At 45.1% G+C, this 71,128-nt stretch overlaps 1 protein-coding gene across 3 annotated transcripts; it reads left to right on the plus strand.

Annotated features, from left to right (window-relative positions):
- The first annotated feature begins 7,659 nt into the window (after positions 1-7,659).
- Positions 7,660-59,442, plus strand: CSNK2A1 (casein kinase 2 alpha 1). 3 transcript variants are annotated; one of them, XM_061630888.1, is made up of 14 exons: positions 7,660-7,844; positions 20,842-21,020; positions 34,401-34,611; positions 36,258-36,369; positions 39,688-39,789; positions 40,909-40,959; positions 41,616-41,675; positions 44,815-44,898; positions 46,583-46,693; positions 50,807-50,908; positions 52,790-52,890; positions 53,581-53,729; positions 55,107-55,193; positions 56,458-59,442. In XM_061630888.1, exons 3-14 carry the CDS (start codon positions 34,511-34,513, stop codon positions 56,571-56,573), a joined length of 1,176 nt encoding a protein of 391 aa, XP_061486872.1. In that variant the 5' UTR covers positions 7,660-7,844; positions 20,842-21,020; positions 34,401-34,510; the 3' UTR covers positions 56,574-59,442. The 3 variants fall into 3 exon arrangements, with proteins under 3 accessions (XP_061486872.1, XP_061486873.1, XP_061486870.1); XM_061630889.1 differs by having other exon boundaries at positions 20,875-21,020; XM_061630886.1 differs by lacking the exon at positions 20,842-21,020.
- Positions 59,443-71,128: the final 11,686 nt, after the last annotated feature.

Below are 71,128 nucleotides of genomic sequence, written 5' to 3' on the forward strand. Positions count from 1 at the left end.
GAGGATACAGCCAGGACTCTGACAATGGGGGGAAGGGGGCCGGGTTTCCCCCCCAGCGACCACTCGGCAACAGAAAGGCCCGAAAGATTTCCTCGATGACTTGGAGCCGCACAATGCAAGGAAAATAGAGAGAGAAACAGACACTGGGAGCCAGAGATTATCTGCTCCTTTACCCAATGCCAGTGACCCTGGGAGAGTGCAGGAAAGCAGGCGCTGCCGTCAGTGGGTGGGTGAGGCGCCTGCTGAAACTGGAAAACAAGGTGAAACGCGGCCGGGGACTCAGCTTTTCCACTGGGCTTATCCAAGACCGGACAGAACTCTGGACTCCTAGCTGGCCTGGCCCTAACCCTTCTGAGTTGTTCCATTATTCCAAAGATACCTTTGTCAACTCAGAACTAAGCCAGGAAGTGTATGGGTCAGCTAATAACGTTACAGGCCAGCACAGCCCATGCCACATTCACCTATCGTCTTTTCCCACCAGTGCATCCTATTGTGGCTGCTAGGCTGCTTCCGAACTAGGGAAACTTGCAAAAACTGCTAGCCAGATTCTGTTTTCTGTTTTACACTCCCAGTCCCAAGTGGCGTGCTTCTGCAGGAAACCCCTCTGCCCCTTTGGACTTCAACTGGCTTTGGGGGGGGGTGCTATTCCTTTGTATTGTCAATGGCTCTTTTCAATTCAAGGCTGGGGTGTTCGGTTTGCACTTGAACTGCATCATGGTGTGTTGTGGGGGGTGGGAGTAGGGCTGGAAAGGTCTGTCAATTTCGATTATCTCTGCTTCTCATTTTTCTAGTCTGAAATTCTGTTCTCCACATTTCTACATTTGGATGGCTTTAAAAGAAGATTAGACAAATTCATGGAGGACAGGGCTATCAATGGCTACTAGCCTTGATGGCTGTGCTCTGCCACCCTAATCAGAGGCAGCATGCTTCTGAAAACCAGTTGCCGGAAGCCTCAGGAGGGGAGAGTGTTCTTTTACTCGGGTCCTGCTTGCAGGCTTCCCCCAGGCACGTGGTTAGCCACTGTGAGAACAGGGTGCTGGACTAGATGGGCCACTGGCCTGATCCAGCAGGCTCTTCTTATGCAGCAATCTGTGAATTAAAAAAAATCATTAAAATTCTCCAGTATTTTAATGTGAATTTCTCCTAATAAACACATTTTTGCGGGCAGTTTTCACTAGTGTAAACATTTTTGTAAGCAATTCCTCATTACATAATGCATTTTGGTATGTAATTTTCACTTATATATTTATTTTTATGCATGCTTTCCCCTTACACATACATTTTTGTAAACGTTGTTTGGTTGGAGAACTGCATCTCAAAATTCAGATAAGCACAATTTTTGAAGGATGGCTGTGTTTCAGTTGTCATTTTGTTTTGGAAAGTGTGAATTTGCTTCTTCTTGCCCATTCCTGGGAGGTGTCATTTAAGACCTAATTGGGGTGGCAGAGCATTAAAGAAACATCTATGCCAAATATGGCAAGGGCAGCATCAGGGGCTGGCACTGTTGGGTATCTGCCAAGGCGCACCCCCCCCAACACGGGACCCTCAACCACCAGAGCCTCTCCTGAGCATGCTATCCCCCTCTGGGCCACCAATGACTGCCCTCATTTGCCTTCACTTAATGAGTGAGCAGTGACAGGCTCCAGGAGGAGCCTCAGCCTCTGCCCCCCTTGCCCTCTCCCTCTGGGTGCTGGTGCAGATTGGAGCTGGAGGGACAGAGCAAGAAAATGGGGACCAACAGCTGTGAGGAAGGTGGCCTCTTTTGTAAGGACTTCTCAAAACCTGGAGATGACCCTAAGACAAAGATGGAACGTGACCTGGGAAAGCTTGGACATGGCCTACTCACACTAGGATGGCTGTGTCCTACTTCGCAGAGGAAACTCCTCTGTTTGAAGAAGTCCTCTCTTTGAAGGGCTGTCCAAGTCTGGTTTAAAAATAAGGAATCATAAGAAAGGAGTTGAGGAAGGGCCTTGAAATTGCCCATCAACACTGAGCCACCTGGACAGCGGACTGAGCAGGCACACATTCTTGGCAGTCTTTTCTGCTTTGTATTTCTATTTAAATTATAGCCATGGCTTCTCAGTCCACATCCATACATATACATTAGCATGTGCAAACGTTATGCAAATCTGTGCCCTCTTCTTTTCCTCTTTTGAGGGCGATACGTAATTCACACAGCCACATGGAAACATGCTAGTTGTGTGGAAAGTTTGCAGAAACTTTATTGGTTTTGCCGTAGCGGGCTGACATGGTCAGAATTTCATTCTAGGAAGGTGTTTGTGCACCATTCAGGCACAGGCCAACTCTGCTACATTTGCACACAAGCCGTTTCAGGAAGAGTTTGAAGCTGAACCATCAGTCTGTATGCAGTGAGACGATCATTCCTTGAATGCGCAGAGCAAAGCCCGTATCTTGGAAGTGAAAGCACTTTCAAAGCATGAGTTTTAAATATGTACCATAAATCTTTGCGAAGCCAATATTTGCGCAACATCACGGCAGCTCAAAGCTGTGTGCAGGTGGGATTAAAGCACATTTTGGCAAATTTAGGTTGCACAATTATAGTTGATTGGGAGGTCTCACACAACAAACCCGCTTCCCCCAAAGACTGGACTTTTTGTAATAAGGAAAATGATGCGGAAATGCACTGGAAAATGCAGGATAACACTTTGGAACAAAGGAAGCTGCCTTGCACAGAGTCAGACCATTGGTCCATCTAGTTCAGTATTGTCTACACTGATTGAATCATAGAATAGTAGAGTTGGAAGGGGCCCATAAGGCCATCAAGTCCAACCCCCTGCTCAATGCAGGACTCTAAATCAAAGCATTCCTGACAGCGCATCTCCAGCAGCAACTCTCTAGGATTTCAGACAGGATTCTCTCCTAGAGGGCTAGAAGATGCTGTGGATTGAACCTGGGACCTTCTGTATGTTAGGCAGCTGCTCTGTCACTAGGCTATAGCCCTTCCCCCAAACACTTGCTTTGACACAAAATCATCTAACCTCTGCACAAAGAAATCAGAATGAATGGCTCATTGAATGGCCAACGTTGTCTAATCTTCCTGCAAACAAATCAGGACGAATACTCAATAAACAGGTCATCTGAAAGTGTCCTCTGTTTCTGTATGCTTTAACAGCAATGTTTAAAAAACCAAACAGTGCTTGTCCTGTTGCAAGGATCCAAGTTGCTTTTTTCAGCAGTATAAATGTTGCATCCAGGTTGCTTTAAAAGCAGTGCATAACTGAATGGGTTAGCATAAGCCTCAACAGTGAAAAAGACTGTTATTCAATAGAAAAAATTGAAATGTAACACATTTGGGGAATAGCTCTATTTTGAGGGTAGGATGGGATTGCTGGTTGAGAATGTGCCATTTGGATTAGCATGTAGAGCTAAGATGCCCTCTGGTGGTGAATGTGCATCTGGTGGTTAGTAAATGTCCACTCAGTTGACTTACGCATGCTAGGATGTTTCTGCTGCTATAAATTGCTGCCGTTGTGAAAGGTCACTGTGCTCATTTTGCAATGTACATATATATAAACTTTATTTATTAATTTATCAATCCCCTTTTACATGTACGTCAAGGTGATTTACATCAATATCATAAAAACAGTTAACATGCTGGCTTTAACATACTTGTCAAGGATGGTACTTTTTTGCATTTTGTTATTTCCATTTGACCTTATGCCATAACACAGTTGTTAGTCTTTAAAGTGCCACAAACCGCCTTTATGTTTTTGCTGCAACACACTAACATGGCTCCACCTCTGGGGGGATACTCTGAGATATTGGCAGTGGAGGCTGCTCCACAAGGCCAAATGGGGCACTGCCCCACCAAGCTCAATCTGCCCTCTGCCAGCCCCCACTTGCCTGCCATCTTACTTATAACGAGTCAAGGATGGCTCTGCCTGTGATTGGCTCTCTGGCTCCACCTACCGTTGGTCTCCCTGCCTTCTGCCCTACCAGTCCCAACGGGCACCACCCACCACTGGATATTAGTGCAGTGGTGGTTAAGAGCATGAGCTGTGAGCTGGAAGCGCCTCATTCAAATCTCAGCTCAGCAATGGATTCACTTGAGGCACGCCAAACTCTGAGCCCCATCCTCAGCTTTTTTTTTTTAATATGGGGATAACATCACCAGAGCTTGGAAGTTCACTTAAAAAGGAATAAATTACAATTACTGTTACATGGCTCCAAAAATGAATAAATTACCATTACAATTACAATTGTTCAGAAAGGAATTAATTACTGCTACTCAAAAGTCACTACAATTACATTTACGTTCACTTTTTAAAAAACCAGAGTGCCTACAAGGTGCTGGCCTTGGTTGCTGCACACCTAAAACAACCTTGCAAATAAAGACACACGCAGAGGTATTAGAATAATCCTAAGATAGCAATGGTGGTCTCTCTGCTGGTAAGGGAGGTGGGAAGGGAGGCAGAGGCCACTACTCAGATCTTTGCATGTCAAACCAAGTGCAACCCCCCCCCACACACACATACACACTCTCAGCTAGCAACCATAACCTCTCTCACTTAACCACCTCCCGGACCTTGCCCTGCCACCAACTAAGGGACACCCACCCAAGCAAACATTTTCCCGAGATGCAAAAAAGTTAAAATACTGCAAATGCAGCACAATAGCCAGGGAAGGTGGTGGAGGCCGCTTTGCAAACAGTATTCACACACCCACACACACGTTGTCATCTATCACCTCCACAGTTCTTTATCTCCATTCTGTTGCTGCTGCCTCCTCCTCCTTTATCCATTTTCTTGCCCTTCGGCTCCTTTTTCCCTCCACTCCATTCTTCTCCACCACCATCCATTTTTAAAACAGTTTTTTTCTCCACTCCACCCCCGTCTCACTCTCCACCTCCTCCCTCGTCGCCTCCTACCCACCCACAGAGCATGTGGGATAAGCGATGCTGCACAGAAGCCCAGTTTGAGGCACATGATTTTTATCCACAAATCAGAGGAGCAAAAGACTTCCCCTGTTTCCCCCCGCCAAGTAATGCCCAAAATCAATGCTGGAAACATTATAATTACTCCTCAAAAGTAATAAAATAACCTAGTAATAAAATAAAATTACTTCTTGTTTTATTACAAGATGTACAAAATGTAAAGGAATTACCCACTCATTCCTCAAAAAAGTAATAAATTACAAGTAATTCGTTTTCTGTAACTAATTACTTCCAAGCTCTGAACATCACAATACTAGCCTACCTTACCGGGTTGCTGCAAGGACTGCTGGGATATGTATACATGATGCACTTTGAGCACCTAGGGAAAAACATTTTGAGTTTTGCTGATTGATCAGCGTGGATTTGTGACCAGACAAACTAAGGACTAGATAATCTGTTTCATCATTTTAGCTTCTAGAAGGTAGTTCTGGTTTAACACCCAAATATTTGTCTTTTTCGCAGTCCATGGCATGCGCAAAGCTCTCCTCCAACACCACATTTCGGATGAGTTGATTCTTCTCTTATCTGCTTTTTTCACTGTCCAACTTCCACATATATACATGTTGTTATGTGCCTTCAAGTCGACTATGACTTATGGCAACCCTATGAATCAGTGACCTCAAATAGCATCTGTCATGAACCACCCTGTTCAGATCTTGTAAGTTCAGGTCTGTGGCTTCCTTGATGGAATCAATCCCTCTCTTGTTTGGCCTTCCTCTTTTTCTACTCCCTTCTGTTTTTCCCGGCGTTATTGTCTTCTCTAGTGAATCACGTCTTTTCATTATGTGTCCAAAGTATGATAACCTCAGTTTCATCATTTTAGCTTCTAGTGATAGTTTTATTTAATTTGTTCTAACACCCAATTATTGGTCCTTTTTCACAGTCCATTGTATGTGCAAAGCTCTCCTCCAACATCACATTTCAAAGGAGTTGATTTTTCTGTGATCCGCTTTTTTCACTGTCCAACTTTCACATCCATACATAGAGATCAGGAATACCATGGTCTGAATGATCCTGACTTCAGTGATACATCTCTGCATTTGAGAACCTTTTCTAGTTCTCTCATAGCTGCCTTCCCCAGTCCTAGCCTTCTTCTGATTTCTTGACTATTGTCTCCATTTTGGTTAATGACTGTGCTGAGGTATTGATAATCCTTGACAAGTTCAATGTCCTCATTGTCAACTTTAAAGTTACATAAATCTTCTGTTGTCATTACTTTAGTCTTTTTGACGTTCAGCTGTAGTCCTGCTTTTGGGCTTTCCACTTTAACTTTCATCAGCATTCGTTTCAAATCATTACTGGTTTCTGCTAAGAGTATGTTATTGTCTGCATATCTTAAATTATTGATATTTCTCCCACCAATTTTCACACCTTCATCTTGGTCCAGTCCCGCTTTCCGTATGATATGTTCTGCATATAGATTGTGTATTTTATTGTATTCTTTGTGTTCACTGCCCAGAGAGCTATTGCTAGTCGGGCGGTATATAAGTCTAATAAATAATAAATAATAATAATAATAATAAACAAATAGGGTGATAAAATACACCCCTGTCTCACACCCTTTCCGATGGAGAACCTATCGGTTTCTCCATATTCTGTTCTTACAGTAGCCTCTTGTCCAGAGTATAGATTGTGCATCAGGACAATCAGATGCTGTGGCACCCTCATTTCTTTTAAAGCATTCCATAGTTTTTCATGATCTACACAGTCAAAGGCTTTGCTGTAATCTATAAAGCACAGGGTGATTTTCTTCTGAAATTCCTTGGTCTGTTCCATTATCCAATGTATGTTTGCAATATGATCTCTGGTGCCGCTTCCCTTTCTAAATCCAGCTTGGACGTCTGGCATTTCTTGCTCCATATATGGTAAGAGCCTTTGTTGTAGAATCTTGAGCATTACTTTACTTGCATGGGATATTAAGGCAATAGTTCGATAATTACTGCATTCCCTGGGATCCCCTCTCTTTGGAATTGGGATGTAAATTGAATGCTTCCAGTCTGTGTGCCATCGTTTAGTCTTTCCATATTTCTTGACAGATTTTTGTCAAAATTTGGACAGATTCAGTCTCAGTAGCTGTAGCAGCTCTATTGGTATGCCATCTATTTCTTATGATTTGTTTCTACCAAGTATTTTAAGAGCAGCTTTCACCTCGCATTCTAAAATTTCGGGTTCTTCATCATACATAGAGATCGGGAATACCATGGTCTGAATGATCCTGACTTTGGTGTTCAGTGATACATCTTTGCATTTAGCTGCCCTCCCCAGTCCTAGCCTTCTTCTGATCTCTTGACTATGGTCTCCATTTTGGTTAATTACTGTGCCGAGGTATTGATAATCCTTGAAAGTTTAATGTAATACTGAGCTAGCTGGACCAATGGTTTGACTGACTATTAAGCAGTTGCCTATATATGTAGATACATGGGCTCCTTTGGGAGTCATAAATATTTATTATATTTAATAAATAATAACATCTACATAATATTTCCCCTTCTCTCCCAAGTGTGCAACAACAGCTCCTAACTCGCTGTTGATGCTAGTCTTCGCGCTCCCCTGCTGCCGCTCCGGCCCCCGTTTAGTCTTTCAGGAACCTAGGCTGGCCCGGCGGCCTCTCAGCGAACCACACCTCCCAGAAGGCAACGCGAGGAAAGCAAGCGGCGCATGCGCTCCCGCCACGGACCGTTCTCCGCCTTGCTACGGCAGGAAGCGTATAGAGATCTCTCCGAGAGGGAGGGATAGAGAGGGCGTACGTGCGGCGAGTGAGCGACTTCCGCTTCCTGCCAGCCTCGCTCTGGGCCCTGCGGCTGGCGGCCGAGCCTTGTGCTTCCGCCATATTGTCTGTGTGAGGCCGGTGAGGGAGGCGCGGTGGTGGCTCTTGCCGCCGCCTCCTCAGGTGAGTGCGGATGGCCGGAGGAGGGCTGCTGAGCGGGAGGGGCTCCTTCCCTTTGCCAAGTTAACCGGGGGAGGAGGAAGAGAGGGGGGTCAAACTATGGGGGAGGGGGCGGTGCGGTTGATGTGGGGGTGAAAAGGGGGGCCTATACACATAAAATAGGGGGGTCTCATTTTGGTGGTGGGGTTTTGCTCTCTATCTCCCCCTTCCTAATTAGGCAGCTGCATAGTAGGGCAGTCCCTTGTAGGGGTGGGGTGGGGTGGGGTGGGGTGGCGTGGGGGAAACTCCCCATTCTGGGTGGGGCTGGCAATGTACGCGCCCCCCCTTTCCCTCCAGGAAAAACTCCTCCACCAGTTCCTCTGGTAGGACATTTTCCCGTTATTGTTGGGGGGGGGAGAGAGAGGAAAGAGAGTAGCTGCCCCCCCCGCCAAAATTATATGACCCTGGGAGGAAATCTTAGTATGAAGTAAGATACCCCTTCTCCTTTGGAAGGCGCCTCTTCTTCCCTGCCGCGACCCCAGACTCTACTTTCTCTACTCCCCTCCCTGAGATGTGTATTCTGGTATCTTCTTTTGTATGGGAAGGGACGGATTTGCAAGGGGGCGGAGGAAGGAGCGGTTCTCCAGATGATTCTTCTAAGTGATATGTGGGCTCCATGCAGAACGGCGAGGGTGTCTCCTCAAGGAGGTCAGAGGATAGATCCTGACAGATTTTTTTGGGAGGGGATCTTTGCCCCCTCTTCCAGGCTGTACATTCTTTCTGTGCTAGAAGCTGTTAGGGCATATCTTATTTGTGAGGTCCGCCAGTGCTTGAGCCTGAGAATCTTCCAAAAGGAGGAGTCAGATTTGTAGTTCTGGATGAATGTTTGGCAATGTGGGTGGGTTCAATAATGTGTGTTAATCTGTGGATTTTTAAAAAAAAAAATATATGGCTATATCGTTTCCTAATACTGTTTTCTGCTTGAGTGATTGTGGATAAGACAGTTTAGAAGTCTACAGCTGGTTCCTGGCTCCTATCATTAATGAGGGGCATAAGAAGTTCTTTATTGGATCAGACTGAGGTCTGTCTAATCAAGTATCTTGGTTCCAACAATGGACGTTTAGAAGCCTCTGGGAACTTCTGACTGGAGTTATCCTCTCTTGTCTTTTCCTCGCTGAACTTGACTAGTCCTGACTGAGAGAAGTGCCTTTCTCCCAACTAGTTCCTGTGGCAAACTTATTTATTTACTAGAGGCTGTGGTAGGGTGGAACGTTCTCGTTGCCTTGATCCAGCTGAATGTAGGAGTATTTCCTGTGCATTTGAAAGAGTACTTCCCCCTCTTGTTAATGTGGTGTTGATACTCTTGTATTCGTGGGTGTTTCACACAATCCTACAACCAGCTGCATACAAAGGCTAGACTGGATAGGAGAGAGCAACCATGTGTACTTAAAAACCATTAAGTGTGATATTTTAAAAATTGGTTCTTGCTCCTACATAATTTTTGTTGTTGTCTAGGCTTCTGAAGCATTTTCTGTTCTTGTTTTTTGTTTTATTTTAAAGATTTATGTCACTTATTTTCATGAATCATACCTAATAAATTTATTCCTTCCCCTATACCTGTTGTGGGGGTATGAGGCTTACACTAATCATTGATAAGTGGGAAGTGTTAACTTCACATTAGGAAATGGAGAAGCTTTATATATGCGATGGAGTAAGAGTAAGGGAATGTGAGGAGCTAGAGAAACATTTTCAGAGCTGCGTTCAGTGTCTAGGCTCCAGTCCTTTCTGGCAGGGGGAGAATGTATAAAAGCTATTACATGTTGGCATCAAATTTTAGTCTTCCTGAGGTTTTCCCCATCATTGGGTATGAGTATATATAGCAAGTGCCTATTGTAGATCTGTTCATCTTCAGCTGTATTGGTTTCTTCATTATCTCTGTAGGAATGCAGTTTTACTAGGTATGAGATTCACTTTTCCCATTAGAAATACAGGAATGCCTCGCATTAACGTACTCAATGGGACCAGAGCGAGTATGTAAACCGAAAATGTCCTTAAAGTGAAGCACTACCTTTTAAAACTTTTTTTACCTCTCATTCATGCGGAGCCGCAAAGCCCCGCCCTAAAGCCGCTGCTGCTGCGCTGCCACACCTCTCAGCTGATCACGATCGCGCCTCCCAGCTGATTTGCGGTGGCGCGATCGAATCTGTTTCCACCCCCATGCACCGTTAAGTGTCTGTAAGTGTGAAGGAAGTGTACGTAAACAGGGGCATGGTGGAGTATGAAGTATGTCTGTAAAAGCGAGTGTAGGTTAAGTGAAGGTCTGTATAGCGGGGTATTCCTGTATTACCTCATTTTGGCTATATATAGGAACATTTTCATTTGTACTTGTTGGCTAGCAGGTGGGAAGAGAGGATAATAGAATCATAGAATAGTAGAGTTGGAAGGGGCCTATAAGGCTATCAAGTCCAACCCCCGCTCAATGCAGGAATCCAAATCAAAGCATTCCTGACAGATAGCTGTCCAGCTGCCTCTTAAATGCCTCCAGTATCCGAGAGCCCACTGCCTCTAGGTAATTGGTTCCATTGTCATATGGCTCTAACAGTTAGGAAGTTTTTCCTGATGTCCTGTCGAAATCTGGCTTCCTGCAACTTGAGCCCATTATTCCATGTCCTGCAATCTGGGACGATCGAGAAGAGATCCCGGCCCTCCTCCATGTGACAACCTTTCATGTACTTGAAGAGTGCTATCATATCTCCCCTCCGTCTTCTCTTCTCCAGGCTAAACATGCCCAGTTCTTTCAGTCTCTCCTCATAGGGCTTTGTTTCCAGTCTCCTGATCCTCCTCGTTGTCCCTTTCTGAACCTGTTCCAGTTTGTCTGCATCCTTCTTGAAGTGCAGAGACGAGAACTGGACACAGTATTCAAGATGAGACCTAACCAGTGCTGAATAGAGGGGAACTAATACTTCACATGATTTGGAAACTACTGTTAATGCAGCCCAATATAGCATTTGCCTTTTTTGCAGCCACATCGCACTGTTTGATCATATTCAGCTTGTGATCATCAACAATTCCAAGATCCTTCTCACATGTGGTATTGCTGAGCCAAGTATCCCCATCTTATAACTGTGCATTTGGTTTCTTTTTCCTAAGTGTAGAACTTTGCATTTATCCCTGTTGAATTTCATTCTGTTGTTTTCAGCCCAATGCTCCAGCCTATCAAGGTCCCTTTGAATTTTCCTTTGCTGTGTAGTTGAGAATGTTACTTGCTGCTTACTGGATCTTTTTAATCTCAGTCTTTAAGTTAGATTTCCCCATTTCCCAGCACTGGTATAGAGAGAGGCCCCTTCCCATATCTGATTTTCAGTCCTTACAGAAGTATAATCCCACTACCAAGTGGAACCAACCCCCCCCCCAGTAGTTTATTTCTCAATAGAAAAGTATATAGGATTGGACTGCTAATTGTTAGTCAACTAATAATTTAGGTGGTTGATTGCGGGGGACACACACACACTTTTAACTGTTGAGGACAGACTTTAATAGGCTGAGGGGCATTCTTGCTAATGTAAGTCTTTAACCTGTTTTGGCATTGTCTTGCTGTAATAGCAGCTATAAAGGAAAAAAGTCTCTATTTATTTATTTTATTACATTTATATACCGCCCCATAGCCAAAGCTCTCTGGGTGGTTTACAACAATTAAAACATTGAACATTAAAACAAATATACAGTTTTAAAAAGCATACAAAGTTTAAAACCATGAAGGACAGATAAACAGGTTAAAAGACCTGGGGTTAGAGCTCAGTACATGCTGTTAGAATGCCTGGGAGAAAAGGAAAGTCTTGATCTGGTGCCGAAAAGATAACAATGTTGGCATCAGGTGAACTTCATCAGGGAGATCATTCCATAATTTGGGGGCCACCACTGAGAAGGCCCTCTCTCTTGTTGCCAGACTCCCAGCTTCCCTTGGAGCAGGCACCCCAAGTAGGGCCTTGGATGTTGAGCGTAGTGTACAGGTGGGTTCATGTTGGGAGAGGCGTTCCATCAGGTATTGTGGTCCCAAGCCGTGTAAGGCTTTATAGGTTAAAACCAACACCTTGAATCTGGCTCAGAAACATACAGGCAGCCAATGCAAGCGGGCCAGAATTGGTTTTATATGTTCGGACCATCTGGTCCCTGTTACCAATCTGGCCGCTGCGTTTTGCACAAGCTGCAGTTTCCGAACTGTCTTCAAAGGCAGCCCCACGTAGAGCGCATTGCAGTAATCTGATTTGGAGGTTACCAGAGCATGGATAACTGAAGCCAGGTTATCCCTGTCCAGATAGGGGTGTAGCTGGGCCACCAACCAAAGTTGATAGACGGCACTCTGTGCCACCGAGGCTACCTGAGCCTCAAGTGACAGAGATGGTTCTAGGAGAACCCCCAAACTATGAACCTGCTCCATTGGGAGAGTGCAACCCCATCCAGAATATGTTGGACATCCACCATCCGGTCAGAAGAACCACCCACTAACAGCATCTCAGTCTTCATTAACACAGTGAGAGTTCATATGAAATGAGAAAGTCTCAAGCTTCTTTCAGTACTTCATAAGGCTGCCTATATTGATGGCTTGTTTATTTATTTATTTTATTATTTGATTTACATTGTGTCCTTCCTCCCGGCAGGGCGGGATATAAATAAAATAATAAATACAGTAATATGTAGTGGCATGTTTAAAATTAAAATCAATACAGCAATAGGCAGCTTCTTATAAAAAGCTCATCCTCAGTACTTGTGGTGGATCTTTATCTTATAGCTGGTAGTTATCAACTGAAGGGCTGATGAAGCTCAAGTGAAGCTCTTCTCTTCTCCCCTGCAGGTTCTGGGGGAGAACAGCTCACATTACTGAGGTGAGAATGTGCAAGAGGAGATTATGTTGCTGGTGACAATGACATCTCCTTGGTGTAGGAAAGGTGCAATGGCAAAGGGAGAAAACCTGTTACAAACATGTTCCACCTCCATGTGGAACATGAATGGCTTGGAGCTAACCTTTCCTCCCTCTGTTATAACTGGCCTTTTCTTGGCCATCTTGCAGTGAAGTCATATCTAGGGGGTTGTATTCAGCATAAAGTTAAGCACATTATTCCTCCAGTGCAAGGATTTGTTCTTGTGCACTGGAACACTCCCCCTGTGCACCCCTTAAATCTGTTCTAGAGGTTCTCTTCCTCCCCAGAGCAGATTTGGGGACAGTGCAAGCAGGTGGAGAATGGGGGGGGGGATCCAGTTGCGCTAGTACTAATCCATGTGCAAGTGCAACTTTTAAGTTGAATACCACCCTAGGTTTTTAGGCCACTCTATCTCAGAGAGGGGGCAGGGTTATGCCAGGCACATCACTTTCCTTTTGCTAATTTATCCCCCCCCCAGTTGCTTTTTTTTTAAACAAAAGAGCTGTGACATTGAGATACAGGCCACCTGGGCAGTCCAATTCCACTTTGAATCTTGGGCCCCTGTTATCCTCTTGCTGAACATGTTTCAATGACAAAAGTAGATTGGGTGCCTTTGTTCTGCCCCTTAACTTGTGAGTTGAAATCCCAAATGGTGATTTAAGATGGCAATGTTCTCAATGTCTTCAAACAGTGAAAGGAGTAGAAATAAGTGTGGGTCTCTTCTCTCAACTCAAGTCAACATCTAGGAGATGGTGTTAACTGTGTTTTTAAATGGGGTTATTAATTTCAGATATGAATACAGCAAATGAAGTGTAACCATAAATGTCACAGATTGTGACTTGGCACCCATATATCCAGTGAGCCATGTATATCATAATATTGGTAAGACACTATCCCTTTTTCAAGTTTTGCTGGTTTAGGATTGTAGCCCCTTTGAAAACTTCTCCATGCAAGTCTTCAGCACTCTGTATGGTTAGAAGCAGAATAAATTATGGAAAACAAGAAAATTCAAATGCACTTCTTTTGCAGAATTTGGACAACAGAACACTGGCTTACTATCTGCAAATCATAAAGCAAATTGCTCTGCAAGGGGTAAAGTCAGGTTCTTCATCTTCCTCTTTTTTTTACCTTGTTGATAAGAATGCATCTTTTGACCTGTGCAGCCAAGCAAAGAAAAGCTGTTTGCCCTGGGAATAGTAGGTGTTCAGCCTCTTAAGTTATTTGTACAGTAGAGGTTTATGCCCCAAGGAGCACTTTCTTTTGAAGTTAGCTTTCAGATTCTTGACTGGAATCATAAGTCAATGCCAGAATGGAGTTTCACAAAACAATCTCAGCTCTTAAAATCCTCCTATGTAGACCAAATCAAGCTTGAGCTCTCCATAAAGCTTGTGGTGCTTTACACCCTATATGCAGCGAATTGCCTGCTAATAAGCATGGGAAGCTTTTGTACTGAACACACTTTAAAGAAGGGATTGGGTGAACGTTTCTGTGGTTGTTGGGGTGTCCATAGAATGTAGCCTGGAAATGCTGCAAGTTCACTGCACCCACTTTCCCCACAAGCTCTGCCTTCTGAGCCCAGTTCAGCATGCCAGCACCAGCCAAATTAAGGAGATATTTTGCTGCTCTGGACTCAGAGATGCGTGCATGATAATGACAATGCATGCTTTGGCTAGAGCTTGTCCTGAAGATGTACGTGTGGCTTTATTAAATTATTACAAATGGGAATTGCTCCTTTTGGTGAGGTGTGGTGCAGATATGGCCTAGTTGACACTTTGCTATGAATTGAACTATGCCTATCTAGCCATTGGGTGAGTTACTTGCATGAGGGTTTGTTCCTCCCCCCCCCCTCATTATAATAGAAATGTGTCCACGGAGCAGTGCTTATACGCCCGTCTTTAACCCAGCTACACCCGTTTCTTCAACTTAAAGTCTCAGGCAGCCCCACAGAAACACACATTGAAGCTTCAAAGTTTTTCCCACAGAGCAGCCCAATTGTTTTTCTTTCTTTTTTTAATTATGGTGCTCTTCAGTCAAAATAAGGATCCTCCGTGGCGCAGAGTGGTAAGCGGCGGTAACGCAGCCAAAGCTCTGCTCACGGCCGGAGTTCGATTCCAACGGAAGGAGGAAGTCGAATCTCCGGTAAAAGGGGTCGAGGTCCACTCAGCCTTCCATCCATCCGTGGTTGGTAAAATGAGTACCCGGCATATGCTGGGGGGTAAAGAAAGGCTGGGGAAGGAACTGGCAATCCCACCCCATATATACGGTCTGCCTAGTAAACGTCGCAAGACGTCACCCTAAGAGTCAGAAACAACTCACACTACAAGTGCGGGGACACTTGGGTCTGTGGGACCTCTGCTATCAAATCCAAATCTTGCACCTTGGGACTCCAAGTTCTGTGCTCAAATCATGCAGATTAACTTTGCTTGTGTTCACTTAGCTCTTCCTTCTTCCATGATTTAGCATTGCAGATTTGGGTGGTGGTGTGGCAACAGAGGACTCGGTTGGTTGAGTTTAAGGAAGGAAGGCCAGTCACAGAGACAGCACGGGTTATGGAGAGAAGTTCATGGATGCTGTGCAGCTTACTGAAGTCCTGGTCAATCAAACCCTCACTTGAATCATTGTCAGTACTTTTCAGAGCTCTTTTCTGTAGCTGTATCACTTCATATACTGAGATTCTCAGGAATCTAAATTCTGCCGCAAAATCCAGGACTAGAGTTCTTGTGGAATGCGTACATCAGGCTTAGAGATTGGCTTCTGTTTGTCTCATTTCTGTTTTGCTCTGTTCATATGATGTTTGTTCTTGCATTTAATTACAAAAATGGCATGCTGGGCTCTCAGCAAGTGTGTCTAAATTATTTGCCACTGTGGATCATAAAGTGTGAAAAATAGGGTGTGAGTGAGAAAATGCCCTATTCAGATGAATCGAGACAGTTTGCATTCCTCCTAGAGATACTGTTCACACTCTCTGGGGAGGTGCAGAGATAACACATCATCATCTTTGCATCTGCTTATCATGGTACAAATTCAGGAAGCCATTATTGAAGCTATTATGGTTAGTAGTGCACTTTCTAAATAAAAATCATGGCTTAAGTTTTTTTTTTTAGTTGGGTTTCTTGCCTCGGTAGCAATACTTCAAGACATTCAAATGCTAAATCAGGTTTTTTAATATTTGAGTGCTGCTGTTGAAACTTTGTATGGAGGGAAGGAATATTCTCTACTTGTGTCATCTTAAGGGAGAATTTTTAAGATAATCCAAATTGTGGTGCTTCAACTGGTGGATCAGGAGTGACATGTGGGCCACACCAGGGATGCCACCGCTGTTTAAAATACAACTTTGGTAAGTGAATGGGGAGAAACACTGAAAGATGGACCAGAATGTGCAAAAGCAGAGTGAACACACTGAAGTTTATTTATAAAAGTGTTTTGCATACTGCAATTTCTTGGAAAACATCAAAGGAGTTTACAACCATGATAACAGGTTTTTTTTAAAAAAAACCCACAAAAATTAAAATGGCTCATCAACTATTACATCTGTTGTGAAGAAGAGCCTTCTCGGGTTAGTCTGATGACTCCCATCTAACAACATGCCCCCTCTTGTAGCACTATTAAGGCACAGGGGCCCTGTCATCTTTTTCATTTCGGTCACCTGACCTCTTAAAAGCAAAGTTATGTATGGTAAAAAGTGGGTTCCATCTTGTAGATGGGTGCTAAGGGTGGTTTCTGAAAGAGTTGAGGACTGCAGATAGAGATGGTATAGTACTCCTTGGCACTTTAGAAAGATAATGAGTCTCAGGCATGGTAGCTGCTGGAAAAGTTCTGGTCTGAGGGGTATTTACCTGGATATGTGGTTGACCTGTCTGAAAATAAAAGCTTCGTTGTATGGAATTATAAGAAGCATGCAGAAAAAATGACTCTACGTTACAATTGAAAGCAGAATCACTCTTGACACTTGGAGTCTTGTCAAGAAATAACAGAACACATTTCTCCCATGTTAGAAGCAGATAAGATTGAAAGTAGGGAAATTGGCAGCTGTCCCAGAAGAAAAAAGGAAGTATGGGACCTTGCAGTAATGGAGAAAATAAGTATTAGATAAGAGACAAAAGACTACATTTGGACAAATGCATTGCAATAGTTGCCCTTGTTTTGTCTTCGGGAAGCATTCTAGGCATGAATATAAGTTTGTAAATATAGCCTCAGAGGGTGAAATGTTTGTTGGTATTTGAATGTTCAGTATTTGGTGGGATATTTTGAGTATTTCAGATTTGTTGGGAGTTTGTGACCTATTTGTATGCATTCGTGTTGGCATATTATATTTGACTTTTCTATAACAATTTTTTACAAATGTATTTCTATCCCTTACTGGCCCTTGGGTATTTTATTCTGATACTCGTTCCAAGCCCAGCTACAATCAGATTAAGAAGTATTGCTCGCTCCTCTCCTGCTCATCCCCAGCTGTTAAAAGCCAGCCCAAGCAGTTATACTTTGGTCTTCCCCAACCTGATGCCCTCCAGATGTTTTGGACTATAACCCTCATCAGCCCCAGCCAGGAGGTTTCTTGGAGAATTCTGAACTCAGTAATTTGTGTTGGGTATGCTTTGCGTTGATGTCCTATAGAGTGATTTAATTTAGCATGTTTATTTTACTTGCATTTCTTAAACAAAGCTAAAAACGTTGAAACTACCAAGCTTGCCTGGTATTGTGTTTGCACTTGGCATCCATTCATTGTTGCTAATGAGCTTATGAAATGGAAAATTTTCTGTGGAAGAAATAAAGCACTTGAAAACTTCCTGCCCCACAATGCTGCTGTTCATACACCTAGGCAGCTGGAGGCTTCTTGCCTCACCTCAGTTTTAAGTCAGTGCAGTGGCCTTAAGATTTGGAAGTGTTGAGCTTTAAAGAAAGATTTTTGTACATGTTGAGCTTCACCTTGTCTTGGCATTTGATAATCTGGTCCCAGGTATGGTCTGAAGGCCCATGAGGTCCCCCGCTTTGCTGACCTGGGAATCACATGTGTGTTACTTGGTTTTGATGGAAGAAAGGTGGTATAGCAATACGAGAAGATGATAATAAAAATCTTTCCCTGCTTGCCGTGCGGAAAGGGGAGCCAAGCTCTGGTGGGAATCATAGAATAGTAGAGTTGGAAGGGGCCTGTAAGGCCATCAAGTCCAACCCCCTGCAATGCAGGAATCCAAATCAAAGCATTCCCGACAGATGGCTGTCCAGCTGCCTCTTGAAGGCCTCCAGTGTCGGAGAGCCCACTACCTCTCTAGGTAATTGATTCCATTGTCGTACTGCTCTAACAGTTAGGAATTTCCCCCTAATGTTCAGTCGAAATCTGGCTTCCTGTATCTTGAGCCCATTATTCCATGTCCTGCATTCTGGGACGATCGAGAAGAGATCCCGGCCCTCCTCTATGTGACAACCTTTCAAGTACTTGAAGAGTGCTATCATATCTCCCCTCCGTCTTCTCTTCTCCAGGCTAAACATGCCCAGTTCTTTCAGTCTCTCCTCATAGGGCTTTGTTTCCAGTCCCCTGATCATCCTTGTTGCCCTCCTCTGTACCTGTTCCAGTTTGTCTGCATCCTTCAGGGAAAGATGAACCCCCTGTACCTGGAGCTCCAGGTAGAGGCAAGCAGATGCACCTCTCTCCCCCCCTTCGCCTTTACAGTTGGAGATGGAAATAATGGGCTTCACTCTGCACCAAAAGGGTCTTTTAAGCTTGGGAGTTGAGTATAGACATGCCTCTATCTTCCCTTCAGGTCTGTTTTCTCCCCTCCTCCCTTGCTCCAAGATCTCCCAGGTTTAGAGCTAGAAAGATGAACAGATTTCTCCTCTGATCCAGTGCATCACTGTACCTTAAGGAGAGAAGGTCCTGGTTCCAAAGCTTGCTGACGTGGTCTTCAGGAAAAAAATCCTGAGTAAATCTTGCTGCAACACTACTGTATATGGCTTGTGACCTCATCTCAGGTAGCAGCTAGGAAAGGGCCTCATTTTGGAGGATTATTCATCAAGGCTGCTCATCTGATCTCTGGTTTTTAGGCACCATGTCAAGATCCCTATTTTCTCCCAGGCTTTTAACACTTAATAGAGTCACTTCTACTAATTTAGGTCTTATTTTACCGTTTTAGTGCTATTGTCATAATATAAACGATTTGCAGATTTGTATTTTAAATGGCATACTTGAATGTTCTTTATTTTTAGTCTAGGTTTTGTTTGTAAGCCATCCTGAAAACATCTTAAATTATAAGGTGGGGGGAATTGTTCAAAAATGAACTTTAGAAAAGTATTTAGGTACAAGAGCTTCTGTGAGTCACTTTTACAATTAGCCATTCACCTAATTGCTGAGAGCAAACATCTTCTGTCCAGGCAAATAGTTTGCCAAACCAGTTGTTCCAACTGCCTTGTAAGTTGTGGGAGGGCTAGTTAGAATCAGCTGGAAATCCTAGCCTAGGTAATGAGCCCAATTCACATGAGACACACCTAAGCTTTGAGATCAGCAGGAGGCAGGATTCAGATGCTGGCCAAAGCAATGGGTCAGGCCATTTCCCAGCCAATGGATAAAGAGAAGTCAGTCTGTCTCTCTGTCTCTGTCTCTCTCGTATAATACTAGAACTCTGGGCCATCTGATGAAGCAGAATGTTGGAATATAGTGGACAGACAAAAGAAAGTACTTTTTCACACAGTGCATAGGTAAACTAAGGAATTTGCCCCCATGAGAGGCAGTGACTGCCACCAACTTGGATGGCTTTAGACAAATTCATGGAGGAGAAGGCTACCAACGTTTGCTATCTATCATGGCTGTGTATGTTAGAGGTAGTAAGCAGGGCTGTGGAGTCAGTACGCCAAACCTTCGACTCCTCTATTTTTCTACTGTCCGACTCCGACTCCTTCATAAATGGCAAATGTATATATTTTATTTTGAAGTCTACCGACTCCCAACTCCACCCACAATTGCTTCTGACTCCACGACTCCAACTCCACAGCCCTGGTAGTGAGCCTGTGAGGACCGCCAATTGCTGGAGAGCACAAGTGGGGTGAGTGCTGTTGTGCTCAGGTCCTGCTTGTGGGCTTCCCTCAGACATCTGGCTGGCTTTGAAGACAGGATGATGGACCGGGCGGGCCTTTGGCCTTCTTGCGTTGTAGTGGCTTGGGGCTCCTCTTTCCACTGGTGCCTGCTGCATTTCCTTGTTTTATCACCTAACACATGTGAATGAATGGGTATTTCTGTAAAGGAAAAAACAGCTGAATTTTGAGGAGCAATAAAAAAACCCCAGAAAGGTAGAGGCTGTGCCGGCTGCTATAGGAGCTCAGTGTATCCGTCTTGGCCTGCTGGCTGCCTGTTGGGGGGAAATGCCTTAGATCTCAGGCTCTGTATACAAGGTGCAGATGTTGGTGAATCAGATTTACAGCCTGAATCTATGTGTGTTTACTTGGAAGTTAGTCTCTTCCACGTGACCCCTCCCCTGGCACACAAAGCCTTTATTTTAGGCACAGGACTCTTGCTGTGTTTAGGTTTTCTTTCGGAGGGGAGCACAGAAACAAATATAATACTGATTCTCTCGGGGGGGGGCTAGAGAAGACATTTTGAGCCCGTAGTATATAGCAAGGCTGGCAGTGGAACGCTGGTGGCTGTTTGGCCTGGCAGCTGCATGACTGGCAGCCCATCTGGGCTCACTTTGTCAGTGAGTATCAACTGTGCCTTCTCCCACCCCCTTTTTTTGGGTAGAGGACAGAAGAATGCAATGAATTATTGAAATGAGAATTGGGTGTCCCTTTCCCATCTTTCTTTAGTTTTACCCTTCTAAGACAAAAAAAAAAATAGTTGGGGGTGACTGGACCATAAATAAGGATCACAGAAGTTAATAAAGGTTATTGCACAAGAAGAAGTAGGGGGTGGGGGGCAGAGAGAAGGATTGTGTCATCTGCTTTGGAAAGGAGCCGTTAAAGAGATTGCGATAGAGATCTTGAGCTTGGAAATGTTTGATCTGTAGTAGCCACTTTCCTGCAGTGAGAGGCATTTTCCCCCCAAGTGATAACATCTGTATAGCACTTTAGAATGTTCAAAGTGCTTCACTCGCACTAGTTAACTGTGGTCCTTACAGCTACCCTGCTGTAAGTCAGATTTATTATTTCAGTATTGCACATGGCGGAACTGAGGCTGAGGGGAGTGGCATGCCAAAGGCTACCTAATGAGTTCATGGAAGAGGCAAGATTTGAACCAGGGACTTCCTGATTTGCATTTCCGTCTCTTTGCCAGTATGGTACAGCGCCTCTAGAAAAGGTAAGTAGCTTGCTCTTTAAGCTGCAGGGAGCAAACTGTATTAAGCAATTTGCATAGCTTAAGATGAAGATCTTGCTTTAAACTGAGGAGTTAGGTTTCTCCCTGAGGAAACTTCCAAAGCCTTAGTGCAGAGTGAAGTGTGGGAGGGTGGGCTGCATTTGAAACCTGCCATTAGTTGAGTAGCTCCTTTTCATTTCCATGAATTGTGGTGGACATGCTGCAGTCTTCTCTTTTCTAGCTGCTGCCAGTGTGCTGTGGAGCTTGGCTCGGGAAACCAGACTTGCTTAACTGCGCTGCAGGAAGCTTTCTCAAGTCAGGACAAAGATCTCTAGACCGGCCTTGTGTTTAAGCATTAATCTGGCAGCCATCAGCAACGAGGAATTGGATGCAGGTTGAGTGATGGGCTGGTGGAGGAGGAATTAAGGGCGCTCAGCCCAGCATAGAACCACTGGAGGAGGGAGCTCTCTCCTTTTACTGAGCGTAGAAATGCTGAGGGTTGCTGCAGGAGGATCAGAGCTCTCCATTTTCATCTGCAAGCGAACACATTTTTTGCAGTAAAAGTTAGTAACTTTTGTGGACTTGTTTACAAGGATGTTTTAGATGGAACTGAGGGAGGGCTATCAGGACTTCAAGTCGATCCCGACTTATGGCGACCCTATGAATAGAGTTTTCATGATAAGCTGTATTCAGAGGGGTTTTTACCATTGCCTTCCTTTGAGGCTGAGAGGCAGTGACTGGCCCAAGGTCACCCAGTGAGCTTCATGGCTATATGGGGATTCAAACCCTGGTCTTCCAGGTCGTAGTACAATACCTTAACCACTACACCACAAACATTAAACTAGAGAGAGAAAACCTAACAGCTGTTTCTTGGGTGAGAGGGGCTGAAAGGTGTGAAGGCTCTCCCTCCCCCAGCTTAGCTAGAGAAGCCTCGTTTTCGGTGACTAAAAGCCTGGCTTCCTGAAACCACTTTACAGGTGCTGTGATGACATTGGTAGGGTTACTAATACTGGGAGGGAGAGGGAACAGAACACTTTTCTTTGCTGGAAATGCTTTACTATGTTCTTCTGTTGGCCCTTCTTCAGCTATTTCCATCTTACTGAATCTGTCCCACATTCTTGACTGTTCTCATGTAGATATTCAGTATGAGTCTGTCTACAGATTAGATCTGGGGGCATGGACTGTTAACTGTTGTCTCCATCAGGATATTGCCACCCCCCCTCCCCAGCGAGTGCAAGCTGTGGAGTGTGATCTGCCCAAGCCTGAGTTATCTGCAAAAAAATGGGCAAGGTGTGGTGAGGGTGGAGATCTCCTCCCCCATAGGACTGCCAAGATTTGTCAGGCACTGCCCTGTCATGAATGCTTTAGATATGGAGTGGGAAAGGTGACTGCCTCCCATCTCTTCTGTTGTATGATTTTGCTCCTTTGAAAGCAAAGAAAAGGAGGTGGAGTACCACAATTGGCCATTTTAAATTTGTTCATAGATGATTATTCAGATCTACAAAATAAAGTATTGGTTACACGTGGCATGTTTCACAGTGGAGTGCTTTTGGAAGGACCTATCTGGAGCTAACATAGAATATTGGTATAAGCTGGTCTGGAATGAAGCACTGTCAGATAAACTAACATAAACGCTTAGAGTCTCTAGAGGTCAAAGCAAAAGCAGATACATTTATTTTGACTTGTTACGATTTTGTACAATACATGAACCGGGAAGAACATGATCAAGTTCCTTTTCCAGCATACAAATGGATATGGTTTCTTTAAGTGGGTCTTTCCCCCTCTCTTTTCTGCTTAATCCCAAACTCAAAAAGAAAAGGGAAAGAATAAGCACAAGTAAGATAAACAGTATGTTGAAAATTGTAAATGAAAATATCCTGGCTTTAAAAGTTGAATTACCTAAATGCACTGTAACACAAACCAATATGAGTTTGTTTTAAATTATCAACAGAAGATTTATGTAACTTTAAAGTTGACAATGAGGACATTGAACTTCTCAAAGATTATCAGTACCTTGGTACAATCATTAACCAAAATGGAGACAATAATCAAGAAATCAGAAGGCGGCTAGGACTGGGGAGGGCATCTGTGAGAGAACTAGAAAAAGTCCTCAAATGCAAAGATGTATCACTGAACACTAAAGTCAGGATCATTCAGACCATGGTATTCCCGATCTCTATGTATGGATGTGAAAGTTGGATAGTGAAAAAAGCGGATAAGAGAAAATCAACTCATTTGAAATGTGGTGTTGGAGGAGAGCTTTGCGCATACCATGGACCGTGAAAAAGAGAAATAATTGGGTATCAGAACTATCATCAGAAGTTAAAATGATGAAACTGAGGTTATCATACTTTGGACACATCATGAGAAGACATGATTCACTAGAAAAGATGATAGTGTTGGGAAAACAGAAGGGAGTAGAAAAAGAGGAAGGCCAAACAAGAGATGGATTGATTCCCTAAAGGAAGCCACAGACCTGACCTTACAAGATCTGAACAGGGTGGTTCGTGACAGATGCTATTTGAGGTCACTGATTCATAGGGTCGCCATAAGTCGTAATTGACTTGAAGGCATATAACAACAACAAAGTTGGTTTACATATGATGTTTTGATTATGCTTACGTTTAATAATGGTGTAAAATTAATAAAGATTGTTTAAACAATAGGGGGGGAAAGAGGAGGCAGTGAGGTGTTGACCTGAGTGATGCCCGTTCTGAATTTACCAGACCAGCAGTAGTACTCCCTGAAAGCTACTTGTAGTTTGGAAATGGACAAGCCCCCAAGCACAGCTGTCTGGAAGGAGGAAAGGTCAACATTGTTAGCAAAGAATGTGAAGATGCTGCTGCTTAGACATGCCTTTAAAATTAGGGGTGCCACTTTTGCGAAGGGAATTCCTTGAAATTCAAAGTCCAGCTGGATTATGACTTCAAGTGAAAAGGCAGCTTGAGGGTGTGAGGAGAGCAAAAGGCAGATGAAGTTGTAACTGTCTGTGTTTCAGTGTACACTCATACTGGGAGGTGTGGAAATGCTGACATTCCAGTCTCCCTTTTCCTGCACATCCTCAAAAAGGACTTTTAACTACCCATCGTCTAGGACTAATGGTTGCTCAACTAGGGTCTACAATGTGCGGGCAAAGCCTTCTGTGATCTTAAGCGGCTGGTGACCAAAAAGGATTTCCTGAGGCTGTGTGGAGACATTACTGGTCTGCATGGCTTTTTGCTCCTCCCCATGACAAGCATGATTGGTCACCCTCAGTCAGTAACTACCTCTCAGCCTAGCCTGCCTTACAGGGTTGTTGTAAAGATAAAGTGTTGGGGGGGAGAACCAGCTTTGTCCATATTTAGGTGAACTCATTCATTGGACTAGGCCTTTGGGGCTTAATTGGTTTTAGGCTCCATAGTGATTAGCTGCTGCTTTTTAATGACAATTGAGTGTTTAAGATGTTTTAATGATGATTGTATTGTTTTATGTTGTCAGCTGCTCTATGCTCCTTTATGGAAGGAAAGGTGGCATCTGAATGTGACGAAATAGATAGATGTGTGCTGACTTTAGCAGCTTGGAGGGAAGGTGCAATATAAATGTAATAAGGATAAATTCTGCAAAGTAAGCAAATCTACACAGAATTCCTGAACATGGAAAACTTAGACTGGTCATAGAATTTGGTTTATCTTGGTTCAGAATTCTGGCTTTTGAAAAGAGCATTGTAGAAACAGTGTTAGGCAGAGCTGGTGTAAATGATATCCAAGTGAAGTTGGTGTCAGGAAACTAGAGTTTGCAACAACCTTCCCCCACCCCCAACCATTTTATATTTACAGAAGCCTTGGCATTTATTTTTGACTTTCCAGTCTGCAACTGAAAATCCAAGATGGTTATTATCAAAATTACGTCTGAGCACTCAGATACCTAAGGAGATGCTATTGGGTCCAAAGTGCAGATGGAGATGGACTGGATTTGATAGTGTAATAATCTTTGCTCTTTCAACAAGCCTTTTAAGTTGAGACCTATCCCAGTCTGCGTCTGTGTTAGAATTGCTTGTTAGTATGTTTTTTAATAATGTTTTTAATCCTTTTTTAAAGATGTTTTTAAAGCTTTCTTTTTTAAAAAAATGTTTTTAATGTTGTTTTGTTTTAATGTATTTTAAGGTCTGTTTTTATGATGTTTTAAAGTGTTTATAGTGCTTCTGTTTGCCGCCCTGGGCTCCTGCTGGGAGGAAGGGTGGGATATAAATCAAATAATAAATAGAAATGTTTCAGCTGCCACCTTATCTTGACACAGCCCTGTTTATTGAGCCAGTGAACCCTTTAAGGAAAGGGGTGCAGAACCGTTTCTAGGTTATGAAAAATTTAAATTGGGAAGGTTACCTCCAGTGCCTGAAATTCCAAGCATTGTGCTGTGGCTTTAGGCTTTTGCATAAGGGCGTTTATTGGTTCAGAATGAAGATATATTAGTGTTTCAAGCTTTGCTTTGAATTAATTTTACAATATTTTCCATAGAAAATTTTACTTTGTCTGTGAAAGGTCAAAACAAAGCCATGTTTGACAGACAGAATGAAATGATTTAAATAAAAAAGGACCGTTTTAAGTCAAGCTTCCCATTTGTTCTTTCCAGATACTTCCTAACCAGAAGGCATATTTATTGCTCAATATCATTAAAACATTTGTATAGCACCTAGTATTGATTGTACACCGCCCAGAGAGCTTGCTACGGGCAGTATAGAAATCGAATTAAATAAATAAATAAATAGTAGGGCATTCAACAATGTATTAACATTTATTTTTATTTATTTATGTAAAATATTTCTATCTTGCCCTTCTACCCTATAATAGGGCACTCGGGGCGGCTTACAAAAATAAATCAAACATGTACATAATAAAATTGTAAACAGTAAAATCACAACATTAAAATAAATTAAAATACATATGGTGCATAGCACACTTATTAAATAACTTTTCTTTGCCCATGATTTATGTTGCGCTGTATTAGTGTATCTAATTCTGCGGGTGGGGGAACCTTGGGCAGCTCTTCAAGCCTCTCTGTCCAGCCCTGGGGACTTCCCCCACCGCATCTCCTCCCCAGTCACACAGCCTCCTCTGCATCCTCAAGTGTTTTTGTCTGCTTGTAATGTGTCCTTGAACTCTTGGTGCCCTGGATGGAGGATGGAATGTGTGTGTGTAGAAGCTAGTCTAGTGTACAAAGGTAAAAATTTACATTCTTTGCTCCATCCACTTTTGCCTTTGGTCCCACACACCACTGGAGTGTGGCCCTCCGGTTTCCCCCCCCCCCCAATCTGATAAGACGTTAATTACACAAAGTGAGAGTTAAAATAAAGTATGGTTTAATGTGAATGGGGAGCATGCTGGTGCAGACTGTTGAAAGAGAGGGTCTTTTCCTCTCCTCCGGTTCACACTGCTGGGGAATAAGCTATGGTATGGCTTGTTGTATTGTGCAAACCTTAGCTCATGGTTTGTTGCCCCAAACAAACCACAAATAGCAAGCCATGAACAAATCTTGGCTTCTGTTCCTGGTTTGGTTGGGGATAATTAAATGACAAGCCTTCGTTCGAACGACATGACAAGTCAGACCATAGCTTGCTCCCTGACAGCAGAAGCAGGAGGAGTGAATTGCTCCCAATTGCAGCAGCATGCGGCTCATTCACATTAAGCCATGGTCTGTTTTAATGATGCTTTAATGTGATGAGCAAACCAGGCCACTCACACACATGCATGTTGCACCTTTATTTCAAAACATGGATTTCTGTTTATTTACAAAGACTGTGCAAAGCAATTTCCTGGCAGGCTGAAATGCCCAAGATCTTCCACAAGTAGTAAGCAGAGAAGCCTTTTCTCCATTAAATGGGAAACAAATGTGCATGTTTAATCATAAATATTTATAATCTTAAGAGCTGAACAAATTTCCAAGATTTTGGTAGAGTCAACAGCCTAATACAGTGATTCCAAAACTTTTTTTCCTTAACTGTTTCCCTGCTTGCTGTAGCAATTGCATTGCACTGTGCTAGGTGCTGTATGGCTTTTAATTGTATTTTTATTGCTTCTTTTATTTTTTATATTGTATTTTTTTGTGTTATGATCTGTATTCAATTGAATTCCAGTTGTGATACAATGAAATACAAAATAAGAAACAAAAGACGCAATAAAAATACAATTAAAAATCATTACAAATGTTGTGGACATGCCACAGACCACCTGAATGAAGCACGAGGACCACCAGTGGTCCATGGACCACAGTTTGGGGCCCTGTGGCCTAATACAAAGGGAGTACAAGATTGTCCAGATGAGCTCAACGGATTGTCCTGGTGAAACAGAGGATGACCTCTCCCAAGGCCTCTGATCCTTCTTTGTGGTGGCACCTCAGCTGTGGCACTCCTCTGAGGCATGATTGTTCCTGGCTGTATTGAGCTGTTGGCACCAACTGAAGACCAGGCTGTTTGCGCAGGCATTTGCTGTGGTTTAGTGTCAGGATGGAGGTGTATTTTTATGCTTGGTTGTAGCTTATCAACCTTGGTTTTTTTTAAGCTGGTTGTACTTGCACACAGAGTTGCATTTCAAATTATAACCTGCCCTGGAATTGCGCTTGCAATTAAAGAGCAGGTAAGAGAAGTTTTAAATAAAATGCCGCTTATATAATTATATCTAGAAATAATTACAGGATGCTGCTTTCTGTGTCCAGTTAGTTGCTATGGTTGCATACTTTAAAGGTGGCTGTGACACCCAATTTTGGCAAGGGGAAACATTTTCTAATATATTGTCCTTAATCAGGACTACAGGCGATGTGGCTACCATGGCTGGTAATTCATTAAAAGAAGCGCATGCAACTCTTAACATTTTGCCTATTTGTTTTGCTAGAATAAACAATATTTTTGTCCACTGATCTCTTTGGGGTCAAATTGCCCTTCAGAGGTGACTATGGAACCTTCAAGTCCTGACGTCTGTGAGGGATGGGGAGGGAGGGAAGAGGGTGTGAAAGTAGGAGATAAAAGAGAGGAAAATAAAAATAAGCACATTTCCTGCAAGGGAGCACCAGTTAACCTGACACTGGCAGCGATGTCTCCCTGGAGTTTTCTCACTGAGGTGGTTCTCCCTTGCTGGCATCTTGAACGCTGCAGAGGCAGCATCTCAGGTGCCAGGAACCCTTAGAAATGTACTTTCCAGGGAGTCTGATAGCCAAACTAACAAATAGGGCACCTTGGGAGAATTTCATTTCTCAGTGTCACTGGTACCAATGATTCTGCTTTAGCGATGTTCAGAGTGCCAGATTGGATTACAGTCTGAGCTGGAGAAGAACTCTGGAGATAAATGGTGCTTGCATGTAACATAGCTGAGTTTTATGACCAGAACAAGTTTTTAGTATGAGATGGATAACTTCTTACTTGAGAGCCAGTGTGGTGTAGTGGTTAAGGTGCTGGACTACGACCTGGGAGACCAGGGTTCGAATCCCCACACAGCCATGAAGCGCACTGGGTGACCTTGGGCCAGTCACTGCCTCTCAGCCTCATGAAAACCCTGTTCACATGGTCGCCATAAGGCGGAATCGACTTGAAGGCAGTACACACACACACACAACTTCTTACTTTAGCAACATAACTTTTCCAGCCCCCTAGCCTTCTATTATGAAGCCCATAATGCAGTGCATGTTTTAAGTTTAGTATGTGTAAAGCTTGGTGTTGAAAATCCCCCCCTTTCTCTCCCTCCCCCCGTTCTTTCTTTGCATTGGGGGCAAAATCCCTTAAATTGAACTGCGTGTATGTTTTGGAGGGTGATTGAGAGTTTCATAACTAAGCAGGGATTCTCACTGCTGTAAGTGCATTACATTAACCACCCTAGCTCTCAAATTTCCTTTACAGCTGGCACGGACTTGTCACAGTGTGCTTTTTCGGACTGATATCTATGTGAATTCTCTGGCAGGGTATCTTTGTGCCCTCTGATTCTGGATGACAACTCCTATCAGCCCCAGCCAGCATGGCCAATGGTCAGAGATGATGGGAGTTGTTTTCCAAAGCACATGGAGGGCACCACGTTGCCTCCCCCTGTTCTGTGTGAACTTCTGAAATGTGGTGTCTTTCTTCCATGCATATTGGGTTCGGGGGGGGCAGGTCTTGAGTTTGTGTACTTCTCTGCAGGTTGAAATGACACCCTGAGGGAGAAATGCTGCATGCATTTGAACCCAGGATCATGGGTTTTGCACTACTAAGTCAGGAGAAATCCTGCTTTCAAATGTGGCATCTCCCAGTTCAGTGGAAGGGAGCAGGAAGACTCATTTTCACACTTAATGCTACCCACTAACAACATGCTTAACATCTGAAAATGGGGGCTGACTTGCCTTTGTCAGAATTGAGGAATCAAAATTACCAGAGAAAAATACTAGAAAACCTCCAAATAAAGGTGCAAGCACCAGACTCTCAAAATACAAGAAAACCTTCTTTCTTTCTTTTTTTAATGGTTACACCTAAAACCACAGGTTTTTCTCCGCTTAAACCATCAGGTATTTTGTATGCAACTACTAGTTGACTAGTTCCTTCTCCTGCAAGGTACAAAGACAGCAAGGTGGAGAGTGAAGAAATCCTTGCCAGGCAGGCATGCAGCTCACCTGGCTGCAGCCCCACCTACAGTGGGGTACAGCATTGCACTGGGGTTGCTGGTCGTGATGTGCACTGCCCCCCCCCAGCTCAGCCATCCTGATGTTGCATTACTGCAGCACCTCCAGCCTTCCCTTCGTAATCATAATATTTGAGCCACAAATACAAGTGGCAGCAACTTCCCTATTGCTGACACAGTCTGAATCAGGGAAGGGGAAATGTGATTTTCTTCATAATGGCAGCATTTGGATAGTGCTTTTGAGTGCTTAAGGTGCTTCATGTGCATTATCTTATCGTCCTGTCAATAGTGGTGTGTGTTAGGCCAATGTAGAACATGGAAAGCTGCCTTATACTGAGTCAGACCGTTGGGTCCATCTAGCTCAGTATTGTCTACACTGACTGGCAGTGACTCTTAAGGGTTTTAGGCCGGGAGTGTCTCCCAGCTGTACCTGGAGATGCCATTGGGGATTGAGACTGGGACCTTCTGCATGCAAAGCAGGAGTGCTATCACTGAGCTTCAGTCCTTCCCCTCATATTGTAGGTGGGCAAGATTGTGAGGCTTGTCGAAGGCTGCCTGGTGGGGTTTGAACCGGGGACTTCCTGGTGTGTAATTCAGACCAGGGCCGGTCCCTAAGGGCGGCCAGATCGGGCCCTGGCTGTGAACCTCTGGAGCCACAAAGGGCCCTGAGGGATGGGGGAGGACGAGTGGCCCTCCTTTTCTGCGATCCGCGGCAGAGTAGCTGCCTCGGATCACAGAGAGGGGGCTTCTTCCGCCTGCCTGTCTCTCCTATCTTTTGAGGCTGCGTGGGCTGCACACGCAGGATTGCCATTAACCAAGATGGCGGCTGAGGGAGCTAAAGCCTCTGGCGCCATCTTGATTGATGGCAGCGAAGCACGTGCATAGCAGCCCACGCAGCCTCAAAAGGCAGGAGAGACGGAGCCACCGGCAGGCGGGAGAAGCTCCCTCCTTGGGAGAGAGTTAGGCGCACGTGTGTGTGAGTGCATGTATGCAGCCCCGGCCTGTCTGGAGCTGGCCCTGTTCAGATCCACACTATATGTTCAACATATTTTTACATTTGTGTGCATGCATCTCTTGTTTTTTTTTAATAGCCATAGGGACCTCCAACCCAAATCAGGACCACAGGTGTGTAGGGGAGATGAAAACCAGCCACCCTCCCTCTAAAGCTGCTTGTTTCCCCCAGGAGGGGAGCCACTGTTGTGTTTTGTAAATGCTCATTTAACATAACGCGTAGTTTGGCTCTCAGTCCCTTTGCCATTCTGCTACATTAACTCTCATAAGGACTGCAGGTAAAGAGGCACCACCGCTCAGCTTAAAAAGGGGGGCGTTCACTGGGATCATGTGGGGTCAAACCCGGCAGAATTACACGCTGTCTCCGTGTGCCTGTGCAAGTGGTAAATGTGGGTCTTTATCCTCGCATGGGGTAAGGGAATGTTGTACTTGGGTAGTTGCCACCCCTGGGAGTAACAAAGGAAAGAATGCTTAGCGAACACATCTGCTTGTCTACCATCTGTCTGTTTTCAGCCACATGACATGGGGAGGGAAGATTCCACAGTGGATATTTGGTTTCTTTCAGTAGTATGATTCAGCCACTTTCTCCAGCAGAACAAGATTCTCTCCCCTTTGCAGAAAGAGTCAAGATGGATGGAGCTTTAGAATTCTTCCTGATACTTTAAAAGTGTTCATAGCAGAAAGCAAATCAAAATCTCTCTCTCTCTCTCTCTCTCGGGTATATTTGGGCTCCAACATTGCTAGAAAAAAGTCTAAAAACAATCCCATTTGATTACCCTGCTAGTTTGTTCCTCCTAGGGTTTTGACAAACAAATGTAGCGCCTTGCGATGTAGGCAATGTTGCAGGCTGGTCTTCAGTATCCCCCCCGAGATTATTTTAAGGCCCAGGCTTTCTCAAATATTTCATAAGAACGTAAAAAGAGCCTGCTAGTTCAGGCCAGTGGCCCATCTAGTCCAGCACCCTGTTCTCACAATGGCCAGCCAGATGCCTATGGGAAGTACGCAAGGCCACTCTCCCCACCTGCATCCAGCAACTGGTTTTCAGAAGTGTTCTGCCTCCGACTGGTGGCAGACTACAGGCGTCGTGGCTAGTAGCCATTGATAGCCTTATCCTCCATGAATCTGTCAAATCATTAAAGGCATCCAAGTTGGTGGCCATCACTGCCTTTTATGGGAGCGAATTCCATAGTTTAACTTCTATGTTATTATTTATTTATTTATACCCCGCCTTCCGGCCAAAGGCCCTCAAGGCAGCTTACAAAAAACATAAATGCAATATAAAATACATCAATAAAACAATACAATTTACAAAATACAATTTACAAAATACAGTTTACAAAAGTTAAATAACTACTTGATAGGTGGCAGCGATGCATGAAGAAATGCTTTCTTTTTGTCTGTCCTGAACCTTCCAGCATTCAGCTTCATTGAATGTCCACGAGTTCTACAGTAATGGGAGAGGGAGAAAAACTTTTTTCTATCCACTTTTTCCATGCCATGCATAATTTCATGCACTTCTATCATGTCGCCTCTGACTTGCCTTGTCTGTAAACTGAAAAGCCCCAAATATTACGTTTCCTCATAGGGGAGTTGCTCCATCCCCTTGATCATTCTGCCTGCCCTTTTCTGAACTTTTTCAGTTTTGTGTCTGAGTAGCATGTAACAATTTCTAAAGTTCAAGCCTCAAGTCCAGGAGTTACCCAAGTCTTTCACTTCCACAAAACTTGCAATGCAATCCTATGTGTGTTTACTCAGAAGTGGCCTTTATCCTAAGAACCTCTACACAAGATTTGAACCTTAGAGTTTTTTTTACTGGCAGATGCAGCCCTTTGAATCCAACAGACTGTATGTGCGGAGTTTAAAAGTGCAGCAGCCAGGCCACCTTTGATGAATTTGGATTATTTGCTGGCACCCATATGCATGACCAAAGCATGATGTTAGAGATCCCTTCCCTTGAGTTCTTCATGCATTGTACCAATCTTGGAGGGAAAGCTTGCTTTTGTCATATTTATTTGTTTATTGCATTTATACCCCGCCTTTCTTTTCATGATAGAAACCCAAGGCAGCTTACATATGGTTCCCAGGCCGTCTCCCATCCAGGCACTGACCTGACCTGACCCTGCTTGGCTTCAGCACAGTGCTGGCCTCATGTGCTTAAGACCATAGCCTGGGAAAGTGAATGGTCCTACTCCTTCCCAGAAGTCCAGAGGTCTTGGGTCAGAATTGGGGTCATCTTTCATCTTGGGCACTGGGATTTGCAAACACATTGCAGCAGCAAGAACTCCTCTCGCAGCTTCTGAATGCCTTCAAAGTTATGAGTTGAGGCATGCCATGGTTTTGAAGGTTCTGAAAAGCCAACAGACGCAAGCAGAATTCTTGCTGCTATTAAGTGTCAGTAAATCCCAATGTAAAATGAGGCTATTCCCCCCCCCTTGAGCCACTCAATGCAAATAACTCTGATAGCTATGAAATGCTGAGTAAATTTGGGAAGACTCACCTGGCTCTTAACAGCATGGACTTAATTGAGCAAAATAATTTCATTGTACCATGAAAGACTGCATCCTGCTTGTTATAATTGCCTTCCCAGTCCCATGAGGGTGTTGGGATTGTGCAACTTCCAGTGTTCTGGAATTGGTATTGGCTAGGGAAGACCTGTGTTTCAGTAGTAGAGTACACACACTTGATACACTGATGGTGGGTGACTATCCAGGAAAGAGATCTTAAGGTCATGTCAGATAATCCAGTTGAAAACATTGACCCACTTTGCGGCAGCTGTGAAAAAGGCAAATTCCATACTAGCGACTGTTAGGAAATCGAAAATAAAAGTGCCAGCATTGAAGCAGCTTTATAACAAATCTATGGTGCACCACACTTGGAATACTGTGTACAGTTCTGGTCACTGCACCTCAACAATTATGTTGTAGAGCTGGAAAAGGTTCTGAAAATGGTAACCAAAGTGGTCATGTGGCTGGAACAATTCCCTTATGAGGAAAGGTTACAACGTTTGGAGCTATTTAGTTGAGGAAAAAAACCAAGAGGGGGATGTGATAGAAGTGTATACAATTAATGCATGGCGTGGAGGAAGTGTACAAGAGAAGTTTTCTCCCTCTCATAATGCTAGATCCCGGGGTCATCCAGTGAAACTGAATAGTAAGACTCAGGGTAGCTGTACAGCTGTGAGCATTCAGAAACTCCTTTGTCTCGTGGGTGACATACCTTTGTGTCTAGGGAAACAGGGATTATATGAAATGCCCCAAACATAATGAATAAGGAAATCGCCGGAAGTTCAGTGTTCTTGTGGGATGATCCTTCACTTCTAGAAAACTAATCTGAAAGCCCAAAACGAATGTTGTGGAAGGAAGATTTGAACATTCAGGAAATGTCCATTGCATGTCACATGCCTCTGTGACTTGTCTCTGAGCAGCAGCGCATGCGTTATAATCCCGCTGTTTCATTTTTTTAGGTGTGCCTCTAGACCACACCTCTGTCCAGATACAATATGTGGACTTGGCATTAGTTGCACACAGGATGATCTGCTCCAGTCATGGGTGCCCTTTGGCATTGGTCTTGCCCTGAAAAAGAGGTGCTTTTAGATAAGCAATTAAGACACTGCTGCTGTTAGTTTGCCATTTAGACTGGATTCACATCTGGGCTAAGCATTCTGCAGCCATGCTCCCCCCCCCCCAATCTGTGCAAGCTCTGTTATTAACTGGCTTAATGTGTTGTCTCTTTTTAACACCAATTTGTTTTGCTTTTACAGCTGGAAAATTCAGAGTTGTGTCTGAAGCCCACCATCACGATTTGCACTGAAATTGGATGTGACACGAGGACCAGATCCTTAACCTAGGTCAGCCTGCCAATCTGTCCGCTATGTCGGGACCTGTGCCAAGCAGGGCCAGAGTTTACACAGATGTAAATACACACAGACCACGAGAATACTGGGATTATGAGTCGCATGTTGTTGAATGGGGGTAAGTGTCCATGTTTACTGGCCAAGTGTGGCCTATGTTGGTTTTGGAGTCAGAGTGCCTTAACACTGGTTGTTTCTATGATTCCACAATGACATTTGTTTCAACAGATGTTGCAATCTTGTAGTATTCATCCCACATTTTGCTATGGAGAGGAGGACTCGGAAACCCTTTTCTCAAAACAAACAAGCACGCACCAGAGAGAGCTGCTTCTTAACTGGGTCTGGAACCTTAAACTGTTCAGGGGAGAGTCCGTAGCTCAGTGATAGTGCAGAAACTTTTCATACAGAAGTTCTTTCATTAGGTTCCTGGCATTTCTTTCAAAAGCATCATTGGGGAGGAATATCTGTCTGAGAACTTGGAGAACTGCTTGTCTCCCTGAGTAGCTTTGTTGTTGTTATGTGCCTCCAAGTTGATTATGACTTACGGCAACCCTATGAATTGGTGACCTCCAAGAGCATCTGTCATGAACCACCCTGCTCAGATCTTGTAAGTTAAGGTCTGTGGCTTCCTTTAGGGAATCAATCCATCTCTTCTTTGGCCTTCCTCTTTTTCTGCTCCCTTCTGTTTTTCCCAGTATTACGGTCTTTTCTAGTGAATCCTCTCTTGTCCAAAGTATGATAACCTCAGGTTCATCATTTTAGCTTCTAGTGACTGTTCTGGTTTAATTTGTTCTAACACCCAGTTATTTGTCTTTTTCGCAGTCCACGGTATGCTAGCCGATACTGTGACTCCCAAGTTGTTTTGCTAGCATATCATTTTATTCTTACGCCACCAGTGTACATTGGGTTGGGGAACATTCGGCCCTACAGACATTACTAAACCACATCTACCATCATCCCTAGCTGTTGGCCAGTCTTGCTCAAGCTAATGGAAGCTAATGGAAGCAACATTTGAAGGGACAGTTGTTCCTCACTCCTGATATCTACGGTGCTGTACAGAATAATGTAAGCACACAAAAATTACAGATCCCTGTCCAGAGGAATCTAAATTTTGACAGTGGGGTGAACAGCAAAGGGGGCTCGGGGTAACAAAGGGATGAAATATGAAGTTGCCATTTGGAATGCTGTGGGACTGGACAGACTGTTCTGTGAAAGTGGTCTCCAGAAATAACTTCTATACTTCAGAATTGTCCTTGCAGGAAAAGTAGAATGAAACCTCTAGCAACGTCCTTTAATTAATTAACTAATTAAATTCATATCCCGCCTTTCCTCCCAGTAGGAGCATTTCCCTTTGTGGATAATCTTGACATCTTGTTCTGGAATTAATCCCCCCCCCCCGGAGTGCTTTTGGGGTGGTGCATAATTAGGGTTTGGGGAAGGGTTCCTTGCACAACATGATGTCCTGTGTTGGATCTCCGGCACGCCTCTTCCCTAAATGTATTTCGGAAAGCCTTAAAGACCTGGCTCTTTCAACAGGCCTTTGGGATCTCCGGGGAGGGTTAATTGCTATGACTGAAATGCCTCCTGCCCTGTTTTAATATTGTTGTGGCAGCTGTATTGCTTTTATACTGTTTTTATATTGTATTACTGTATTTTATTATATTGTGTTTTAACGATTTTGTACGTCGCCTAGAGTGGCCATCGGCCAGATAGGCGACACAGAAATTAAATTTATTATTATTATTATTATTGGTTTTGTCTTTACAGTAATCAAGATGACTACCAACTAGTCCGGAAGTTGGGCCGGGGCAAATACAGTGAAGTCTTTGAAGCCATCAATATCACAAATAATGAAAAAGTAGTTGTTAAAATCTTGAAGGTGAGCCTCCAGTGTCCGGCTGGCTGGTGCAAGCGGAAGTCTCTTTGCACAACATGTCCGAGTTGCTCCTTGATTAATGGGAAGCCAGTTTTAAAGAAAGTAGAGTGCACAGATCTTTGAGGAATGTGTTAGAGCCAACTCGCAAGACCCTGAGTGCTTTGAATATCGAGGGCAGGTTGTTAAATGTTGTGAAGGGGTGAGGTGGCGTTCTGGCTAGCCTCTGTCCTGACATTTTAGAGTGAGCCACCATTGGCAGCCCAATCTCCAGATATTTTCTGCTATAGTCAAGTGGACATACCCTGAGTGATTACTTCCATCACCACCTGCCCAATTTGTCATTTGGTATTTTTTTATTTAAGAGGTGTGAACTGCACTGCATTTGGAGGACACCCAAGAGGTTTACAGAAATAGAACCTGAAACACAATACAGATTATAAAACAGTATTAAAACATAAAAACGAATTAGAAGAGCCTAATTTGGGCAGGCTTGGGAGAAAAGAAAAGTTGTCAACTAATGTTGAAAAACAGAACAGGACTGGGACTTGCTGTGCTGAGGTCTGGTTGAGCCGCTTGCTTTGCCAAGAGCCCACCTGCGGGTTATATTTTTCTCGACTATTTTGAGCATTCTCTGAACGTTTTCTAAATTAGTTCCAACTCCTCTCTCTTTGTTTTAAACCTCCCAAATCCATCAGCTTGGTTTTAAAACCTAGAACCCATAATCATGGAGTGCTTTGTGCCCGCACCCTTTAGGGAATAGCAAATTATGACATTTCCGCTCTTTAGGGAAATACTGAAAGGCTGGTTAGGACTGCTTGCACGGAGCCTGGCCTCCTCTAAAGTTGAGCCAGGGGGCTTGGCCCACAACAGTAGCACCCTGGCCACCTTCTTCCTCTACAAATTGTTAGCGCCTGGTTTTGAGTGGCTTATCTTAGCTGCAGATCTGGCCTTCTGTAGCTGGTGCCCTCTTTGGCGAGTAAAATGTCACTTGCAACTTATCCTGACACTACCTTAGGTTGGTGGTTTCCATACTCTCAGAGAAGTTTTATACATGACCTGGATGGAAACTGCTTGATCTTTCATCTGGCCAATGGCGCAATATGGCCTGGGTGCGTTTGCATCATAACATCTCCCTGCCTTCTCACCCAGCCTTTCAAGTGTTTTTCTTGAGTATCTCATGGCTTCTAAGTGTGCCAGCTAGGGTTTCACTTGGGAGCTGAATGTCTGCAAAAGAGTGGGAATGGAGGGGGGATGCTGTTCACTGTGTGTGCTGAGAATGGGACAAAAAGCAATGGGGTTCAACCTCCAGGAGATGCAAGCTAAACTTTAGGAAGAATTGCAAGAGCAGTGGGATACGAGAGAGCCTGAATTCTTCTTCTAATAATAATAATAATAATAATAGATTTCAGGCTCTCTTATCCCACTAATAATAATAATAAAGTCACTTTTTTCCTAATTGAAAACTCAGAGTGACTTACATTAAAAGCAGATATATAACAGAAACAACATAAAATACTCAAACTACATAAAAACAAAATCCGACTTCTTCCCCCCCTTGAATAAAGACAAACAGAAAATTTAAACTCCAAAGGCCTGTGTTGAATAAAAAATGTTTACCTGGCACCTTTTCTATTTGTGTGTATCTGGTACACCCTTTCCCAGCCAGTGTGCCTCCAGATGTTGTTGGACCACAACTCCCATCAGCCCCAGCCAGCATTGCCAATGGTCAGGAAGATGGGAATTGTGGTCCAACAACATCTGGAGGCACACTGGTTGGGAAAGGCTGATCTGGTCAATAAAAGGTGGGGGAATTAATCCTGTGAAATGCTCAGGCTGAATCAAAATAAGCACACGGGCATAAAACCATAAGCCGCTATTTTGAGGAGGGGGTGTTGTGCCAGTGTCTGGGCAGCTCCGATTGCCGGCAACCAGTTGCGACACATGGATGGGGCAGCCTAAGAATGGGGAAAGGCTGCCTAGTATATGTCTGTGAAAGTGCGGGTTTTGACCAAGGCTAAGACAGATGGTGAAACAGGTGGCCTGGCTTAATTTCCCACGGACAGGACGGCTGCCCTGGCGAGAGGTTTGACGCTCGCCACTCGGTTGACCAAGCCTTGTGGTTGAGTTCACGTTCACAGTCTTGTAAGTGGCTGCGATGGCCTATTTTAGAGGAGACGATAGAGACGAGGTATAAATGGGCAACCACGTTCTCATCCAGAGAGGTTTGAACCAGCTTTTCACAAACTGGAGCTCTCCAGACATTTTGGACTCCCAACTCAGGTGGCTGTGCTGTCTGGGGCTGATGGGAGTTGTTCTCCAAAACACCTGGAGGGCAGCAGGCTGGGGAAGACTGGCTCAAACTCTTTAGGCTCTTGAGCATTTCAGACACAATTATTGATTATGAGTTATAGGATAATAATAATTAGCTCTCACTTGCTGAGATCCAGAGAGTCCCTTTAGATATTCTCCAGGGCTTGAGCACGCTCAGGGAGTTTTTACTGTGTTTTCTTCTTAGCTGCGGACCGTCACACATTATTGAAAACTGTTTTTAGTTCCCCTGTTTCAGAAGTGCTGTGCTGCAGTCATGTTTGTCGCAGTTTTGAGAGAAACAAGTCCAAAGCCCCCGAGGGTGTCGTTCTTTGCATCCCAGACGTTGAAATTAATAGGAAACACAAAGAAGACAAAAGTGGCATGTCTTCACATGGTGCACAGCTTAGTATTCACAAGATATGGGAATGGCCACTGGGCCATTTAGAAAGAGTTGGGCAAGTACATGGTGGGCAGCCTTATCTGAAGACTTATTTATTTGAAGACTTTCCCCTTTCAACAAGCCTTTTAAGTTAAGACCTATCCCAGTCTGCATCTGTCAGAATTGTTTAATATGTTTTTTTAATAATGTTTTTAACCCTTTTTTAAGGTTGTTTTTTTTAAAATGTTTTTAATGCTGTTTTGTTTTAATGTATTTTAAGATCTGTTTTTATGATGTTTTAAAGTGTTTTAGTGCTTTGTTTGCCGCCCTAGGCTCCTGCTGGGAGGAAGGGCGGGATACAAATCAAATCAAAAATAAATAAATAAATAAAATATTTGGGGCTACTAGCCATGATAGGTCGAAATGAGGGTGATCTCAACACTGAATGCTGGTACCAAACAAAATAATAATCTTACTCTGCTTGTGAACTTTTCTGGTTTGTCTCATTCCTTTCAGATCAGATGCTAGGAGCTAGTTGAAGCGTTCATCTGACCTAGTATAGGAATTCTGTGTGTGTGGTGTGTGTGTGCATTTATACAGACATACACATTTTAACCCACTTTTTTTATCAGCCTGTGAAAAAGAAGAAAATCAAGCGTGAAATCAAAATCTTGGAGAACTTGCGAGGCGGCCCCAACATCATCACCCTTGCAGATATAGTGAAAGACCCTGTGGTGAGTAGCTGTAGGGTTCTGGAGCAGCTCCAAGATTATAGGAGGAGGAGGAGGAGGAGGAAAGAGAGCTGTCACCACGGGCTTGCACAAGGGCTAGATAAACTTATGGGGGAGAGATCTGTCGGTGTTTTGAGTTAGGATAATAGCTAAGTGTAACCTGCTTGTGCCGAGAGAGTGTACCTTTTAAATTCCAGGGGCTGGAGACAAGCAGCAGCTGTCGCCATCAGCTTCCCCAGACTTCTTTTGGAAACTGAATACTAGATTAGACTGGACCTTAGTCTAGTCCTCCAGCGCATTTTCTCCATTCCAGTGCAGCAGTGGGGAACCTCTCCTCTCCAGATGTTGAACTCCCAACTCCAATCAGCCCTAACCAGTTGGGCTAATAGACAGAGATGATGGGAGTTGTGCTTCAGCAGCAACTGGAGTGTCACAGATTCCTCACCCCTATTCTAGTGGTATGCCGAGAAAGGTGTTTGAGCGAGGCAGGAAGTCCCCATCTGACTGTATGAAAGAGCATCAGATTCTTCACTAGGGTGGGTGGGTTGGTGGAAAAAAGGGCAAGGTTCTTTACGCATACAAGCTGCTTTTGTGATTTCAAATAATGACATAGCTTCTAGTACTTTAAATATAAGACATGTTGGCATTTCAGGCATTTTATTGATCACAAGATGCAGCGTTACCGCCACATTGTCTCACTCCCTGTTTCCCTCCTGGTTTTTTTTTTCCTAATCTTGTTTTCGAATTGCTTAATCAGATCAGGCCTTTTAACCTGATTAGCTTCTCTCAAAGGAACCTCCTCCCACCTGCAGCTTCTTCTAGAGCAGCCTTTCCCAACCAGTGTGCCTCCAGATGTTGTTGGACCACAATTCCCATCTTTCCTGACCATTGGCAATGCTGGCTGAGGCTGATGGGAGTGTAGTCCAGCAACATCTGGAGGCACACTGGTTGGGAAAGGCTGTTCTAGACTTTGTAGAAATGTGTGCTAATCCATTTGGAAAAACTGCAACTAGTCATATGGTGAAAACATCTTCGGGGGGGGAGTGGTGGTGCTGGTCAGCAGTAGGTCTGAAAGCAGTGAAGGACACAACCGGACTGATTATTTTTGTTTCCTTTTTCTAGTCTCGGACCCCAGCCTTGGTTTTTGAACATGTAAACAACACAGATTTTAAGGTAAAGTTTGTCACTCAGCCTTGGATTTTCAGAGAATTTGGGTCTGGATGCATGGCCATCTGTTGGGGATCATGTAATGGATAATATCCTGCATTGGCAGAGGGTTGGACAGTGTGGCCCTTGAGGTTCTCCCAACTCTTATCATTTTAATGAGCAAGGAATTCAGAATGTCAAATCATTTTTGGAACAGCGTAATCAAGTTAAACCAGGTCAGTTACTTTCACCGAATAAAATGTTGTGTATCCCAATAGGTAATAGTAACACCAACTTGTTAAGTATACGAAAGGCCCCTTTATACTTGGCATTTTATTTCTTTATTTTATTGTTTCTATCTCACCCTTACTGCCAAGGATCTCAGGGTGCATCTAAAACAAAAAAAGAATAGGTAAAGAATGAATGCTGTGTGTGTGCGTGCGTGTGCGCATAACTTTACAGGCTACACTTGGTGGCAAGCCTGGTTTGGTCTCTGCGTAATGTGTGAAGTGGCCGAAAGGATGCCCCCAAATATTGAATGCCCCCCTCTGCATACAGATGCAGACACATAACACCCCTTAATGGTTGACAAGAAAAAAATCCATCTAACTCCTCTCCCCCCCCCCCCCCGATTTTTTGTTTTGAAAACTGATTTTAAATGTTGATGTCTTGATCTCCCACAGCAATTATATCAAACGTTAACAGACTATGATATTCGGTTCTACATGTATGAAATCTTGAAGGTGAGTTTGTGTTTGCCACTCCCCTTGTCTCTTCTTATTTGAGATGACACATAAGCGTCAGGTTGGCTGAGAAATGGCAGCCAGCAGTCCTTGGGGTGTGTGTGTGTGTGTGTGGAAGGACTTCCTTCCCTGATGGTTTTTCTGAGGAGTCTTGTTCAAGGCTTGGTCTACCGTTGCTCAGGCAGAACCTGCTTGTCTTGGTTCCATCAGCCCCCTTTGAAGATTTAGTGGTAGTAGAAGTGCTTGTAGTATTTAGTATGAATATTAATATTGGTGTCTGTTCTTGATGAGTGCCAATAGCTTCATTGCATCTTAACTCCCTTTAATTCCCTCCCCTTGAATATTAGGCAGGCGCCATCTCTGCTATCTTTTTGGTGCCTTTTGAAGACTTTCCTCTTCCAACAAGCCTTTTAGGTTAAGACCTATCCCAGTCTGCGTCTATGTTAGAATTGCTTAATATGTTTTTTAATAATGTTTTTAACCCTTTTTTAAAGTTTTTTTTTAAAAAATAATGTTTTTAATGCTGTTTTGTTTTAATGTATTTTAAGATCAGTTTTTATGATGTTTTAAAGAGTTTTAGTGGTTTGTTTGCTGCCTTGGGCTCCTGCTGGGAGGAAGGACAGGATACAAATGAAATAATAAATAAATAAATAAATAAACTCTGCATCAGAGGTATTAAAGGAGGGCTGCTGAGCATAACCCTGAGAGATTTGTCGGGCCTTTGAGCTGCTCAGGGTAGCTCATAGCACCCCCCTGCCATACACTGAAATATCTCTAGGTCTAGGAAGCAGTTGCCTTAAGTGTAGAGTAAAGGAGCTGACTTGGCAATAGTTGCTACTGCTAAAGCATTTGGCCTCTCCCTCCATTCCCAATAAATCGGGTGGGGTGCCTGTGGTCTTCCACGTGCTGTTGGACTCCAGCTCTCATCCTCCCTGACCATTGGCTATGGAGACCAGGGCCTGATGGAAGTTGTAGTTTAACAGCATCTGGAAGGCCACAGGTTCCCCATTGCTGCTTAACAGCATAACTGTAACTTCCAGTAATGTGGCAGTCTGAGAAACATGTAGTAGGAAGGATCCTGCCTGAGAAGTGTGGTCAATATTATAGTCTTGTTCAGCATCCCACCTCCATTGTTGGTATCTCTGACTGAGACACGAGACAGGGCCTCTTCTGTTGTGGCACCCAGATTGTGGAACTCCCTCCCTAGGAAGGTTTAATTGGCCTCCTCCCTTTTTAAACCAGAGACCAGCTCTTGGGGCCTTTTTATTTTACATACCTTTCTGAAACGTTTTTGTGTCTCCCTAGTCAACCTGAGAGCTCCCTGTGTGTGTTTCGTGTTGCGTTGAAATTTGTTTTATTATTTGACTGTAAGCGCCATGGGGGGGCGGCTTTATTTAGGACTGCAAAGCAGCGCGTGACTCTTCTGTCACTGTTAAAATGAGTGGGATGGGATCTGCTCCCTGATGCTCTCGTGTGTGTGATCAATGTGTGTCTATCTTTTCTGTGAAATTGCTGATCTGCTAACTAAAATATGTAACTTGTCTCTCCGGTCCTCCTCCGTGCCTGAGGACTGGAAAGTGGCAAATGTAACGCCAATCTTCAAAAAGGGATCCAGAGGGGATCCCGGAAATTACAGGCCAGTTAGCTTAACTTCTGTCCCTGGAAAACTGGTAGAAAGTATTATTAAAGCTAGATTAACTAAGCACATAGAAGAACAAGCCTTGCTGAAGCAGAGCCAGCATGGCTTCTGCAAGGGAAAGTCCTGTCTCAGTAACCTATTAGAATTCTTTGAGAGTGTCAACAAGCATATAGATAGAGGTGATCCAGTGGACATAGTGTACTTAGACTTTCAAAAAGCGTTTGACAAGGTACCTCACCAAAGGCTTCTGAGGAAGCTTAGCAGTCATGGAATAAGAGGAGAGGTCCTGTTGTGCATAAGGAATTGGTTAAGAAGCAGAAAGCAGAGAGTAGGAATAAACGGACAGTTCTCCCAATGGAGGGCTGTAGAAAGTGGAGTCCCTCAAGGATCGGTATTGGGACCTGTACTTTTCAACTTGTTCATTAATGACCTAGAATTAGGAGTGAGCAGTGAAGTGGCCAGGTTTGCTGATGACACTAAATTGTTCAGGGTTGTTAAAACAAAAAGGGATTACGAAGAGCTCCAAAAAGACCTCTCCAAACTGAGTGAATGGGCAGAAAAATGGCAAATGCAATTCAATATAAACAAGTGTAAAATTATGCATATTGGAGCAAAAAATCTGAATTTCACATATACGCTCATGGGGTCTGAACTGGCGGTGACCGACCAGGAGAGAGACCTCGGGGTTGTAGTGGACAGCACGATGAAAATGTCGACCCAGTGTGCGGCAGCTGTGAAAAAGGCAAATTCCATGCTAGCGATAATTAGGAAAGGTATTGAAAATAAAACAGCCGATATCATAATGCCGTTGTATAAATCTATGGTGCGGCCGCATTTGGAATGCTGTGTACAGTTCTGGTCGCCTCATCTCAAAAAGGATATTCTAGAGTTGGAAAAGGTTCAGAAGAGGGCAACCAGAATGATCAAGGGGATGGAGCGACTCCCTTACGAGGAAAGGTTGCAGCATTTGGGGCTTTTTAGTTTAGAGAAAAGGCGGGTCAGAGGAGACATGATAGAAGTGTATAAAATTATGCATGGCATTGAGAAAGTGGATAGAGAAAAGTTCTTCTCCCTCTCTCATAATACTAGAACTCGTGGTCATTCAAAGAAGCTGAATGTTGGAAGATTCAGGACAGACAAAAGGAAGTACTTCTTTACTCAGCGCATAGTTAAACTATGGAATTTGCTCCCACAAGATGCAGTAATGGCCACCAGCTTGGATGGCTTTAAAAGAAGATTAGACAAATTCATGGAGGACAGGGCTATCAATGGCTACTAGCCATGATGGCTGTGCTGTGCCACCCTAGTCAGAGGCAGCATGCTTCTGAAAACCAGTTGCCGGAAGCCTCAGGAGGGGAGAGTGTTCTTGCACTCGGGTCCTGCTTGCGGGCTTCCCCCAGGCACCTGGTTGGCCACTGTGAGAACAGGATGCTGGACTAGATGGGCCACTGGCCTGATCCAGCAGGCTCTTCTTATGTTCTATGTTCTTATGTTCTCCAGGCCCTGGATTATTGCCACAGTATGGGGATTATGCACAGAGACGTTAAACCCCACAATGTCATGATTGACCATGAGCATAGAAAGGTAAGGAGTGGTGGGTTTGGGAGGTGCCCTTCTCAGTTGGGATTTATTCGTGGCAATAGCAAAACCCCTTTGGTGGGCTGCTCCTCCTTTGGCAGGCTGTCTGTAGCAGGAATGGACGAGGTCTTGCCAAAAAGAGATTAGCAAGAAGGGCAGGAGTGACACTTCGCATATTTAGCTTCTGTAAAAGCTCCTTAGCTACTCTAGGTTGTTGGCTTTCAACCTTTTTACCTTCATTGAGCGCTTCCCATGTCGATTCACCTACCCAAAATTCACTGGGCTTTGTGCCACAGAACCCTGGCATGTTGCAAGGGTTCTGGAGCACATCCCATACAGGATATTGGTCAGGACTGTTGAACTTTGCCATCACTCCTTGCAAAGTGAGAGTGAGTCCTAGGACACGTCCTTTGTGGCCACGCATCCCAGGGAAAGATTGGTGATAGTAGTTAGGTTGTCTTTCAGGGACGTTTGTCACCATTCATTGCAAGGCACAGTGTAAAATGTTAGGGATATATCAGTAAGGGGCAGAGAAGTTGTACAGCAGCCTTGCTCAGCCTGCTGCCCTCCAGATGTTTTGGACTACCTCTCTCATCATCCTTGACAAGTGGACGTGCTCACTGAGGCTGATGGGAGTTGTAGTCCAAAACATTTGGAGGGCACCAGGTTGGCAAGGGCTGGTGTATGGTATGGAAAGGGGCAGGGCCAGTTCTAAAGGCGGCCAGGTGGGGCACTGGCCCAAGGGCCTCTAGAGCTACAGGGGCCCCTCCACTAGCCGGACAGGAGCTTCCTAGCTGCCCGCCATCCCCCCGGTTCACCTACCTTTCTCTCCGCTGTTTTTTGTGGTTTGCCATCAATCAAGATGGCGGCCGAGGTTTCTCTAAAGGGCTGAAGCGTCTGCTGCCATCTTGGTTGATGGCACACATGTGTGCTACGCGCTTGCATTGCTGCCATCAATCAAGATGGCGGCAGAGGCTTCAGCCCCTTAGGGAAACCTCAGCCGCCATCTTGATTGATGGCAAACCTGTGCGCGCAGCCGCAAAAAACAGCTGAGAGAAAGGTAGGTGAAGCGGGGGATGGCGGGCGGCTCAGAATCTCCTGCCTGGCGAGCTGCAGCTGCTTCTGCAGATCGTGGAAGGGGAGCGGAGGGGCCCAGGGCGGGCAGGCTGGTGTCCAAGGGCCCTGGCATGCCTGGGGCTAGCCCTGGAGAGGAGGAAGAGGAATGCTTGCAGCTCCCAGTTCTAGCTTCAGGGTTGGTTGGCTTCTTTGTTACTTGCATTTTGTGTGTTACTCTTGATTACTTTATCCTTCTGTGAACTTTGAGTCAAAGCTATTCATTGCTTTAATTATTGATCTTTTATTTAAGAAATGCACTTTTTTTGTGCCTTGACACTTATTTTCCAGGATTTGACTACTCATTAGAGCAGAATTGTTCTCCCTTTCCTCTTCCTCCTCCTCTCTCGCTCACAGTTCAATAGTTCGATTGTACTATTTTTATCACTGGCCATCTTATATGCCAGCTGGTGTCAGTTATGTTTTGTATTCCTGCTTTGTATCGTTTTATATCATTCCATTTATTTCTGATGCTGTTCTTTCCTGTAGCATGCAATCTGCAAGTCACTGGAAGTGGCAGACCAAAGTAAAGTGGTTTCTCCTCCTCCTCCTCAATCTCTCCCTCTTCCATTTTTAGCTCCGGCTAATAGATTGGGGTTTGGCTGAATTCTATCATCCTGGCCAAGAGTACAACGTCCGAGTGGCTTCTAGATACTTCAAAGGCCCAGAACTCCTCGTAGATTATCAGGTAATTGTGTTCCGGCTGCAAAAGGAGCAGCATTGTGGAAAGACAACCAAGGACATAAGGACAGCCCTGCTGGACGAGGCCAAAGGCCTATCCGATCTGGCGCTCTGGCCACCCAGATGCCTGTAGGGAGCCTGGAAACAGAACCAGAGTTGCAACAACACTCCCCACTTGGGATTTCTATGTGGACAGGGATAACCTGGCTTCAGTTGTCCATACTCTCGTAACCTCCAAGTTAGATTACTGCAATGCACTGTACGTGGGGCTGCCTTTGAAGATGGTTCGGAAGCTTCAGCTTGTGCAAAATGCAGCAGCCATATGGGTAACAGGGACCAGACGGTCCGAACATATAAAACCGATTCTGGCCTGCTTGCACTGGCTGCCTGTATGTTTCTGAGCTCGATTCAAGGTGCTGGTTTTGACCTATAAAGCCTTACACGGCTTGGGACCACAATACCTGATGGAACGCCTCTCCCGATACGAACCCACCCGTACACTACGTTCAAGATCAAAGGCCCTCCTCCAGGTGTCTACTCCAAGGGAAGCTCTGAGGGTGGCAACAAGTGAGAGGGCCTTCTGAGTGGTCGCCCCCAAATTATGGAATGATCTTGCTGACGAGGTGTGCCTGGCTCCAACACTGTTATCTTTTCGGCGCCAGGTCAAGACTTTCCTCTTCTCCCAGGCATTTTAGCATGTGTTTTTAAATTGTTTTTATATTGTTTTGAATTTTAAAATTGTGTTTTAAATTGTTTTTAAAATAGGTTTTAAATTGTGTATTTGTTTTAATGTTTTTGATCGCTGTAAACCGCCCAGAGAGCTTCGGCTATGGGGCCGTATACAAGTGCAATCAATCAATCAACCAACCAACCAACAAACTGGTATTCAAAGGCATTCTGCCTGAGACAGTGGAAATACAACATCACCATCGTGGCTAGGATAACCTTATCCTCCATGAATGTGCCTGTCTCTTTTAAAGCCAGCCAAGTTGGTGGTCAATACTCCTCTTCTGGGAGTGAATCCCATCCCTTCCGTATGTACTGTCTGAAGAAGTACTTTTGTCTGGCCTGAATCTTCTGACATCCAACCTTGTTGGATGGCCCAGTGTTATGAGACAGGCGTATCCACTTTCTCCATACCACGCATAATCTTATACACAGCCGTAGCGTGCCTCCCACCCCACATTTTGTTCTAAACTGAAAAGCCCGAAATGTTGAAAACTTTCCTAGAAGGGGAGTTGCCCCAGCCCTTTTCCCAGCTCTACAGTCTCCTTTCTGAGACGTGGTGACCAGAACTGTACACAGTCTCAGTGGAGTTTTTGCAAGAGGGAGCCGCCCTAGAATTGAGAGGGGAGATTTAAGCCCATTGAGCTGAAGAGGCCAGGGCACAGGAGAGGGGCAGGGCTTGGGTTTTGGTACAGCATTGTCAAGGTCATTGTACGCTGCTTCTTTACACTGTGTCTTTCAAGGAGTTCCAGGTCTTCTTTGCGGAACTGCCCCCTTCTGTCCTCTCCCTCCTCCCATCCTTAGCCAGCATCCAACAACTAACAACTTCCTTCCTTCCTTCCTTCCTTCCTTCCTTCCTCCCTCCCTCCCTCCCTCCCTTCCTTCCTCACATATATATATATATATATATATATACCGCCTCATAGACAAAGCTCTCTGGGCGGTTTACAACCATTAAAAACAAGTATACAAATTTAAACCGTACCAAATTAAAACCCATAAAAACCGATAGGCAAGTTAAAAACACATGCTATTCAAATGCTGTTTAAAAAATGCCCGGGAGAAGAGGAAAGTCTTTACCTGGTGCCGAGAAGATAACAGGGTTGGCGCCAGGCGCACCTCGTCAAACAGATCATTCCAAAGCTTGATGACTACTTTGGTTTTCCCAAGCGGGGGGGGGGGGCGCTTTGGGCTTATTTCACCTGCCCACACACTTTTGAAACTAGCTTATGATTCAGCATAGAGGAGCTGTTGTTAGAAGGCACCTCAGGGCAACGTTGACTACCACAGCTGTTTGGGTTTTGGGTAGTATATTTTATTTGTCTTTTTAAACAGCCGAAAAGGGCAGTTGTGCTTCTCTCTCTCTCTCCCCCCACCCCGCACTCTTGATTTTTCTCCAAGTTAAGTGAGCCAAGGAGCTTGAGCCTGGCTTCACCCAGCAATCCACCACAGGGCCATGGAAACAGTCCCTTTGTGGTGATGCCTGTTCTCTAGTACCTGGTTTTAGAAACAAAGAGAAAATGATTGTGTTGAGCTGTAAAATTGACTGCCGTTTGCAGTGCTGCTTAAATGTTACTGCTTGGGCGGCGGCGGTGTTAAGCAGGTTCAAGTACTTGGGCATTTGGCACTTTCCTCAGAAAATCAGTTGAACATGCTGTTTCTCTTTGCCCCTTGCCCCTTCCCCTCCAGTAGTTGTTGTTGTTGTTGTTGTTATTGTTATTGTTATTGTTATTATTAAATTTTGTTTATACCCCGCCTTTTGGCCAAAGGCCCTCAAGGCGGCTTACAAAGAAAAATAAACATAGATATAAAAATACAATAAAAAGCAATACAATTTGCAAAAATTAAATTAAATGACAAATAACATTATAATAACAATTAAAATTAAATAACAAATAACATTATCATTATCGGCACCACCAAGAAAGAGGAGGTGGTGTTAGCGGGGGCAGCAGCTTCCGAGAGGCAGAAGGGCAACAGGCATTTGTTACAGCAAAGCTGTGCAAGAAGAGTTTGTCCTTTCCTAAGGTGATCAGATGCTTCCGTTTCAAAGGAAAACAACTTGGCCTCTCAGCTAGCATACAGTACAAATCAAACTGTTTCTTAATACCTCTGCTTGCTTTTCCCGTTCTGACATGTGCTAAAGTTCCAGTATACACTTGAATTCCTCCTGCAAAATGATGACAGTCGGCACATACCCACGGTGGTGGAGGTTATTATGATGATGCAGCTCTTTTGGGCCCTGCCTATGGTGCTTCTTCTTGGGCACTGGTGGTCTTTCTGTCCCCAACGGCATGTAAAGCCTCTGCTCCCTAGTGCCTTACCTCCAGGCTAAATGGGTTTTAATTTAATTTAATTTATTGGATTTCTTAGTCGCCCATCTGGCTGGCCATCCAGCCACTCTGGGCGACGTACAAAATGAACAACATAACACAAAATGACACACCAATACAATAACATTAAAATCTAAAAGCGGTAATGATAAAATCTAACCCACCCCAAAGGCCTGCCTGAAGAGCCAGGTCTTCACGGCCCGGCGGAAACTCATTGTTTGATTCATTATTACTGTATAAGCTAAACCAAAAAAGAAGCTGTCTAAAATTTATCAAATTATGAGGCATTTGGGAGCCAACAATTTAGCGGATTGTGTTGTGAAATGGGAACAAATGAGTAGACCACCTCTCCACAATGAAAACTATGTTTTTAATTTCCCTCTATTCTCACTTTGGGCTCCCCTAGGTGCTAGCTGCATCTGCTTCCTTGGCTATTTAGTGTTCATTTGTAGTATGGAATTGATTGAGGATTCAGGCTGGGTTTTTTTCTCTTTTTCAGCTCCAATCACTGGTGGCCAGTGCCCATTGGGACAGGTGGGGTGTTAGGCAGGAGGCTGACAGCAGGTGGAGCCAAAGCCAGCTAATTCTAGTCTTGTTCCCTGCTGAGTTCTACAAGGGCAATACTGAGACTAAGAATGAAGAAGCAGACAGCCAGTGCCCCCTCTGGACCGGTTGTAACTAAGAAGGCAGACAGGAGGGGGCTAGCTGAAGGCAGATTGGGATTGGTGGGCAGTGCTCCATTCTCCCTAATGAACCAGCCTCCGCTGGCCCCAAATCACTACAAATTACAACAGCCCTATCGCAGCAGATGCAAGAAGCCCACTATCTCCCATGGGTGTTGTTCCTTGAAAGAGCTGTTTACATCCTCCCAATGAACTGAGTAACCACAGGAGAATCACACACCCTTTACCCTGCATTGCCTTCTTTGTGAAAAACGAATTGCAGTCAACTTGGCATGAGCATGTGTATGCGGTGAGCCTGTGTTTGTGGTCAGTCAGTTTTTTGCCCCTTGCAAGCCTGAAGGTGAGCCAGACTGATGGGCCTACTTTGCTTCTTTGCAGATGTACGACTACAGTCTGGACATGTGGAGCTTGGGTTGCATGCTAGCCAGCATGATCTTCCGAAAGGAGCCCTTTTTCCATGGTCATGATAACTATGATCAGGTGAGAGTTACGACGCGCTGGCATCGTTTTTCAACTTTTCAAGGGATGGAAAAACCAAGCATTCACTGGACTGGTTTGCACGTGTGTGCTTCCCACTTGATCTCTGCCACCTGAAGTGAGGATTTGCACACGTGAATGGTGCTACTGTGGGTCACAAATGTAAATTTTAGTTTTGCCTTCATTATAAGGGTCAGTTAGTGCATTTCAACTGCAAGCTGAGCAAGTGATGAGAAACAATTAAAGACGGGTGGTATTTGATCGATTCAGACTCAGAGTAAACCCATTCACTCCAAGTATGACAGTTGAATGGCACCCCATGTTTATGTGTGGAAACCATCCAAGGTTCACTTGCCCAACAGATCTCTTGACTTGCTCTGCAAATACTCGCAGGGGGACCATCTGCCAGGGATGATGATTATTGAGTGGCTGCCAATGTTTATCCTGTTTTCCAGTACCTGAAAACTGCCCAGGGTAACTCCTGTGATAAGCAAGGTAACCTTGTGGTGGCTGAAGTGACTGTAATCACCATCTTCAAGCTGAAGATCCTTCAGCATTTCCCCAAAGTCAAGCTTGGTGTTCTGTGTGAAGTCTTAACTAGAGCATGAGTCTGACTTCACAACTCTTCTCAGTGATGTACTCGTTCCTGTTTTCCTCTCTCTTTTTAATGGCATTGACCCTTTGTGACCCAAGAACTGCTTCTGGGGGTGGGCACCTCCCAAAGAGGGAGGCCCTCCTCTGGGTGACTTTAGGGAGCTCCCTCCCTACAGAGATGCACCTGGCCCCGTCTCGCTCTAGTTGCAGGCATTTGAGAAGGAGAGACCTGTCTGCTGCTATTAGTAACTCTTCTTTATTGATTAGTTACGTGTTTTTAAAGGGTTGTGTTACTTTATAGATTTTTATCTATTTGCCTGTTGTAAACAGCACTGTGGCTTGTGCAGAGGGCAGCATATAAATCATCTAAATAAATAATATACTGGTGTTGTTGGAGTTGAGAGCCAGTGTGGCATAGTGGTTAGAGTGTTGGACTACGACCTGGGAGACCAGGGTTCGAATCCCCACACAGCCATGAAGCTCACTAGGTGACCTGGGCCAGTCACTGCCCCTCAGCCTCAGAGGAAGGCAATGGTGAATCGCCTCTGAATACTGCTTACCATGAAAACCCTCTTCGTGGGGTCGCCATAAGTCGGAATCGACCTGAAGGCAGACCGTTTTTTTTTTATTGTTGGAGTTAACTCTTGTATACCGCTTTCAAGGGTTTGAGGTGCTTCATGCGCATTATTTACAGGATAATCTTACCCCATATATGCCCACTCGACCACTTCGATCTGCAGAACTGGCCCTATTACACGTGCCACAAAATCCCACACTTGTAAGGAATGGTTCTTCTTGGGTGGCAGCACCTGCACTCTGGCACTCCCTGTGTCTTGGCATCCGGCAGGGGCCTTTGCTGCATTTCATTCCGCACTTGCTTAAATCATTTCTGTTCAGGCAAGCCTACCCAGTTATGTAGAGGCTGATGTGTGTTAATCTTTTTTTTTTAATTGTCTTTTTCATGTTTTTAATTACTTGTTTTGAACTGTTTATTGATAAAGTCTTGTAAACAGCTTGGCGGTTTTTTTACAATCAAGCGATAGGTAAATTTTGTTAAATAAAAATAATCTTTACAGTAACCCTGTAAGGTTAGCTCAGTGTTACTGTTTCTCTCTACATTTCCCGATGGGTAGGGAGGGGGCCAGGCTGAGGCTGAGAGAGAGAGTGGTTTGCCTGTTATCTTGCGAGATCATGATAGAGGTGCAATTCAAACTGGAGGCTCTTCTAATTCTTTGCTCGGTCTCGGAGCTGCTCCACATCCACACACTGGCTTGCCCTGTCTGTTCACAGTTGGTGAGAATAGCCAAGGTGCTGGGGACAGAAGACCTGTACGACTACATTGACAAATACAACATTGAGCTTGATCCCCGTTTCAACGACATCTTGGGCAGGTAAGATAGGACTGGTTTGAAGTATCCAGCCAGGATTACTTAGTACAGCCTTCACAAACTTGGTGCCCTCTGGAAGTGTTGGACTGCAACTTCCGTTGGCCCCAGCCAACTTGCTGGTTGAGGCTGGTGAGAGTTGTAGTCCAAAATGTCTGGAGCGCACCAGGTTGGCATAGGCTGACTTGTTCCTTGGGGGTTCCAGTTCCAGTTGGGGTACCAGAAATGGTGTGTGTGTCCCTGGGGTTGCGGGAGGGACAGCACAACGTGCGCAAGGAGAAATGGCACAACTGTCTTGTGTCTTGGAATGTCCATATCGATACTGCTTTATATGGCTTTGGTCTGTTGTTGCATTGCAAAATGCCAGTCTCTGAACTTGGCAGATTTGGCGAATGCTACTTTTCCCTCTCTGTACATTTACTTTGGTGGTCTGGCAGAGACATTTCCTTTCCTTTTGCTACTCCATTTGCACCTCCAAAATGATTAAACGGAGAAAGTACTTTACAAGATGCCTTGCACAGCGCAGGGGCTATAGAAATGACACAGCCTTCCTCCGAGCTACATGCTCTTGTATTCCTCCCATTTTTAAGGGTTATGGGTGACTTGTGGAAATATTCGTACACCAGTAAGGTGAGAAGAAGCCACCGGAGGGAGACTTATCTGTTCACTCTGCTTTTCTTCTTCCCTTGCTCACAGGCATTCCCGCAAGCGATGGGAACGCTTCGTTCACAGTGAGAATCAGCATTTGGTCAGCCCCGAAGCCCTGGATTTCTTAGACAAGTTGTTGCGATACGATCACCAGTCCCGTCTCACGGCAAGAGAAGCCATGGAACACCCTTATTTCTGTGAGTCTGGCCCTTATCAGGCCCAGCTTTCAACTCTTTCAAAGGGGCAGAGATCAGAGAGGGAAAAGTGTTGGAGATGTTGACAGCCATTTACAGCATGACTCCTCGGAACGCTCCACAAGCTCAATACATCAAAAAGGGCATCCTGAGTCTTGTGCCTTTTTTCCTTCCTAAAAAGCCATATTCCTGGTGAATGGCTTCAGAATTTGTATGGTAAAATCTCAGAAGCCAAACTGGGAGATGAGTATAATGTGGGGTGAGAACGAGACAGGGGAAGATAAGCTCCAATTCCTTCCCATCCTTGGGCTTCCCAAACTGCGTCCAACTGACTTCTGCAGTTTTCGTCAAGATGTTTCAAATTCTCTGAGAGCCCAAGGCTGGGAATGCCAGGCTGTGCAAGCAAGGATGTGTAATGCTGAGTAACTTGAAATTGCAAAATTCTGGTGTTAGGCACAGAGGACGTGTAGTATGGGCAGCAAGGGAAGAGAGTAGCATACTTTCCACGAAGAATCTGCCTCTTGAACCGCAGGTGATTTTGTAGTAGAAGCTGCTGCCTTGTTTCTCAAGATTTTGTCTCATGTTATCATGAGGGGTAGGAGCTTGTGGAAATAAGGATGTGTTGGGGGGGGTACCCCCTCCCCCCCTTCATGAATCCCCCTTGGATTTCCATGGATTCCAAATCACACTTTGCAGTTATCTGGCAGTGAGTGGGGACCCTGGTGACGGGTCCAGGTGTTTCTAGGAGGGCAGACAGCTTGCCTCTCAGTCACCCTGGCCTTCAGCACTTGGGATGGGTATGTTTAGGACCTACACTATTATCCGTGATTTTTTTAGGTTGTTTCTGTTTTTTATGTTTGTTAAAATTGCTGTATATTATTATTTTTTATTACCCGCCTTTTGCCCAAATGTCCCGGGAGGGGACGATGAGGATGATTGTAATAGTAATAATATTTTGCTCATTCAAATAACCTCCAGCTCTTCCCTGCACTGCATTATCCCTGGTTCTGCACCGGGAAAACGGGGGTTCTGTGATTTGTATGCGCTCTGCATATTAGGGAAAGAGGATAGCTCTGCATCTTTCGTGCCAGGCCCTGACTGCTGAAGTCTTACTAAGCCATATCTTTAGTGATTCAGCTTTTCCCAGCCTGCAGGCTGCCCTGTGCAACGTGAGATGCTCTGCCAGGCCTTCCCTTCCATATTCAGTCTCCTCTGTCCACAGCTTTCATGGCAAGAGGCTCTCCTTCCTAAATAAATGACACCTGAGATAATCAGCTGAGCCCGACACACAGTACCAAATTGTGTGTGGTGTAGTTAACAGAGCACATCCACCCCTGCTCTAATCCAGATGTGTGGCTTGTGCTTATGTGTGTTTTTCAGACCCCATAGTGAAGGACCAGGCTCGGATGAGCTCGACCAACATGCCGGGTAGCAGTACCCCTGTCAGCAGTGCCAGTATGTTGTCAGGTGGGTCAGCGATTGGTCGCGCTTGTGTCTTCATGGGCTCTTAACTGCAGCCTGAAATGGTACAGTCCAGGAAATGTTTGACCCTCCTTGGCTGCTTGTGTGATCTAGTGTGAAGGCATTCCCTGGAGGGGACATGCTGGCGAAGCAGACCTCTGCAGCCAGCAGGATTGTGCTTGGTGAGCTGAGGGTTCAATCCTGCTCAGTTTGAAGGTGTGTGTGTGTGTGTGTGTGTGTTGCCCTGCCGGGAACAGGCACATGCAGCCAAAGCTCCCGTCCCGTGATAGCCATAGATGCCTCTGTGTCGGCCTCCACCTGATTCAAAGTCCAAACTGGTTTGGGATTTGGCTGAATCCAGTGCCCAGCCTTGGGAACTATGACTCGCCACAAAGTACATGCCAGTGGTATTTGCCTGGGAATGCCTAGAGTGGAAGCGGGACCCAGAGGGCATGCAAGTCCGCAAGAGTAAGGGAGGGAAGCTCAAGGGTTGAGGTGTGTTGCGTGTGCAGGAGAGGGGAGGAGCAATGTTGTGCCAACCGTTTTGTTGATTTCATGCCGTTATGCTTTTTATTGATGGCACTACTAGATTGCTTTGTGTAGGCTTCGATACTGAAATATTAGTTTGTTGTTTTTGAATGCAAGCCACGTTACATACTTCTAAGGAGCAGCCGAAAGATGCGTGAAGCAAAAAAAAGTCCAGTCCCTGATGAAAGAAACTTCAGCTTGGTTTTAAAAGTTGACATGTTCAGTTCAGGGTTTTTCCTCCCTACCAGATGAAATCTCAAATGCATTAGTGGCTATTTAGCTATGTCTGACCATGTTCTGTGCCATCCATATGAGCCAGCCTAGCCAGTGGGCAGGGATGATGGGAGTTGTAGTCCAACAGCATCCGAAGGGCCACAGGCTCCCCACCCAGCTCTGGCCTTTGTATGTGGTACTCTCTCCTTCTCCATGTTGCCTAAGCATGGCTGTTGCTGTGTAAGAGCCAGTGTGGTGTAGTGGGTAGAGTGTTGGACTGGGACCTAGGAGATCAGGGTTCAAATCTCCACTCGGGCATGAAACTCACTGGGTGACCTTGGTGCTGTCACTGCCTCTCTCAATGCTGTCACTGTCTCTCAGCCTAATTATCTCACAGGGTTGTTGTGGGGATAACTTCGGGAGGTGTCAAGTGATTCTGTGATGGCCCAAAAATTCTCGGCCCTGATGTGCCTCCTGAGTAGAACTGGCCTCTTCCTGGCTCTAACACTCTCCTCTTTCCCCTCTCCAGGGATTTCTTCAGTGCCAACGTCTTCGCCCCTTGGGCCTCTAGCCGGCTCACCTGTGATTGCCGCTGCCAACACCCTAGGTATGCCAGTTCCAGCTGCCGCAGGAGCTCAGCAGTAGAGGATGACGTCCCTTCTCCTGGATGCCAGGCCGGAGCCCGGTTGGGGCCGAGGTCCCTCCGCCCCTTCCCCAGGACAGCAGCCGCAGTCGCTCATGCCCAGCGTTGTTGGGAGGGAGGGGGTGGAATGCGTTGGAGGAGTTATGTCTGAACAGTTGCTTGTGGATTTATAGTAGTTCAGTCATAAAAATATATATATATTATAGGCCAATTTCCCCCTCCCCCTTTTTTTACTTGAACTTTTCGTAACTCAGGGGAATCCCTGACAAAGCTTGCAGATGGAGTATTTCGTGGACAGGGCTTCCCCACCCTGTTCACCGCCACCCCTTCCTTCCTTAAGATCCAAAGTGAGACGACTCCAGGGTCTCAGTTCTTGCCAGTGAGCTCTTCTTCCCCCATTCCCTTTGCCGGCTGATGCCACATTGGGGTGCGAGTAGTGAGGGCCTCTGCTTTCCTTCCCTTTTGGGAATTGCTGAGTTGTGGTCCTTAAAAGGCAGCAGGGAAGGACAATGGTCTCTAAGCACCACCACGTTTTGTGTCTTTGTGGATGGGTGGAGTGGGAGGAGTTTCCATTTCCAAAAACAACTCTTCTAAGCGGCAGCAAAGGTTTGTGAGACTGCAGCTTTCTTGTAGGAGTTGGGTCTTCTCCTCTGAGCCACTTGGCTCACTGACACCTCACCCCCCCGCCTTGCATGCCTCCTTATTTGGAAGTCTTCAGGTTTCAGATCAATCAGAAGGAAGCCCGCTTGTGATCTCTGTGAAAGGTGCCTCAGCAAAGGGCAAATTATTATCTCTGTAAAGTTGCTCCCTCTCTGCTTCCTGTCCCCTCCCCACACAAGATCCCTCAAGCTGTCTCCCTGGTTTGGGCGTTTGGGATTGAATTTGTCACTGGGAATCTCTGTAAAAGTAACCCAGTCTTCTTGCTGGTTGCTCCCACCCAGACTGAACCATGGGAACTGACAACGGGGCATTCACCTGCCCACTCACTCGCCCACCTTTTTCCCTGTGCCATGTGGTGAGAGATGCTGTTGTGTGTTAGGTTTCCCCTCCGCACCCCGCCGCTTCTCCTTTTTTTAATGTAGTTCGCAGTCTTGTAAATAGATTTGGGTGGGGAAGAATGAGCAGCCTGCAACTTTAAAAAAGAGAAGAAAAAGGCAGCAACAAAATGGTAGACCTGTAAGAAATACTTACTGTGGAGAACATCTGCTTACCCCTCTGTGTGTGTATATATAAATCTTGTCCTTCCTATGCTGAAAGATCCAGTGTTGGAATTCCTTGCTGTAAATAAACTGTTGGGTTGTTTTTTTTTTAATTTATCAAAGGTTAGGTTTTAAGTTTCCTGTGCAGAGGTTCTTCCTGAGCCAATATTACACTTCTTAACACAGTTGCAGCCTCTAAACCATGAACCAGAGCTTGGGGCTCAGGCTGGTTTTCCTTCACAACAGTTTTGCACCTTGCACAGATTTGCTTTTAGTTGCGAACAGCACTAAGAAGCCTTACAGAAAGCATCTCACAAGCCAAAGCGTCGCCTGGAACAAAAAAGAAAGGATCCTCGGCATGCATTTTTCCTTGCACACCTCGGCAGCGCTGGGATTGTAGGATGGAGAGGGCGGGGTGGGGTGCACAGAAGGTGCTCTGGTTCTCTACATGTTGCTGTTCAGCACCGAATTCAAATCACTGACGGGAGAGACTGGAAGCGCATCAGCCCCTTCCCTTCTTCAGAATTCCCTCATCATTGGACAACCACTACAAGAGGCAGACTGCCTTGAGGGAGCGTCGATCACTTGATTTTAATATATGCAACTTTCTGGGTCGGGGTTAGGTAACCATGTGATTCTTCTTGTTTTCTTAACTTTTTCCTTCTTTTTTTTGTCTGGGTTAGGATGCTTTTGGTCTGAGCAGGAATGAATCTCATAGTGAAGAGCATGAAACCCTGAACTGTGTTCTCTCCCCCCCCCCCCCCCGGAAAGGTAGCTTGGAAATGGGAAATGACTTGTGGATTCACAAAACAGTAGCTTAAATCCTTGTTCACCTGTGGAAATTCTTGGTGGGTCGCAGTGGCAGTTCATGGCCTTTTGCTGATGGGAAAGCAAGTTGGTCTCTCCTCGACAACTATCTGTAGCTGTGAAAATTCAGCATGCAGCAAAGTTGTATCTGTGTTTGCACGAGCGTGGAGGGGCCTCCGCAGGACTCTTCAAGCAGGTGATCAATTTCCCTCCTGTCGATCTGTTTTTTAACTTGGCAAATGGGGCAAAAGAGTATCCTAGTGCCCCACCTTCTTGCAGAAGGCAGGGGAATCCAGGTAAGAGAACCCACCAAGGATGGAATCCCAGTAACTAATCAAACTTTAAACGAGAAGGTGACAGAGTGGAAGATTACCGATTCAGGGAGCGCGGCAAACAACTTTTCTTCTCTGTGCTTCATGCCAGTTTTGCTGCCCAAGCAGGCCAGCGGTCTTGAGAGGGCAGGAGGAAATTGCGGATTGTTAACAGCATCTGTGTTGTAAATTACCTCATCTGTATACCTTGTATCAGAACACTTTTTTTAAAAAAATTCTCAGCACTTCCTGTTTTCTCTGCTTTGTGTTAGATGGCGGGAAAATCAAATGCCAATATAATAGTCCTGTTGGCAACTTAACTTTTAAAATATTTTTTTTAAAAAAAGGTTTTTTAAATCTTGTTTGAAGTGACCCTTTTTATTTTTTATCTGTTGGAATTTAGATTATTATTATTGTTGGTTTGTTCTTTTCCATTTGAATTTATTGGTTGTACTTGTAATTGTTAAAACTAACCCTTAACTGTGCTGGGAAGAAGTTGTGCCATGGAGGTCTTTAATTTTTGTTTTTAAAATAAAATCATTGAAACTAAATTACATCCCAGCCACTAGTCAATACATTTAAAAGGGGTGGGTGGGGGCAGGGATCCTCAGAGCGGAAGATGCTTCTGCAAATGTCTCGTTTGGAATGAGTATATTGGATGCTGCTCTCTACTGGCCTGGTGGTTGCAATTAGAGAAGGGAAGACGTCTTGCTGTCCCTTTGACAAGGTCTCTGTTACTTAATGATGTGCATGTAGGACACGGAATATTGAGCTCAAGTTTCAGGAAGGCAGATTTCAACTGAACATCAGTAAAAACTTCCTAACTGTTAGAGCACTATGACAATGGAGCCAATGACCGAGGGAGGTGGTGGGCTCTCCAACCCTGTAGGCATTCAAGAGGCAGCTGGACAGCCAGCTGTCAGGGATGCCGTAATTTGGATTCCTGCATTGAGCAGGGGGTTGGTCTTGATGGTCTTATAGGCCCCTTCCAACTTTACTATTCTATATAGCAGTGTTTCCCAAACTCTTTTATTTTTTTGCTGCTGGACTACAACTCCCATCAGCCCCACCCAGCATGGCCAATGGTCAGGAATTATGGGAACTGTGGTCCAGCAACAAAAAAATAAAGTTTGGGAAACACTGCTATATAGAAATGCTTTCCAAAGCGACAAAGCATGGATCGTAAGACAAAAACTTCAGCTGGCATTATGACAAAGCCCATCCTATGGTATGAATTGTTTACATGGCCCAATGAAAAATGTCGTATGCACGGGGAACTTATGATGCCCTTTCTGGCTCTTGAGTTCAGGGGAAAACAATGTGAGAGGAAGCCGCTCCTGATTTCTGCGTGAGAGCAGGAGGGGGCAGAAGTGTTGCTTCAGAGGCCTACTCCCTTCTGTGTTCTTGGAATAGAGGGCAGTGTGAAGGTGAAAGAGGAATCTGAAGCAATTCTGTCTTCAGAGAAGCTGCTCGGGGTGGCCGAGAGGCTCCATAGAAATGTTTTCTGAGCATTTCTCTGTCTTCCATAAGGACTAGAAACTTAACAAAAGCTGTAGTTCCTAAGTTGCTGAATTTTGTGCTTGGTGTGCAGGGTACACCAGAGATTGATATGACTATATGTTTAGAGGGCAGAAAGGCAGGACACAGTTTTTTTAAAAAATACTACTTTGCTTGTTTGAGATGCTTGCTGGAGTCTGATGTTCAATTAGCTGCTTGGTTGTGATCATCATTGGGCTGCCTTGGGCCAAGTTGTTACTTCTAGAATAAGAAACGTAGAACAGTTTGTACACTGAAAAGGAGAAAGCAGAGGTGCTGAGTGACACACAAACACAGACAATATCCCCTGGCTGATGCCACTTGCCGGGTCTTGGATGTGTAGAAACTGCCCTGTAAGGGACTCTAGGGTCCTCACGGTCTGGTGCTCCACAGCAACCAGCATTCAGAGAGGGCTGCTGCTTCATCTTGGAGGTACCGCTATACAGCCATCACAACTAGGGCCCACTGATAGCCTTATCCTCCATGAGTTTGCCTAAACCCCTTTTAAAGTTTGTGGCCATCAGCTTGACAATACAGCTGACGTATTGTCTAGCTGGGTCTTTTGATCCGGCTACCTAGGGCTTTGGGTTGCGTATAGAGTGCCACACCATCTCCCTAACTTCTTAAGCCTGTATGGATGTGTGTGTGCTTGCACACATCTGGGATTTGCAGCAACAAATGGCTACGCTCTCTAGTTTCTGTGCCCTGTTAACAAAACACAAAACCAATAGTGTGCCTGCTGCTGCTGCTGTGTGCCGAGCTGGCCAGCAGAGGGTGCTGAAGTTACATCTGCTGCTGCTTTTAACTCTTAGGCCAAATCTGTGATGTGCAGTGTGTTTTGATCTGCCAGGTAGGTGCTTGAGTTTATTAAGTCTTTGCTGCATAGTTGTACATGGCTAGTGTGACCCAATTTTGGTAGGATTATTCAACAAAAGAATAGTACTAGTGCAAGGATTACCACCAGTGCAATGGGACTCCCCCCCCTTTTGCCCTGTGCACGCTGCTGCCAAATTGCTGTGGAGGGTTCGGGGAACTCCCAGAACTGAGGGCACATGGGGGAGGGGACATTCTGTTTGGAACATGTGCGTTAGGGCTAGGCTCAATACAACCCCCTATTTTTGCTGCACCCTGAGCAACTTTGAAGGAGAATGGGGATAGAAATTACGTAAATTTTATCGATTTAGTCACTCCTTCCATTTGATTTTAATTTTAAACGCCCTTCTCTAAAGCAGTTTACAGTAAAGCTCAAATTGTCAACCAAAAAAAAGTTAGTGTGAGGCTTTATATCATTGCAGCAGCCCTGTGAGGTAGGTCAGGCTGCAGCAGTTGGCCCAAAGTTACCCACTTAAGAGTCAAGGGCAGAGTGGGGACTTGTTTATTTTTATTTATTTATTTATTGCATTTATATACTGCCTCATAGCCGAAGCTGTCTGGACGGTTTACAATTGAGCTCATTTCACCAAGCCACATCTGCACTGTACATTTAAAGCAATACCACACCACTTGAAACGGCCAGGGCTTCCTCCAAACAATCTTGGGAACTGTAGTTTAAGGCTGCTGAGAGTTGTGAGGAGACCACCTAGTTGTCTTGCAGAGCTGCAGTTCCCTGAGAAGGGGGACGTGCTGTTAAATCCTGCTGGAAACCATGACTTTAAAGTGGAGTGATACTGCTTTAAATCTGTAGTGCTGATGGGGTGTGGATCTCATTGGGTGATTCACCAGTTGTGCAAGGATTGGTGCAGAGGACTGAACGTAAAGGCCATGCACTGTAAGCATTACTGGTTCACCCTTGCAGCCGAGTAGCTCTTCAGGAGTCACAGCCGTTGGCAGTTGTAGCAAGTTTAAAAGTTAGATTCTTGGCCAGCATTCTCTGAGCATTTGCAGTTGGCTGTTCCAGAGTCCCCTGCCTACATTTTCTCAGGAGAAAGTACAGGATGAGGACAGCAACGCAAGGCTCGCTCAGGAGGATCCCCATCAGGAGCAGGGACAACTGCCGCTGTCCGAAAAGGAAAATAGATGGCAGAGTCAGTTTATTGGCAGGACAAGGCCCAAAGGAAGGAGGTCAGGATGTTGAAAACAGACTGCTGCTTTTTTGGAGGCTTTGGCTGAAAAAGGGGAGTTGTGAGATGCCTTAACTTGGATTCCTGCATTGAGCAGGGATTGGACTCGATGGCTTTATAGGCCCCTTCCAACTCTACCATTCTATGAGTTAGCCAATCAGAAGTGCAGCAAGAAACAGACAGTCTTTTAGACAGTATCACAAGCAATATCCCTAAAAAAAACCACAGCTTGTGTTCCTGCCGCAACTGGGTGTAGGTGAGATACTTCAAACCTTGCAATATCTTAAAGAGATTGTCTCTGTACTGTGTTCTCGTTTTCAACCAGCAGAGGCTGGTCTATGGGGACTAATGGGGCACTGACCCACCAGCCTCTATCTGCCACCACCTGCCTGCCTTTTACCTACAACCAGCCCAGATGGTGGCGCTGCCTGTGGCATCAGCAGGTGGACAGGTTGGCCACGGGCCCCTGGCACTGAAGAGGGATCGCTGGGGCTGGGCAAGTGCAGCTCCTGTTCTGTGACCTGTGCCAGCATTGGGCTGTGAAGCGGGCACCCCGCAACCTGATGCTGACACAGATCACAGAGTGGCAGCCACTCTCCCAGATGTGCCCTCGCCACTGGTGTGGATGGCTTCACAACGTCCTGCAGCACCATGGCACTGCATGAACGCACTGTGCACTCATGCTTGCCATTACCCAAGATGGCAGTGGGGGGATCAACACACCTCTCCTGCCATCTTGGGTGATAGGAGGCAGGTGCACATAATGCGCTAATCTGCTGATGCGGGCAGACCTATTTAAGCCTGCAGAGGTAGTGCCGCTGCTGCCGCCGCCAACAGCCTCTGCAGCTTCCTCCTCCTTAGTCTCAGGGTTGTCCTTGTAGCAGCAGGAAGGAGCATGAGGACAAGACCAGAATGAATTGGCTCTGGCTCCACCTACTGTTGGCCTCCTGCTGCACACCCTATCAATCCCAATGAGCACCATTCACCACTTTTTAACAGAGAACTAGTATAAAACACCTTTAAACCAGGAGATGTTCACTTCTGGGGGGGGGGGGTAGAATGTGTCCAACATGCACTGGAAGGCCACTGAGGCAGCTGACTCCAGTCCCCTGGGAGGGCCAGTAATAAACAGGTAGGATTGCTGACCTGCAGACAGTAGTGACTCATTAGCCATGTTTTTGCTTCTACTCTCCTCCCTCAAACTATTAATGAACTTGTGTGATCTTCCTGGAGAGTGCAACTGAGGAGATGAAAGGACAGGAAATAGAAACCCAACCTACAGAAATGGTAGACCAAACAATGTTGTGACAAACCAAATATAACATACAAATACTTAGTAGGCCAAACGTGTTTCTACCCTGAATGGGTCTTCTTCAATGGTCTGCTAACTAGATATCTGCATTACGTTTGGTTTGTCACAAGACTGTGGTGACAATACAAACACTCTCTCACACACCCCCTAATTGTTTGAGATTATATCAAGTGGAACTGAGGATGCAGACGTTCACCTCCCCCATCCACCAGCTATTATCTTCAGGAAGACCATCACCCTGCAACAATTAGCCTTGAAGGAGGACTTTTATGGGCTTCTAAAATGCAGGCGCTTGTTTATTATACATGTGGATGTCTGGTTTGGCTGACATATCAAGCTGTGTTTCATTTCACCACATTGTGCAGAGAGGATGGCTCAAAACCCTCCTTGCAACAAAGGTTCACTGAGGGGGTAAACAAAGCAACGATGGGGGGCTTCACCAAGCAGGTGCCCTCAGGTTTATCAGAGTTGTAGTCCCAAACATCTGGAGGGCACAAAGTGGGCAAAGGTTGCTCCAGATCAACAGTCGTAGCCAGCAGGTTGCTCCCAAAACTGTCCAAGCAGAGTTTGATGGACGAAGCCATCTCGTGATTGGTCCAAGTATCCATCACAATATGAATCTTTCAAGGATGAATACGGCAAACCAAGAGCCAGTGTGGTGTAGTGGTTAAGGTGCTAGACTACGACCTGGGAGACCAGGGTTCGAATCCCCACACAGCCATGAAGCTCACTGGGTGACCTTGGGCCAGTCACTGCCTCTCAGCCTCAGAGGAAGGCAATGGGAAACCCCTTTTGAATACCGCTTACCATGAAAACCCTATTCATAGGGTCGCCATAAGTTGGAATCATCTTGAAGGCAGTCCATTTCCATTTTTACAGCAAACCAGAGTGGAGTTCACATCCTGTGAGCATCAGAGTCACAGTGCTTAAGACTTGTGCGGAGTGACGGTTTCTTGCTGGCTGAATAATGGGCTTTTGGCCCTGGATCTCAGTGCCATCTTTAACCCAGCAGATGAAAGCAGCCAAGGATCCCGACTCCACTCGTGCTCAGAGAGCTGGTGATAAACAGAGTATTGCAGGGCTGAAGAGACAATGGTGACAGATTAGTCAATATGTTCTGTTCCCAAGAGGCCAACATTAACCCTGCTTCCCTCATGATGCTGTTAGCCCAAAAGTCACTAACCCTTTTGGTGCCATCATGGGCACATTTGCAAACCAGAGAGACTGTTGTGGGTGCTACACACACACACACACACACGGCAACCACAACAACTGTGTGCACATGACAACTATGTAGTGACTGACTGATGGGCTACCTTCAAGTTGATCCCAACTTATGGCGACCCTCTGAATAGGGTTTTCATGAGGCTGAGAGGCAGTGCCTGGCCCAAGGTCACCCAGTGAGCTTCATGGCTTTCTGGGGAGTCGAACCCTGGTCTCCCAGGTCGTAGTCCAACACCTTGCACAGCTACCCATTAAGCTTGCTGCTACTCCCCCCCCCAGTCTAATGGATGTGTGTGATCGTCCTGGACAGCACAACTGAGGCAGAAATTCTCCTCTTCCACACACCCCCATGTACTATCTTCAGGAAGATAATCCCCTGCAACTAAGGGTGTAGTTATCCAGGGACTTAGATCCTTAGACCCCTTACCTTTTTAGGAGCAGGGTCTCAGCAGGGTCTCTATGTGTCCAGCATCCTATGAGCCAATCAGCACGAAAGGGGAGCATGTTAGCCACTGAGAAGAGTCTTCTGACATGCTTCCTTGTCCTTTCCTGCTGATTGGAGCCAATCGGAGTGAAAGAAGGTGAGTCACCCACTGAAAAGACTCTTCTCAGTAGCTAACACTCTCTGCTAGGGATGTCTGAAAGAAGGCATTAACAAGGATTTCATACTTAACCCAGCAGCAAAACAAAAGGATGGAGGAAGTGTGGTTGTGACTATCATGAAGGGATCCTGCACTTGTGAATTTGCCACTGAGCTACTGCCTGCAACAATTAGCCTTGTAAAATGCAGTCACTTGTTTATTATACACGCAGATGTTTGGTTTGGCTCTCATTTGAGACCCACAAGTTTACCGAAGTTCATTTTGGCTGACAGATCAGACGGGAGTTGGAGTCCAACAACATCTGGAGGGCCACAAGTTGCAAAAAGCTGCTCTAACCATAGGAAGCTGCTTTGTACTCTCTGCCCATCTACCGGCTAGATGCGAACCCCGTTTTATCCCAGCCGTGTCTTTATTCGCTCCACTTTTAGGGCATGTGGGTGTGGCTCAGCCAGAACAGTCTTGCAGGCCAAATGGGAAGGTCTGGCAGGCCAGAGGCTCCCCGCTGCTGATCTAGCCCGGTACGGCTGACTCTCCATGGTCTCCATGGTCTTATCCCCTGGTTACCTGCTCTTGTTTTAAACTATAAACGCTGGGGTTAAACCTGCAACCTTCTGCACGCAAAGCATAGAAACATTGGAGGCTGCCTTATATTGATTCAGAGCCATTGGTCCATCTAGCTCAGTACTGTCTGCACTGACTGGCAGTGGCTCTCCAGGGTTTCTGGAATGGAGCATTCCCAGCCCTGCCTGAAGATGCCTTTGGGGATTGAACCTGGGACCTTCTGCATGCAAAGCAGATGCTCTATTACTGGCCTATGGCCCAGTGCACTCCTCCATTCAGCTGTGCTCTCTTATTAACATGTATGGCTGGTTGCAATATCTTAGGTGTACTGAAAGCACTGCCAGCATATCTAGCAAATACACAAGGGCATGCAAGACAGCCACTCTTAATGACTGCACCAAAGCAATGGAACTTTCTGCCCCATGAAATTTGCCCCAAACAAAACCTAGTGGAATAGAGATCATTTTTCTCCACCGCTTTTGCACCCTCTCAGTGGTGACCGCTGGACCTTTTCCAGGTGATGGGGGGCCTTTTAAAATATGGCCCAGAAAGACAGACAAAATAGAATTCTCACTAGCACACTGTGGGATGCATTTGCCAGACAGTTTGAGAGTAAATTTGCTTGTACCTGGCATGACTTGGATCATAGAAGAGTTGGAAGGGTCCTATAAGGCCATCTAGTCAACCCCCTGCTCAGTGCAGGAATCCAACCTAAACCATTCCTGACAGGTGGCTGTCCAGCTCTCTTGAATGTCTCCAGTGTTGGAGAGCCCACCACCTTCCTAGGTCATTGTTTCCATTGTCATACCGCTCTGACAGTTAGGACGTTTTTCCTGATGTTCAACCAAAATCTGGCTCTGCCATTAATGCAGTGTCATTAGTGGATGTGTCCAGAGCACTGCCTGGTCATTTTATTGGATGACTCTCAGTTGTGGAGCCCAAGGATGTGGTCAAGATGCTTGGTCAAGTACACCAGGCCACTTCTATGCTCGGCCCCTGCCCATTTTGACTTACTCATTGTAGTAAAGAGAGGGGGATGTCTGTCTGAATCCAGGAAGTTGTAAATACCTCACTGAAAGAGGGAGTAGTTCCAGCTTCTTTAAAAGAAGCCGTAATTTGACTGCTCCTGAAGAAACCTAGGCTGGACCCAAACAATGGCGACTATGGCTAATAACTAATGGGCAACTAATAACATGTATCTAATGGCTAATAAGTGTAGTCCAGTGGCTAACATCCTCTTCCTGGTAACTGCCAAGATGAAGGAGGTGTGAAAATTGGAGGGAGAAATATCAATAATTTAAGATATGCAGACAATGCCATACTACTAGCAGAAACCAGTAATGATCTGATGAAAGTTAAAGAAGAAAGCACAAAAGCAAGACTACAGCTGAACGTCAAGAAGACTAAAGTAATGATAACAGAAGATTTATGTAACTTTAAAGTTGACAATGAGGACATTGAACTTGTCAAGGACTATTAAAACCTCGGCACAGTCATTGACCAAACTGGAGACAATAGTCAAGAAATCAGAAGCAGGCTAGGACTTGACCATTGTCCCCATTTTGGTGGATGACTGTGCCAAGGTATTGAAGAGAGACACTGCTTACAAGTGCCTGTACACTAATGCTAGGAGCCTCCGAACCAAGATGGGAGAACTGGAGTGCTTGGTCTTAGAGAAGAGCATTGATATAGTGAGCATAACCGAGACCTGGTGGAATGGAGAAAACCAGTGGGATACGGTTATCCCTGGATATAAACTATATCGGAAGGACAGGGAAGGACGTATTGGTGGCGGAGTCACTCTATACGTGAAAGAAGGCATTGAATCCAGCAAGCTCGAAACCCCAAAAGAGGCAGACTCCTCCACAGAATCGTTGTGGGTGGTGATACCGTGCCCCAGGAGGTACTTAATACTGGGAACGATCTATCGTCCCCCTGATCAAAATGCTCAGGGAGACCTTGAGATGAGATATGAAATTGAGGAAGCATCCAAACTAGGCAATGTGGTAGTAATGGGTGACTTCAACTACCCGGACATAGACTGGCTGCATATGTGTTCCAGTCATGACAAAGAAGCAAAGTTTCTAGATATTCTAAATGACTATTCCCTAGATCAGTTGGTCATGGAACCGACCAGAGGGACGGCAACCCTGGACTTAATCCTCAGTGGGGACCGGGACCTGCTGCGAGATGTAAGTGTTGTTGAACCGATTGGGAGCAGTGACCACAGTGCTATTAAATTAAACATACATGTAACTGGCCAATTGCCAAGAAAATCCAACACGGTCACATTTGACTTCAAAAGAGGAAACTTCACAAAAATGAGGGGATTGGTAAAAAGAAAGCTGAAAAACAAAGTCCAGAGGGTCACATCACTCGAAAATGCTTGGAAGTTGTTTAAAAACACTATATTAGAAGCTCAACTGGAGTGCATACCGCAGATCAGAAAAGGTACCGCCAGGGCCAAGAAGATGCCAGCATGATTAACGAGCAAAGTCAAGGAAGCTCTTAGAGGCAAAAAGTCTTCCTTCAAAAAATGGAAGTCTTGTCCAAATGAAGAAAATAAAAAAGAACACAAACTCTGGCAAAAGAAATGCAAGAAGACAATAAGGGATGCTAAAAAAGAATTTGAGGAGCACATTGCTAAGAACATAAAAACCAACAACAAAAAATTCTATAAATACATTCAAAGCAGGAGACCATCTAGGGAGACAATTGGACCCTTGGATGATAAGGGAGTCAAAGGTGTACTAAAGAACGATAAGGAGATTGCAGAGAAGCTAAATGAATTCTTTGCATCTGTCTTCACAGTGGAAGATATAGGGCAGATCCCTGAACCTGAACTAACATTTGCAGGTAGGGATTCTGAGGAACTAAGACAAATAGTGGTAACGAGAGAGGAAGTTCTAAGCTTAATGGACAATATAAAAACTGACAAATCACCGGGCCCAGATGGCATCCACCCGAGAGTTCTCAAAGAACTCAAAGGTGAAATTGCTGATCTGCTAACTAAAATATGTAACTTGTCCCTCGGGTCCTCCTCCGTGCCTGAGGACTGGAAAGTGGCAAATGTAACACCAATCTTCAAAAAGGGATCCAGAGGGGATCCCGGAAATTACAAGCCAGTTAGCTTAACTTCTGTCCCTGGAAAACTGGTAGAAAGTATAATTAAAGCTAGATTAACTAAGCACATAGAAGAACAAGCCTTGCTGAAGCAGAGCCAGCATGGCTTCTGCAAGGGAAAGTCCTGTCTCAGTAACCTATTAGAATTCTTTGAGAGTGTCAACAAGCATATAGATAGAGGTGATCCAGTGCACATAGTGTACTTAGACTTTCAAAAAGCGTTTGACAAGGTACCTCACCATAGGCTTCTGAGGAAGCTTAGCAGTCATGGAATAAGAGGAGAGGTCCTCTTGTGGATAAGGAATTGGTTAAGAAGCAGAAAGCAGAGAGTAGGAATCAACGGACAGTTCTCCCAATGGAGGGCTGTAGAAAGTGGAGTCCCTCAAGGATCGGTATTGGGACCTGTACTTTTCAACTTGTTCATTAATGACCTAGAATTAGGAGTGAGCAGTGAAGTGGCCAAGTTTGCTGACGACACTAAATTGTTCAGGGTTGTTAAAACAAAAAGGGATTGCGAAGAGCTCCAAAAAGACCTCTCCAAACTGAGTGAATGGGCGGAAAAATGGCAAATGCAATTCAATATAAACAAGTGTAAAATTATGCATATTGGAGCAAAAAATCTGAATTTCACATATACGCTCATGGGGTCTGAACTGGCGGTGACCAACCAGGAGAGAGACCTCGGGGTTGTAGTGGACAGCACGATGAAAATGTCGACCCAGTGTGCGGCAGCTGTGAAAAAGGCAAATTCCATGCTAGCGATAATTAGGAAAGGTATTGAAAATAAAACAGCCGATATCATAATGCCGTTGTATAAATCTATGGTGCGGCCGCATTTGGAATACTGTGTACAGTTTTGGTCGCCTCATCTCAAAAAGGATATTCTAGAGTTGGAAAAGGTTCAGAAGAGGGCAACCAGAATGATCAAGGGGATGGAGCGACTCCCTTATGAGGAAAGGTTGCAGCATTTGGGGCTTTTTAGTTTAGAGAAAAGGCGGGTCAGAGGAGACATGATAGAAGTGTATAAAATTATGCATGGCATTGAGAAAGTGGATAGAGAAAAGTTCTTCTCCCTCTCTCATAATACTAGAACTCGTGGACATTCAAAGAAGCTGAATGTTGGAAGATTCAGGACAGACAAAAGGAAGTACTTCTTTACTCAGCGCATAGTTAAACTATGGAATTTGCTCCCACAAGATGCAGTAATGGCCACCAGCTTGGATGGCTTTAAAAGAAGATTAGACAAATTCATGGAGGACAGGGCTATCAATGGCTACTAGCCGTGATGGCTGTGCTCTGCCACCCTAGTCAGAGGCAGCATGCTTCTGAAAACCAGTTGCCGGAAGCCTCAGGAGGGGAGAGTGTTCTTGCACTCGGGTCCTGCTTGCGGGCTTCCCCCAGGCACCTGGTTGGCCACTGTGAGAACAGGATGCTGGACTAGATGGGCCACTGGCCTGATCCAGCAGGCTCTTCTTATGTTCTTATGATATGACAGGGAAAGCAAGGCAGCCAAGGAAGACTGGGAAAGGGGGCGTGGCTACGAGGGGGTGTGGCGTGACTATCATGAACGGACCCTGCACTTCTGGATCTGCTACTACGCTACTGGTGGCGAGATGTGAACGCCACACATTTCTGAGGTAACCAAAGCCTGGCAAACAGGGCAGAGCAGCAGGGAAGCAAGGAGAGGGCTACTTCGGCCTCATTACGCGTTCTTCCCATTACGCGACGCCGCTTATTCAAGCTGGGATGCCAGCCCTGCGGCAGAACCAGGAACAGTATAGGAATGCCTTCAACAAAGATGGCGGCGCCGGCGGCGTTTCCG

Source organism: Rhineura floridana, chromosome 6 (assembly GCF_030035675.1).
Source record: "Rhineura floridana isolate rRhiFlo1 chromosome 6, rRhiFlo1.hap2, whole genome shotgun sequence".
NCBI lineage: Eukaryota > Metazoa > Chordata > Lepidosauria > Squamata > Rhineuridae > Rhineura > Rhineura floridana.

What these genes read in the sequence shown, in the direction of transcription:
- CSNK2A1 (XM_061630888.1), top strand. Translation starts at nt 34,511, where the DNA reads ATGTCGGGACCTGTGCCAAGCAGGGCCAGAGTTTACACAGATGTAAAT. An exon ending in TAGTTGTTAAAATCTTGAAG is followed by an intron (nt 36,370 to 39,687) that starts GTGAGCCTCCAG and finishes TTTTTTTATCAG; the next exon opens with CCTGTGAAAAAGAAGAAAAT. An exon ending in AACTCCTCGTAGATTATCAG is followed by an intron (nt 46,694 to 50,806) that starts GTAATTGTGTTC and finishes GCTTCTTTGCAG; the next exon opens with ATGTACGACTACAGTCTGGA.